Source organism: Schistosoma mansoni, chromosome 3 (genome assembly GCF_000237925.1).
Source record: "Schistosoma mansoni strain Puerto Rico chromosome 3, complete genome".
Classification (NCBI taxonomy): Eukaryota; Metazoa; Platyhelminthes; class Trematoda; order Strigeidida; family Schistosomatidae; genus Schistosoma; species Schistosoma mansoni.
Window position 1 is genome coordinate 14,401,977 of NC_031497.1, and position 72,089 is coordinate 14,474,065.

The 72,089-nt window shown below is 37.1% G+C and overlaps 3 protein-coding genes across 6 annotated transcripts in view, besides 1 other annotated feature; 2 read left to right on the forward strand and 1 right to left on the reverse strand.

The window, feature by feature from the left end:
- The window catches only part of Smp_007500.1 (trans-golgi protein gmx33-related), a 1,594-nt gene extending 243 nt beyond the window's left edge, over positions 1–1,351 (forward strand). The window contains exons 2-4 of the mRNA XM_018799341.1: positions 1–172; positions 208–451; positions 488–1,351. The exon at positions 1–172 is cut by the window's left edge and continues 53 nt beyond it. Of these exons, the coding sequence (XP_018651140.1) occupies positions 1–172; positions 208–451; positions 488–912 (841 nt within the window). The 3' untranslated portion in view covers positions 913–1,351. The remainder of the gene's footprint in view (positions 173–207; positions 452–487) is intronic.
- A 2,606-nt stretch (positions 1,352–3,957) lies between these two features.
- Positions 3,958–3,996: a sequence feature (Short protein (Smp_197550, CCD78530.1) was converted to a misc_feature.).
- Positions 3,997–26,620: 22,624 nt separating this feature from the next.
- Smp_168800.1 (family C12 unassigned peptidase (C12 family)) lies at positions 26,621–28,238 on the reverse strand (the record flags this gene model as incomplete). 3 transcript variants are annotated; one of them, XM_018799343.1, is made up of 6 exons in its annotated part: positions 26,621–26,716; positions 26,762–26,812; positions 26,849–26,928; positions 27,762–28,029; positions 28,073–28,084; positions 28,116–28,238. In XM_018799343.1, the coding sequence occupies 6 exons, from the start codon at positions 28,236–28,238 to the stop codon at positions 26,621–26,623; spliced, it is 630 nt and encodes a 209-aa protein (XP_018651143.1). The 3 variants fall into 3 exon arrangements, with proteins under 3 accessions (XP_018651143.1, XP_018651142.1, XP_018651141.1); XM_018799345.1 differs by having other exon boundaries at positions 28,073–28,155; XM_018799344.1 differs by lacking the exons at positions 28,073–28,084; positions 28,116–28,238 and having other exon boundaries at positions 26,762–26,809; positions 27,762–28,026.
- A 12,336-nt stretch (positions 28,239–40,574) lies between these two features.
- Smp_085790.1 (hypothetical protein) lies at positions 40,575–54,729 on the forward strand (the record flags this gene model as incomplete). Of its 2 annotated transcripts, XM_018799347.1 has the most annotated exons (5): positions 40,575–40,843; positions 46,577–46,864; positions 50,770–51,005; positions 52,232–52,320; positions 54,547–54,729. In XM_018799347.1, 3 exons carry the CDS (start codon positions 40,650–40,652, stop codon positions 50,978–50,980), a joined length of 693 nt encoding a protein of 230 aa, XP_018651144.1. The 2 variants fall into 2 exon arrangements, with proteins under 2 accessions (XP_018651144.1, XP_018651145.1); XM_018799346.1 differs by lacking the exons at positions 52,232–52,320; positions 54,547–54,729 and adding an exon at positions 48,133–48,216 and having other exon boundaries at positions 40,650–40,843; positions 50,770–50,980.
- Positions 54,730–72,089: the final 17,360 nt, after the last annotated feature.

Here is a 72,089-nt window from a genome sequence, read left to right on the forward strand (position 1 = left end):
GACCGAAACAGAAGAGGCGGTCATCCATCGGCGTAATGTTGTAAAGGAAAACAGTAACCTACCGGGAACTACAGATAATGTTGATGATGAACCAGAATCTGAAGCCGAATCCAAAGAAGTAAGACTAACGTTGATGGAAGAAATATTGCTGTTGGGACTAAAAGATCGAGAAGTTGGTCTGTTTTAGTAATTTATAAAACGCCACAGGGATACTTATCATTTTGGAATGATAGTGTATGTTGTGGACTCCGAGGATGCATACTTGTTGAACTTGGTCTCAGAAATCGAATTGGACTTGAGCCGAGTGGGATGCGTCGTAGGAACCTGTCTTCTAGGTGTATTGTTGTCAAAAAGAGCGTACCGACTGGTGACGCATTGTTAGATGAGGCTCTCAAACATATCAGAGATAACAAGCCTGAAAATACGAAGACGTGGATTGAATATCTCAGCGGTAGGTTTATATGTACATATCCACGAATGCTTTTAGGTGAAACATGGAACCCATTCAAATTACCATTACAGCTCCGCAATGTCAGGGAAAGGATAGCAAAAAATCTCGTAGAAAAACGCATATGCACAACAGAAAAACAGAACTTTATCCTTTTTGATATGATGACACACCCCTTAGTAGACCTTGGGAGTAAAAAACGCGTAATTAGCCGTATTCAGGATGTTGTTCTTAATAAATGGAGCACAGATGTTCAAAAAGTTGATAAGCGACTACTCTCTCTCGTGCTCTTGTCTCACTATTCTGATGTCCTAGAAAGTGCTTTACAACATCTTCCAGACAATGTTTATGATCTTGCCAGAAAGCGTATTGATGATGCTCTCCAAATGGACTTCTTTGCAGAGGCCAATAAAGAAGGTTCTTGTGAAATGTTGTGGGCAGTCATGGCTGCTCTTAATTCATAAAAACCAAATTACCAAATATCTTGGCTGTGATTATTTGTGTGAAGCTCCACCTCGCTATTTTCATGCAACCTTTAATTTACAATGACGTAGCTAACTTTTGTATTTTATACGAAACAGTTGAGTTAATATCGAATCAGATCTTTCCACAATGTTTATTCACACTGTGTGGTTTAATTTTCCATGGTTCACTTTGCAAACTTTTCTTTCACTGATTTGGTTCACCTTCCTAATTTAGGGAATTTGAAGACCTATTGATCTCTAATTTTTTTTAGTCTTAGTACATATTTATACACCGCTAAGACTAAAAATTCTGTAAAGATGCGTCACTTCCTACTTAACACCATCTCCATAAATATTTTAAGAAAACTCAAGGTGGTGTCCATTTATGTACATCTCTGCCGATCTATTCAATAAAAATTTAAAATGAAGTTTTCATAGTAATTTTATATTCGTTTTGATGTCAGGACTGTCCACTTAGGTGATGTGAATCTAGTGTTTTTGAAAGTAATTTAGCTGCGAAATCTGATTTTCAGCCGTATATTGTACAGGGTATGCAAGTAACATACAGACATGGCTCCAACTATATAAGTTTAATAAACCAACCAGCTCATTTACGAACGAGGATCTAACTATGATCAGTATCATAAACGTATTATTACTTATTTAAACACAAATATTGGTACATGGGCACACCTAATTCATATGCGCCACACAAAGCAGTCAGTGTGTGCAAGAGCTGAGATACTGCTTGGTTACCCAAACGAAAGTAGATGGTATTCTTAGGGAGCCACACCCCGAACCTTTGACCTAAAAGCATAATCCACAAGGCAGTGGAGCAACGTTGTGACATGCGGTCCTATGGTAGCCGATAATCAACAATGGGTTCATACTCCTTTTGTTCCTTCAGGATGCTGAAGTCCATGCACAACATTGGTTTGGAGTCAGGGTTTTCCAACTCCTCTAAGTGGACCCTTCGTGTCCACTAACCCCGGTTAAGCACCGGACATTCGCTTCTCGTCCTCTCAATTTCGTAAAAAACAGTAATGCCGCGAGAAGGCAGTGAGTAGGACTTCCCTGGTGGAGGCTGCATACGTGTGGCCATGTGAGAGCATTTGGAGAGGGAAAGCAAATTCTCTCTACTCTCGGCCGTACCAGGGCATTTGGGGGTCATGAACAATTGTTAGAGTTGTGATCACTTGCTTACAAGTTGTTTTTATTTTGTCTCATAATTGTAGGTAACATTAATGAACTTGACTATACTAATGAGGTTGACTAACATCATCTAGTTTGTGTATTCGGCTTATTAAAGTGTAATGTTATCACGAATGAGTGTGTGTTCGTTTCATAACTTTTTTAGACTATCAGGATGATTGTATTCGTGAACACTGCCTGGTTTCTATATTATTATTTTCACCTCACGTTAGAGATAGAAGTATACAAGAAATTGTGATATGATTCTGGGAAGCTAGCTTTTCTTGGTTTTAATCATTAACAGTCACTGAGTTTTTTAAACCTACAATCAGGTAAGATATCTGTTCTTTGTTTCAGGTAGGGGGAATTCTTGGTGAGTGATTTATGTATCAGGATTGAAGGGGATAACTTTAAAAAAAAACACCAGTGACAGTTTGAAAGTGGTGACAATAAGCTTACATAGTTTTTACCATTTGCTGTAGTCAGTTAGGGTACTACTTAAGTCCAGAATTCCAATTTCTGTGTTGCAGTTCCATAGCCATTCGAATAAATTAACCAGCTAGTAAACGGTTACTCATCTGGTCACACTATGACCGGTTGTGGGACACTTTTTAGAACCACGGTTGTTTTGAGAACCTGTTTTGTGATTATAAGGAAAGGACGTATGACGTGTACAGGTTTTTATTTACAAACTTCATAATCAACCCGGCTGTTGGCAATCTTTAAGATCAGCACTGTCATTAGGTTCTGAAAATTTGTGAATGAGATCGAGTGACTATCAGGCCTTTATAACATCCGATTACACGTCACTTAGTAGAGATTTGTCCACGACTTTATCCAGAGTGTTTGTTGTTGATGTCATTTAACAGTGGGAAAGTCGTAGAGTTAGTCGTTCATCCATAATCGTCTCCAAATATCCACAATGGTCTTCAGAATGGTTAACGGCTAAAAAATGGAAGTAGAATGACACCAGTTCAGTAGCTTGATTTTCCTTCTGATGTAGATCTCGTCAATATTACTAATTCAAGTAGTACAGCAAGTACTGGAAGTATATAGCACTTGGGGGACCTGCATTTGGAGTCTTCATTTGTAACCCAACTAATAATCAAATAATTTCCCTAACGAATCCCACTGGTAATATAAAAGAAACTAGTAATACCCTAACTATACATATTTCATATAAAACTCGTTGAACCAGAATTAAAACCTGTTTGAAAGGAATATCATTATGCACCCAGGGCCAATAGTAGGTCATTGAGTTGCTCGTCTGCGACTAACTTTGTTTCGTTAACATCTTAAACCGAAAGCTTTCGATAGTTTCTGTGTCGACCCACGCTAAATACTTCATGGGACTTATATATACTATTCAGGACGACTACTCATTTCAGACTGATAACAACACTGCTAGCAACTAAGGCGTTCAACTTCCTCCTAGTTGCCAACAGAGCAGTTGTTTACCAGTCATCTCTAGCAAACGTCTTGAAGAAACGGTAGGTTTCGACGCTAGTAGACTTAAGAAGAATTAGTCAGTCTTGGATTTATGTTTTTCACTTGAGGTGGAGATTTGGTATATATTACAATCTCACCTGGATAATAAGAAATAAAATAGACCTATACATTTTTACAGAGCACGATTTTAATAGTTTCGAGTTAACTGAGTTCAGAGCGTTCATTCCTGTACGCGACGAGGTTTTACACCAGATCCCAGTATTAATATGTCGGGTTTATTTGTCGTCTCATTGAGATCTTGTTTTCAAATGTAGATTGACTTTTCATAGATTCTTGTCTGTTGTACATTCTAGTATTATCCGAATTCTCAGATGGTGTCTCCGAACCTTAGTATACGGCTAGTCGTTATGCAGTACGTGGCTCATATTTCAAGTAATCGAACATCTGAATGAAGAATTCGAATTTACGTTTTTAGTATCAGGGTAACTTTGATGTTTGTTGATGTATCTCTCCATTCCATTTATGGAGAAAGCGTATATTATCTGCGTGATTTACTTATTGTTAAGTCAATAGGACAATTAATTGGTCTTCGAATGATCGATCAGATTCGAGGGGGCTCCATTTGTTTTACTTGGAATATTTTCACAATAGACTGAAGTACCGTACTTTCAACTAATAAATGGCTGGTTAACACGCCAATACCACCCAATTCGATTTGCACACCCAGTTAATATCAGCACCTCCCGTGCTGTGTGCTGCTCGAAGTCGGGTGTATAAACTTGTACTTGGTAAATGATAGGTAATGTAGTAATCCTAACTTTCGAATGCTTAGAAATGTTTTCACGACATTTTTATTATATGCGTATACAATCCATAGAACAGTTCTCATCGAGTGGTAAGGAAAGTACAATTCTCTCATCCTTTTTGGCATCTTTTCAACTAAAAAGTTCCTAGGGTCACCACTTAAAAGAAGTTAGACATCTGGCAGCTTTGGGTTACTTTATAAAATTAAAATATCCAATAAGTAGTTAAATTTCATATTATTTCTTAAAATATTAGATTTCCCTACTCGAACTGGGCGCGTAATCATATACAACCCAATCATCGCTATCTACAAATATCAAGTAAACTTTCTTTATAATAGACTATCATCGGATAATCAATATCTGGTTGGATACAAATAAATAGATTAGCATAAGCTCCTCACAACTCTATCAAGTTCAATTTGCCGAGAATTAGTTGAAAAATTTGGATTGAAGTGTAGTTTGGTCCATAAAACTATTTAGACAGCTGCAGCAGATTGATAAGGAAGTTTTTTGCACTTACATAAATACCTTTTTTGACTAAGATTAAGATAACTGCCATCAAGCCCTGAAAGATCTATGAACTCTGTAAAATAAGTATGCTGATTTAGGTTTTATTACTTTTCCCAACGGCATCTTGTTGACTTGTATGGACTATTTATTTCTAAGCTATGAATTGACAAAAAATATAGTGGTCATTTCTAACGTTAATCGAAGTCAAAGATCCACGCCGGATGAAAACTAGGATACTTAGATTTCATGGGTAGTCAGAAACGCGAGCCATTAGATTCGGGCTAAATGGTCTGGAGATTTTGTCTTTAGGACTAAATGTAGGGGTTTTTGGGTTAGATTTTGTTTGACGTTATATGACCAGTGCTAGGGTGTTTACAAACAAAGAAAAAAAGTTTCACATTATCCATTTGTGTTCAAATGTTCTTCAATGCATCACAAACTATTGTAAATTTAATAGTGAGCTATCATCTTTTGAAACATTTTACAGAGATAAATGAACTAAACCCATGGATCAATATGAATGGTCACATATTTATACGCATAAGTATAACGAGGGTAAATAGAACCTTACTAAAAAGTGTTGTGATATTTTGAGGTCAGTCACAAAATCAAAACAAGATACTCTAGTTAGCCAAAGAAATGATAATGGTAAATTATAAATATTAAATAAGTAATGATAAAACGAATTACAATATCCTTATAACAATATATTAAACATCCAAGTATTTATAATTAAGCGGTTAGATCCTGAGTACTTCGGTAATTAATGAAGATATATAATTATACCTTGGCTAACTTGAAATTAATTTTTGAACATCTGAGGTATAGCAGTAGTAAACAGTTACTGTACTGCTTACAACACTAATGAGATTCCCTAGCCACAAATCATTACTAAAGTGTTTGAATTTCATTACAAATCGGTGAATAATGATCAATACACCAATAAATTACTAACGTAGTTTGCAGCAAAACAGGACGCTGAATTTCGCATACTTCTGTTTGTTTTCATTATTATGTCAGTTTCTAGATTAGTTTTGATATTGCACAATCATCAAATGAATTGACTACTAGGCAGCAGTCTTCACTGCCCAGTTGGTTGATGTCACGTATTACTGTTAAACCACTAGGATTATCTTCTTGAGACAAAATATTAGATCTCACTAGATAATCGTTCATTTAACCTGTAATATTTTATGTTAAAATGACCAATCTTCTCTGTTTTAATTTATTCATAGAACATTGTGTTTCTAAAAATTGAATTTTTCCTCTCTTTACTTGTCATTCTTGTTATGTTATGCTTTCGTCTGATACTGATAGGCACACTTTTTATATTCTAGGACAACCTGCTACATGAGTGCAAAGATTAAGAACAACCATGAGTCTATATTGACAAAGCGAATCCACGTGCACTCGGTTGATTAGGTTACATATATGTATATATACATCTTTCAAGTGTTTGCATCAAACCTTAAATCCCAGAAATGACTTCGAGCCAGTATATGCATACCTTAACACCCTCACCATTTGATCTTTAATATGTGGCCATATGTACGTGATATGCTTGGGTTCGTCTAGCATATCACACCCCTCTCCTATAAAGAGATCCACCACTTTGTATTCAGCTGCTTGAGTTGAGATGACGTAACATTATTACTTCTTTCTAGTTTTGTGTGGAACTCCGCCTGTAGCTCTTCTAGAATGACTGCCGGTCCCAAAACCGGGTAAAGGAGGAGGGTTGAGTATGGGGTTAGCGACCCCATCCCGTAGGAAACTAACTCACCAAAAAACGCTATCCAGAAAAAAATAACTCAAGCCATTTAAACTCCGTCCCCGGAGTTGAAGGGAGGATTATGGCGCCTCATGATGAAAGCCGAGATTCTTTGGAAAGTCACGAGGCCAATGCACCTTCTAACAACCAGTGCAACACTTTTTATAGGTACATGGAATGTCCGGATAATGTGGGAGACCGGAAAGACCAGTCAAATAGCAATGGAAACGAGGAGACAAAAACTGTCAGTACTTGGAATCAGCGCAACCAATTGAACACAAGCTGGATAGCAAAGGCTAGATACGGGAGAGATGCTGCTGTACTCTGATCACGAAGAGGGAAATGCTCCACACACTCAGGGAGTTGCTATAATGCTGTTCAGAGAATCACTAGATGCACTCATAGGATGGGAATCTCATGGATCCAGAATCGTCAAAGCATCAAGACAAAGAAGGAGGGGATCACAATGAATGTTATGCACCCACAAATGATAGCAACGACGACGATAAAGATCAGTTTTATGAGAGGCTGCAATCAATGATAGCTAAGTGCTCAGTAAAGGACCTGACCATCATGATGGGAGATCTAAACACTGAAGTCGGACTGGAAAACACAAGATATGAAAATATAGTGGGACGACATAAACTGGGAGAGAGAAAACAAAATGGATAGAAATTTGCAAATCTATGTGCATTCAACAAATTGGTTATAGGCGACACAATATTTCCACACAAACGCATACACAAAGCTACATGGATCTCGCCGGACCACACCACAGAGAACCAGAACAATCATTTGTATCAACAAAAAATTCTGAAGGACAATGAAAGATGTGAGAACCAGGAGAGGAGCTGATATAGCTTCAGATCACCACTAGTCGGTTGTGGCCAAGATGAAACTGAAGCTAAAGAAACACTGCACAACTGGGGGAACATCATTACAAATGTTCAATACAGCCCTCTTTCGAGATACGAATAGACTCGACGAATTCAAGATAACTCTCAACGACAGGTTCCAAGCTTTACAGGATCTACTGCAAGAACAAGAAACTACGATGGAGGACAACTGGAAAAGGGTCAAACGCGTCAGGAGGTTCTGGGTCACAAGAAGCATCATCATAAGGAATGGATCTCTCTGGGAACTCTGGACAAGATTGAAGAAAGGAAGAACAAGAAGACAGCAATTAACAACAGTCGAACACGAACAGAGAAAGTCAAGGCGCAAGCGAAGTACGCAGAAGCAAACAAGCAAATGAAGAAGAGCATTAAAGCTGACAAGCAGAAATGCATGAGCGAACTAGCATCTGCGACAGAAAAAGCTTCAAAAGGAGGGAACATGAAACAACCATATGATACAACGAAGAAACTAGCAGGTAAATATAGTAAACTAGAGAGACAATTCAAGGACAAAGAAGGAAAGACAATCACGGAGATTGAAGAACAGAGGAAAACATGGGCAGAATACTTCGAGGAACTGCTGAATAGACCAGCTCCATTGATTCCACTGGATATCAAGGAAACACACACAGAACTTCCTGTGGATGTCACTCCACCAACGGTCGAAGAAATCAAGATGGCCATCAGACAAATCAAGAGCGGGAAAGCGTCAGGACCTGACAATATACCAGCTGAAGCACTGAGGTCAGACATTGAAGTAACTGCAAACGTGCTCTACCTTCTATTCGAGAAGATTCGGGAGGAAGAACAAGTGACATAGACAGACTGGAAAGGAGGATACCTCATTAAGATACCAAAGAAAAGAGATCTGAGCAAATGTGAGGATTACGGAGGCATCACACTTTTGTCAGTACCAGGAAAAGTTTTCAACAGGTTGCTGCTCAACTGCATGAAAGACACAGTAGGCGCTCAACTTCGAGATCAACAGGCTGGATTCCGTAAGGATTGGTCGTGCACAGACCAAATTGCGACGCTACAGGTCATCGTGGAACAATCCGTTAGGTGGAATTCGTCGCTATGCATCAACTTCCTTGACTATGAAAAGGCGTTTGACAGTGTGGACCGGAGAACATTACGGAAACTTCTTCGACACCATGGAGTTCTTGAGAAGATTGTCAACACTATCCGGAACTCATACGACGGACTACAGTTCAAAGTCGTGCGTGGAGGACAGCTGACAGATGCATTTCCAGTTAGGACCGGAGTCAGACAAAGCTGCTTACTCACCCTCCCTTCCCATCTGGTGGCCGACTGGACTACGAAGACCTCGACATCTGAGGTAAAGCACGGAATATAATCGATAGCTCAGAATCATTTAGAAGTTTTGAACTTCGCAAACCACCTGGCTCTTTTATCCCATACACACGAACAAATACAGATGAAGACAATTAGTGTAGCAGAAGCCTCAACATGCACAAAGGTAAAAGCAAGATGCGTAAATACAACATGGAGAACACCAACCCAATCACACTTGATGGAGAAACTCTGGAAGAGGTGGAAACATCCACGCACTTGGGAAGCATCATTGATGAACAAGTACGATATGATGCAGATGTGAAGGCGAGGATTGGCAAAGTAAGGACCACATTTCTACAGTTGAGGAACATATGGGACTCAAAACACCTGTCAACCAATATCAAAGTGAGAATCTTCAATACGAACGTCAAGACAGTCCTACTGTACGGAGCTGAAAATTAGAGAACTACTACGACCATCATCAAGAAGGTACAAGTATCTATAAACAATTGTCTACGTAAGATACTGAATATCCGTTGGCCGGATACCATGAGCAAAAACTTACTGTGGGAGAGGACAAAGCGGCTTCGAGCTGAAAAGGAAATTAGGAAAAGACGTTGGAAGTGGATAAGATATACATTACAGAAATCACCAAACTGCATCACGAAGCAAGCCTCAACTTGGAATCCGGAAGGGAAGCGGAAAAGAGGAAGGCCAAAGAACACATTACGCCGGCAACTGGAAACAGACATGAAAAAGATGAATGTTAACTGGGAAGGACTGCCCAGGCTAGGGTTGGATGGAGAATGCTGGTGTGTGGCCTATGCTCCTCCAGGATAGGTAACAGACGTAGGTAAGTTTTATGTGGCCTGTTTTCTTTTTGAGTTGCTTATCCTTCAAGATCCTTATTTGTTCACGTTATGCTGAAATATATTGTCATAGTATCTATACAGGATATCTGCAAGCCTTGTTACAAATCTTGTCTGTTGAATCAATATCTTATTTAACTCACTTGCCCGTTATATATCAGATAACTAGTGGGTCCACAATAGAAACTGAACCGGGAGCCATTATTAGGTAAAGTGATTTTAGGTTCAAGTTGCTTGACTTTGTCCTGTACATTTTACTTAAGAGCGTATGATATTACCTTACTGGTTAAGCTCGTGTAGATAAGGTGGTGTTAAAGCAGTCAATGAATTATTCAGAATCAGCTTATTTGAACATTTATGTAAAATTCTGGCATCGTTGTAAAAAGAAAATCATACAGTCTAATTTCGTCTGTTGATAACTGGTCGTTTAGGTTTTCGAGACGGTCAACATACCTTACATTTTATGCTTATAATTGGTTTGTATGGAGATGGAAGCATTTGTAACAAGGATAAACCAACTTCTCAACAAACATAATTTTCCTATGGTTAAAGCTCGCTCAAATGACGTTAATTCCACATGGGTGACAAAAATAAAATGACTAGATTTAAAAGATTGCTATACAACGATTTTTACTGGCCATACGTAAATAGGAATTTTCTCGATATGTAATATATGAAGCAGAACTAGGCAGATCACACTATGTGTCAAGGCTACATTGTACGCAAAAGAGAAATGTAATTGGGTTGTATGAGTTAACAATTGATTCGCCTGGCCAGGTTCGCCGTTTGCATGTTGTTAAGCTGATAATTTTAGCTGCAGCAGATAATGTAATCTTCACATTTCGCATGTGTATGAGTGGGCTGTTCTAGTTCCGGAAATGCATATGCTGGTTGAATTTAATGCCGAACCGTGATCACATATATACTGAAAGTGAAATAAATCGAACTCTGACTAGTTAGGGTCTACTGCACTGACTATGCTTACTTCCCCCTAATTATTATGCACACAAGCCTGAAATGAATTAACGAACTAACAAGTTTATACGGTCAATTCACAAATATAAGTTTGCTTATAATCAGAAAATAATTTTCCATTGACTGATTAATTACTTTTCCACATTCTGATAAACTTCACCATTTATATCCGGTAACGTTTTAAAACATTTTTTTAGTAATAAACTAGTCCTTATGTCATTTGATTTGCGAATATTTGAGAAAAGTCCTTGCTTATTTACCATTGAAAATCCAACATATCTGTACTAGGCTGAAAGTGAATATGATTACAGTGTTAAACAAAGCTCGAGCAGAATTCGTTTTTAGCGAATCTATTTTTTAATTGTATATAAGTCAAGAGACATTACTGTATATTTGTTGGGATATTGATATAAAATATATTTTAGCCAAAACGTGTCCGAAGTAATTTTAGGTAAATAGCTATGAGGAGTGGAGTGTATATTTAGAGCATATTATAATTATATAGTTATTACGGCAAACCGAGAGATTGTAAGCGTATTTAGCCCAAAGGCAACAAATGGAATGTATTGTAGATGACAGTCAGCAATTCCAAATAGAAAACTTTTCTATCATCATAAAATGGGCATACAGAATAGAAACACTGTTACTAATAATGCGTAAGCGCAAAATATGATAGAACTGGATATTAAATTAGCTATTTCTGTACACATAACCTTAGCCTGAATTTGTGAATAACTAAATCAATCTTAGGCAGCTTTGAGGATACATATATGAACAGACACAACCAGTTCTTAGCCAATTAGAAAACAGCTTCTGTGAATCGATATTTTATGAAAAAGAGAACGATAATCGTACTGTCTAAATGAATTTTATGTATTTATTGAATCCATGTAGTGTTTGTATGAACTAATGATTCCTTTGTAGTAGATGTTTGTATCATTTCGAATACTAAATACAATAGATTCGTTGTCACCTAGTTCTTCTTAGTCTAAATTGCGTTATTTCGGGGATTCCTAGCTTGTATAATAGTTCAAATACTTCTAATTATCACAATCCGTTAAGATCTTCCACAGGTTAATCTACCTGCAAACTATAAAAATACAGCGTCTGTGTGTATATAGTACAGTCGTTTTCTCCAATCCTTTGAATTACGTAACTAGATTTCTAAGAGTCTCCACACTGTTCTTTTTTAGGGTTAGAGTTTTCATCAAAAAACTACATCAGCTATAATGTAAAAATGCTTTTTAGCGGTATTAATGAGTAAATTTCGAGCAAAAGTCAAAGTGGCTCTATCTTAAATCTGATTATTTCGTTTAGAATGCTTGGTATCATTGCGTTAAGTTTCAAGATGAAGGATTAGAATCCACGGATATTGATCATTTGTCTGTCATATAAAATCAACATGAAGGGAATTGAACATTACCTTACGAAAAGTAAAGGTGATTTTTTTTATTTCAAACGCTCTGAGCACTATACACAAGTATTTTCATTTCTTATTTTACATAACTTTTGGATTTAGAGAACTTAAAAATCGTTTTCTTGATTCTTATTGGCTGGTCCTTATATTATGTTTTCATCAGAGAGCTTCTGTAAAGTTCTCTAGGAGTTTTCATCTGTATTTCGTTGATGATTGTTAAGAAACGGATGACTAGCTACTAAATGACTTATTGAGTATCGTTAAATACGGCCATTGCGTTTTCAAATGTTCATAAACATATAATATACAGGGGAAACCTTGAAATCCTGAATGTGGTAAGAATAAAGAATCCATGTATTAAATAATAATCAATATATATTGTCACTGTTTTTTCACAATCTAGAAGTCATTATACAGTACATCCTGGATAAATGTAGATCACATAAAATGTTACCTATTATCCACACAAACTACATATTGAATTCAGATCACGTATAATAATATTATTGATTATCCTAGACCTTAATGAACGAAACAAAGTAATTTATGTTCCAACGTAGTTTAATATGTAAGTTAATCATACTAATGTATGATGATTAACAGCTTGAGTGGACATAATGTGTTGAATTGATATACTCCAATTCCATACACGAATGATAAACAGGAAGGATCATTTCAAAAAATTGGCTGAGTGGCACCCTCATCGCTAGTGTGCATACTAGGAATTCAATTTAACTGTGCACAAGAATTCAATAACAGTTCTATCCATTAAGTGAGTAGTAGTGTTCTGCACCTTAGTTTTAAAAGCCTCCTGGAATTAGTAAGTCTACTGTTGTTGATTTGAAAGTGACAGCTTTCTCGATGTTTTTTCAAGCCCAGTAATTTAATGCTAACATTTATTTTTATAGAGATGAATTAAATAAACTTTTCCTACATATATTTAAAGACTATCAATATCTAACAACTAATTAAACTATTTTAGTGAAAGAAAATTTCTTTTCTTTGATATCTTCTACCGGATCTCTACACAGTTATAATACCTTAAATAAGCAAGTTTCCAGCATTTATATTGCTACATTTGGTCGTTAGCAGATTTGTGATAGACAATATTTAAGGGTTTTAGTTAAACAATACTATTTTATCCAAATATTTTATGATGTAAACAGTCCTTTTACACCGTAAATATGGCTACGATTATTTTTTGAAATTATTTTTGACTTTCGTGCTGGAATTTAGGGTGCTATGTGATTGTAAAGTATGTCAAGTTACTCAGTTTTAAAAACAGTCCTTTAGTCTATCTACTTTTTCTATCCTCCATTTTATTTGATGCTCCGTGGAATTTGTACTTGGGCTGAATCCAGCAATTGTTGGTTCCGAACACTAAAGAGTTTTTACTACATAAAAAAACATTTGGTTATTTATACTGTTTTGCCAAATCCGCTTCATCTACTCAAGTTTAAGCAGTCAGTTAGTATTATAACCCAGTACATAAATGTATGATATACGGTCTAGATACTTAAAGTTATAGTTGGTTAGTGAGTTTTAGTACCCTAAATCACGTTCATCATGTTTCAAAAATCAACTGAACGAATAAATAAAAACTAGGTGTGTTAGGTAATTGTTTGGAAATTATAGTGAAGATTTGTAGCTTATGTGGATGCTTTGGATTCAAATACATTCTCTAAGGTTGGCAATTAAATCACAAAGTTTTCATTTTCCTTCTGGTCAACATCATCAAAGCTTACTTCTACACGAAACAAGCACTGATGATGTTATTCAGAACAACGACAAAAGCCTCTAAATTAAACCACCTAGCTAAGGGACCATAAAATGACCAAAAACATTTGTTTTTTTTCTTGATTAGCGGTTTTTAGAAGCGTATTCATGTTATTCGAGAATTAATCACCATATAAAGCAAACAATTAGGTAACAATAACCAGACGAGTACTTCATTCCCTTCATTTTATCTCCAGTCATCTGTGATATAACAATTAAGTGAGTCGAATGAGATATTGATTAGTGCTATAACCTGTGATTGACATGCAAATACTGCACATAAACAATTTTGTAATGTATTTTCAAACAGCGATCTCGAAAAATCAGCAACCCAGTGAGGTATAAGACAATAAAAAACTAAGGAGAAACAGAATTGAACAAAGAAGAAAAAATTCAAATTGTAGGAATCGGAAATTCTGTGATCATGATAAAACAACGGATATTTTATACATTTAATGTTTTCAAGTTCAATATAAAGCATCATAGAGTTGACGATAGTCTACTGAGCATCAGAGATATGCTTCATGAAGAATATCACAATTTTTAATAGTAATTAGTAATACGTTTAAGAAGCCAAATTAGTAGCTAAGATTAATGTCTGACAAGAAACTTTTTCGATTTTGCTCTGTTACAAATAATTTAAAATCTGCTATAACAGTGAAGTCATTATATATATATATATATATATATATATATATATATATAGTTCAACCATATCTAGTGAAATGGGTTGGACAATGTCAGCGTTCTATTTTAGAGCAACTGAAGCAGTATATGTGAATCAGTGAATTCTGACTCAGTAATAGCCTAATGATACCCATCTGCATCACAAGGCAAACCCTCACATAGAATCCTGAAGGCCAAAGGAGAAGAGGAAGACCAAAGAACACATCACGCCGAGACATGGAGACAGACATAAGAAGAATGAACAAAAATCGGAAAGAACTAGAAAAGAAGGCCCAGGACAGAGTGAGTTGAAGAATGCTGGTCGGCGGCCTATGCTCTTTTGAGAATAACAGGCGTAAGTAAGTAAGTAGCCTATTGATATCATGTTAAACAAAAGTTCTGAAAGTCCTAAATTCAGTCGTTTGTGAATAAATCAACTATTCAAAATGATACCGAAAATAAGCTGTTCATTAGCTTGTTCTTCTTAACAAGTTGCAACTTTATAGAATTTATAAAAATACACTATTTTTTTTACATAGAATAACTGATTTGTAATTATTGAGTATTTAAAATGAGGAATTGTTTGTTAGAATTGAATTGATAAAATAAATAATTTCATGATAATCTAGTGTATACTTTAATATTTAAATTCATAATCAGCTGTTTTTTCCTGAATCAAATTTTCATTCCACATGACTTTGAATTAGTTGAACAAGTTACAGAAGTCTTTTTTTTCATTTATACTCATTTTTAGTTTTGATATATTAGAATATACTTTTATGATCTTAAAATAAAAGGTTGTTCATTATGTAAGATTACACAGAAACTGAATGTCCTTGTTTGGATTTGATTGAAACAGGGCTATTTAAAGAGATTACGAGACCACCTAAATTGGCGAGCAGAACGAAGACTCAGCGACACAATGACCGAATAAGCTAACTATTGCGATGCGTCTCAGCCCCGCTAACTAGAGAGAGAAGTCTAGGTTCAGAAGAGGGAAAATATATTCTATAAGCAGCCAGAGGCACGAATAATAATAACAAGAACAACTCACACACATATATACAGCATAGCAATGTCCTTGGGAAACGTCACAAAATAGCATATTAAAAGTGACAACGAACAAATGACATTTAAGGTCTTGCTGAATGGGAAATACAATATGGAGGCGAAAATGGGTGCTTTTGGTACAAAAACAAGAAATTCAAACTTTCAAAATAAAATTGCAAAAGTAAAACATTTACTAATTGAGTTCTGTAGACCTAGCACCCCTAACAAACAGATGTATCATTTCTGAATGTCATTACCATATAATTAATGGTAGTTTCGGTGTTGAATATAACTATAATTAAATATTGAATGGATAATGTATTGTCGTTTTTACATTTTTCAGACTAGTTAGTATTGAAGCTCGCACAAATGTGTCTCCATTCCAATTCTTACATTTAACTTCAGAACATATGGAGAAAGGTAATTAGTAAGAAGGAAAGCAATGAAATGGCAGTATCGGTGATACTGAAATACTAGGTGTAATGAATATAATTAGAAAAAAAATAAGTGAGATGCGTGGATTGAGAATATGTGACTAATCTATGTATCACATCAGTTTTCGAAACTAACTTAATTACAGGTCCTATTAAGGAAAGATAGATGGAAAAGAGAGAGAATTCTAACCAGAGAAGCGTTGTTTCAGTATGACAATAATAACTGAAAGATGTTTATGAGAATAACTAAAGTAATTAAACTCAAAATCTAGCCCGAGATCTCAACCAATTAGGTTTTGCAAAGTCGAAACATTGATCAACTGAATAAGAATTTTACGTATAGTTCATAAACCTGGTATTAATTCTAAATCACATGATATTTTTTGCTTGAACCTTAACTTATTTATAATAACGAGATTGGATACTCCTATTTCATAAAATTATAGAAAGAGGTATTCCTTCTAGACTTGTAGTTTGTTTCACAAATACTCAATGAGACATTACCTGAATAAAGTCATAGTTTTTATGACTTTATAAAAAATAGGACCGTATCCAATTCGTTATGATTTCATGTCCGGCTTTTTACTACGTGAATTATCCACCAATTGGAATAGTTTTCTAATCTCAATGCTGTGCCGCTCAATGACGTTCAACTGGTATGAGCAGTTTAGCGTCTTTATTGGTCCCTTTTCCGCCTGGCCCTTCCAATTGAGTCCAGAACACCAATTGCAGCTCCTGCTATGCGAATCATTTATTTCAAGCACACTCGGTTTATATACCAGACAGACATACCGCATCACCATAAAATAGAAAATAGTATTTGTACAAGATCAAGCCAAATGTGGCTATGAACGTGGAATACAATATTAAATAAACTGAATATAATTTAGGGACAGTAATTCGTATAATAATAATTTATAGGTCAAAATGAAACTTGTAATAACATGAATATAAATATACATAATCTACTCACTCAATGGTTAAACAATAAGAATATATATAGAATAATAGTCCATTAATAGGTCCCGGAAGTTATTGTACTTACTTCTTCACTAGGATATAACAATAATCTATTATAGAAAACACTTCAACATTCTAATTAAAGATTAATATTCACTTGGTTTGTTTGAATCTTCCAATTGATTTTTAGGACTGCAATTGATCAGTATCTTATTGCACACATGTGGTTATCAGGACTCAGTAGCTGAGTTGATAACACGATGACGTTTGAAGCGAAAGGTACTGGGTTCGAGTCCCAGAATGAACATCAACTCTGAGATGCAGGCATATCCCGCTGACGTTTCCCAAATAGGACGAAACGTGCGTCAAACTGGATTCCACTGCTAGCCACTATCCATCATTGCTTAGAAAGATTAATATTATTTAAAATGAAAAGTATCAAAATTAATTAATCCATAAAATGAAACAACGGTAAATTACATAGTTATATCATTATACACTTGCGTTTATATAAATATTTCTTTAGTATTCATTAATTGTTTACTCACCTATAATCACAGAATATCAAGTAGATTCTAATGGAATATCAATTTTTGAAATTGTTTGGACGATATCATTTTAACATTTCGAGAGAAATCATTTAAACAATCCTTATCGTCACAAACCTATTTATGGACCACAGAGAATCAAATATTACTACTTGTGTTAGAATACCACCCATTCTACTGAAATATGTAGATAATACATTTTTATTAATAAAAATAATCCTTAAGGACTGTTTTTAAGCTTATCAATAATTATAATTATAAATTCACACTACCAAAAAAAGAAAACTGAATTCACATTTCAAAACTGCTTACTTAAAAGAAATTTGAATGGAACACACAATATAGCCATTTATGGTGATAATAAACAACCAATTAAGAAATTCTTTCCAGAACTAAACTATATTTCGGTCTCAATTTATTCTATAGAGTAATTAAAATTGTAGCAGAACAAAATAAACAAAATCTATATAATAAGTGTATTGCAAATTCAAATGGTTTTCCAACGAATAATATTAAAACGATGTTTGAAAAAGAAACAGTCAGTTCCATGAAAGGAAAACCGGATGGAAACTCATGAATTGATACATTAATTCTATATTATCATTAAGATACAACAAATGAATTAAATCAAATCCTAAAAAGGTACAGAATTAAATCTTTCTACCCAACAACGAATAAATTCTGAACCTTATAGTATAGTGGGTTGTGGAGATTGTTGAAGTATTCTGGTTCGTGTAAAATACTTACTTACGCCGGTTACTCCCAATGGAGCATAGGCCGCTGACCAGCATTCTCCAGCCCACTCTGTTGTGTAAAATACGGGTGCTGATAATTATAATGCATGTCACATCCTTGTATCTTATCGTAAAATCTTGGCTTTTTTGAGAAACACTTAAGTTATAATGAAGGATCTCATAATGATCCTATAAAACTTAGAAAAAAATCAATATGCTAACACTAACTGAGCATATCATATTCAGTAAATATTATATCTAGATGGAAAATATCTGAACAAAATAAAATGCTTCATCTAAAAAGGAAGATGATCAGTTAACATATATCGCGTCATATTAAAACTTATTGCCATAAATAAAATGTGCTAAATATCCAAATTCGATCGGATAATCTATGTAAATAAACAATGTTTAAAATCATACCACTAATAAGATGACAGATCTAATCAACCAGTTAGAGTCTAGTCTGGCGTTTATACACACTAATACATATACACTCTAAGAACATCCAAAATAAATCACGTTTATCATTATACTTGAACGTGTTTGTATTCATTAGTTTATGCAATTTGTTTCTTTTTCTACTTAAATTTTTTGACTTTAGTTATTTTCTGGAAAAGTCATTTACACGAGGATACAATAAATTAAGGATTAATTTCCCTATTCATGACTAAGTAACTGGGATGCTCCTATCTTTTTTAAATAACTTAAATTATCATTCCCAAGACAGTTTGTGGCCTTCAATTAATCATTTCGTTTCGACAATTGAGGCTATGTATATGTTTTAAATGAACAAGGTTACGCCTTACCGGCTATTCTTGTTATTTGGGGATTGTTCCTCAATACTTGCAGGTGTTATTCGTTACGCAGTGACATCATCTGGAGTATAATTCAAAACCAGAGGAAAGAAGACGGCTGTTTCGTTTTTGTATGAGGCTTTTCAGGAATATGCACCCATGACACTTCAAAGGATATATATCAGGGAATTAACGTTTCATAGTAAACGCTTAACTATTTGGCCACTAACGTGGGATCCATTAGTGTACAATTTCATTTTCAATCATTTCGGGATATAATGCGACCTACAGAACCCAGTCAAACTGTTAGCTGATAACATTGGATAGGGATTATACAACATCAGAAACTGACTGTTACAAAATATGAACTACTGAATTTGGAATCGTTAGGTTTAACGCACCGTGATCTTTATATAAGTACATGTTACCCAAATGAAAAAATTTTACTTCACACTACTGCAGTAGTGTAGTGAACAAGAACACAAGAGGGGACAATCGAATTTATATGCATACAAAATTACAGAACATCTTAGTAAAATCTGAGAACCATAAAGTAAATACTTCATTTGCAAAGTGTCAAGCAATCGTCTCAGACTTCGTCGTTCTTTCGTTCCCACACCAATCATTCTTTGTCCTCGTTCTCTTTTCGTTGATCTGCTTAAACTTCTGTTGCCAGGTATTTCACGTTCGATGGATGATATATACTACTTATATTTATCGACATCGGTAGCACACACCACAGTAGGATTAACGAATTTTGTTATAACTGGACGGGTATTGGAGAAGTTGGAAATTTCAGGACTACTTTTCAAAATGTTATTTTGCATAGTTTTATTACGTAATTACCAAGTAACTGAACCACTGTTTCTATATTTTGCTAATTTTAATTTTCCGTTTGACACGCTAACTATTACTATACTTTCTTATTACTTCGAAATAATTTACAGTTTACTCGGTTTACAGCCGATTTCAGTATATTTGTGCATTAACTGTGCTTTTATATTTTATAATGTGATCTAGTTTGGTTTTTCGTATATATAAATTAATGAATGCCTGAGATAGCTGCTGGGCTGATTTATTGAAATATAGCACAGAAACCTGACTGAAGACTTTTTGTCAAACTCAAGGTTAGGGGTAGGAGGTAGACTAATAGATGTTCAGCTTACGTTAGCTCAAAGTAAATTTTGTTAGTCAGAGTGTATTATTTATTGATTAAGGCTAAATACGCTAGACCATAGGCAGAATATCAGATGAGGTATTTAAAAATTACAGTCGAAATTTTGATTTGCGAACCCAGCAATTGACGTCAATCAATCATTCAGAAATATATCATCCACATAACATGTCTATTCTCAAATGCTAATTGAGTTCTATCGATCATATTGTAATGTGTCCACTAGTCTAACTGACCATGCATCGCGGGCAAAATGTTGCGAGAGTGAATGATTGTAAATAGTTAGGAGGAAAAATTGGTGATGAGAGTTTGAATTCTATAGGGAACATTAATGCTCCTATGATTTATTAGCGAGAAATAAGTAATACAGAACCTTAATACGGGGTTTCATACCATCTACATTCAACCATCAAGTTATACTTGTTTTAAATATGAACTCGTAGACACTCTAATTTGTCAATAATACTTGTAGCGCTCAAATGGAATATTTGCTAATCTAAAAATATCATACCAAAGCAATAAAATTAAAATATTCTCTTTCAGCAACAATATTTTCCTTTATTGGTCAATAGTAATGAATACTTAAAAAGTAATGAATTTACTATGAAGCGCTTAAATTAAATAGGATCATTGTTAGTAGGAAAATACAATACTATAAAAATCAATGGTTGTTTGAAATATAAGAGATGTTAATGCATATAATAAGTCATTGCTACTACTACTAGGTGCAGTTATTGTTATGCTCTCTACCATAATTAACTTCTTAATTAGAATATTTCATATAGTTTATAGTATTCTTCTAATTGTATAAAACAAACGGAAAAATAGAATAAAGAATTGAACTATTACAATATTTATATAAGGTATCACGTGAATGTTTATTCAATACAAATTTGATTTGCAGACAAATACTTGTATAAGTAAAATTGGTTGGATTTAATAAACTATAAGGACAAGGAATATGAATAACTTTCTATCAGTAATAACCATTAGATTGGAATTTATTAAATGAGTAATTTCATGCATGTGAAGATTTCGTAGAATGTCATGCTCAATCCAATTCAACTATATATTGTTAAGGAGTCCTAAACAGCTAGAAAGCAGTTGTTCAATGATCCTTGGTATCTAGTGTTTCTCGAAATGATATCAGTTTGTGAAGAAAATTCCTTTCATAATTTATATATGTTAGAATATGTGTTTTACCTAGATTTCTATTCGTTAAGAAATCTATCACTTTTTAATGCTTAACATTATTGATGAGTCTCCTGTAGAAGACAGTTTGTGGTTTTGATTTATTGACTTCTAATATAAAATGTTTCGATTTATTTATTCATTCAAGAAACAAAAATTTTGTTATGCCAAAAAAGAATGCTGTTATGGTGGGCTGAGTATCGGTACAAGTGTAACTTTTTGAACTAGTTAACAGATTTGTATTATCGATATTTTTATTGTATGATTATTAGGCAAGTGCATAATTATACTTCTACATACTCTTTAGTGTACGCTTCCAGTGTACCCATAAACCATTACCGTATTTTTTTTACCATTCCTTAATTTTGATTAATTGACCAATCATAATTTATCTCCTACCACTTCGACTTTTGGCGTAGTTATGCCTATATTGCAATTTTCTACTCGTGCTGATATGTGATTAGGAAATTAATCCATATTACTGCATGAATTAGTCCACATAAGTTACGCTACTGAGTTCTATTATTCGGATGAAGACTGGGCTATAAGAAAAGCATACATTCATATCGGTGAGCCAATAAAGATCAGGATTACTTTGTAAGTGATCAAGGTTATTCACTGGTCAATGAAAGTAATTAGTCAATAGACGGACTAGCATCTGGGACTAGAAAAGAGTAAATTAGAATTTCGATTCTTGGAATTTTACTGAGCTAACGATTAAGGAAAGGCAGGCTAACATTGCATTCATAACAAATGCGTCACTCAAAATGGGGGCAACAAGTTGTGACGGTAGCAGTTTTAAATTGCAAATGTGGTTTTGGAAAGCCTACATCAATTTTTTTTCATTCGATAGCAAAACTTAATAACCAACCATTCGAACAGATTAAGGGCAATTAAACAAGACAGAATTTCAAATAGAGGCAAGCTGTTGAATGGGTTAAGGATTAAAATTGGTGTAAGAAAACGGAAATTAGACGAAGTAGTATGCCACAGTGATACAGAATAAACTTGTTTATAATAATGTAATTATAAACAATGTCTGCGTCAACAGCGAACGATCCATTTCCCTCCTTTATCATCGTTATTTTTGTTGTAATTGATAGACTCCGCCCAAACCAAATCAGGTGGTTCTCTCAGGATCACCCCAAGCATATGACCTCAAGATCGAATCAGTGGAATAAGATAGAAAAGCGTATTATTGTGAGCGTTTTTCTTCAGGTGTCAGAATATTTAAAGAAATATATATCTTCAAAATATTGGAGCTAAGTGAAACCTTACTGAGATCCTTAGTAAAATTACGGTCAATAAAGAAATAATGAGAAGTATATTATGAGACCCATGGATGATAAAGTTGTCGGGGCTTACAAGTGTTGACTATAATTATATTGTTGGGATGACCCTGGAATTTTCTCGCAAGCGACATGACAAGCCCATGAGTCATCAAGGAGCATTTCAACCAATCAGCGATTAATTAGTAGTTACTAAAATAACGAAAGTGGAAAAGTCACATGTGGAGATCCTGATTGGTTGATTAATACACTGCTACTATGTTTAGCAGTATTCTAGAACTTTCAGTAAAACTCAAGGACTCTTAAGTTACTATAAAATCCCTATATTTTCTGTACATAAATGAACCCTGTAGTAAAGTGCTTCCCACATAATTTGTGCCTTTTCTCTCGTCTTCAAGTCGCGGAGTAGTTCTAGCTTGGGGGTCACGGAACTAGCTTAGGGAAGCGAATATAGCGTTCAATAGGCGAGACGCAACATATATCTTATTTACAGTGCATTCTAAAAGTAAACTCGACAGAGATGCCTTTAGACGCTTGGAATCTCGCAGTTCTATTATTTTCAAATTGTAGAATTTTCTCACCAGTCATGAAAACTTTGATGTGAAAAATAAGAATCAATATAGCTTAATAAGAACAAAAAAGGCTCACACCTTAATCGAGAGAATTTTTATGAATGCACTATGAGTACCAATCACATTCTCTATAACATGTGTGACTGAGTTGTTTTTAGATATTCTGAACATTTATTCTACACTTCATATACGATCATTTGAGATGATTTACGAGAACTAAATTCATTAAGCAAATGCACAAACTACCACTTGACAGGCCGATTTACACCTAAAATAACGATAGTGTAGTTTATAATAGCCAGTAAATAAACATACTAAGCTATTTTATTATCTCTATTAACCTTCTCTTATATATACAAATATAACTAGAATGTGATTCAATACAGTACCAAGGTAACGTCTCAAGGAGCTCATATAAATCATGAGAAGTTATTCAACAAGGTTTTCTAAACCAATAAATATCCATAACAAACGATAGAAAAGTTGATCTTAGCAAGTTACTATTAATGTTTTAAAATAAATTTGTTAACGATATTTAGAGTTTCCTTGTTCATTTCACATGTGTGCTGCACATAAGGCCATAACTCTTACTAGGGATTTCATTTCAATCATCTGAAGCTATCCCACTGTATCGTATCCCAAATTGTCGGATGAAAAAAGTAAATAAAGTGAAAGTTGGAACTTGAAATTCTTAGGGAAAATTATGCTCCTGTATTCAATATTAACCCATTAAGTGAGAGGAAAAATGCCTGGTACTGACACAAATAGGACAAAAAACGGGCGCTTTACAAATTGACGGACACGTATCTTATCCCCATATATGGTTGTTTTCATTTTTATTATTTTTTTATACTGTCAGGCGATTTGTTAAATTTATGCCTAAGTTTACAACTAAAGGAATTTGCAAAATTTTACTATGATACTTCATTGTTTTTTGTCTCATTATTTCAACTACACAAAACATTTCATTAAACAATTGTATAAGAAACATAGACAATGTATGACCGATTTGTTTTTAATTATAGAAATCGTACAAAAACCAAATAGTAATGTAAATCAGAAAATGCAGTTAAGTGATGTGTTACAAATAGTTGAAACGGGGATATACAAATAGTGTAAAAAACACAAAAATTTATTATTATTATTATTATTATTATTATTATTATAGTCAGTTATTATCAGAGCATAACCCCATCAAACTGAATTCTACACTTCCAGGTAAACAAGTGATGAACTTTTTGACTACATTGCATGCATCTCTCAGAAAACCAGCTGATGTTATCGATCCATGGAGAATGGGTGCATTTTTTCGACCATCTAGAATGAAACATTAAAATAACCTTTCCACTTTAATTCAATTCTGACAAGAAACACAAGAGTATACCACTGGAATTTAAAAGTATGATAAATGATAAGCAGTTATACTAACCATATACAAAGGAATTCTTTGACGATTAAATTCGAACGTACGACAGCATTTTAATTGCCTTAAACTTCTATTTAATCATAATCACATAAATGAATGGACTTCATGAATGACTATTGCACAAAGGACAATATCTGCTTACGAATTTAATAGTCACTGGAGAAAGTATTTAGAAAAAATACTGATGAAAATTTGTTGAGACTGTTATTATAGACCTTAAGCATTCGATCAAAATCATCTGGGTTATGGAAGTAAAATAATTAGATCTGATCCTGACTGGCAAATCACACAGAAGTATTGCTTGTTTCACAAAATATGATTCAGTCATAAAAAGTAAGTTTGTTTAATGTGTAGTGAGCTTTATTCAGGCCCAGTTCTTTTCCACACTAGAAAACTTGATGACACGACAGCAGTATGGTCTGTCTCAAGCCGTGAGAATATATTTTTGAATTCCAATGACGTTACATAAAATCTGAAAACCGCTTTATGTGAAAATAAAATCTGTACACATGTAAGTGAAAATGTTTTTATTATCTATTGTACAATATATTAAACGTGATAATGAATTTTGAGTAAATGTGACAAAAGATGAGAATCATAACCAGATAATCGTTGACAGAAACTTTTAATCGATCCTGATTAATGTAACTTAATGTAAACATATTGAATAGATTTGTGATCTTAAACTACATTATTTTAATGGTAACTGTGATCGTAAAGAAAGTAACATCTTCAAAAACCAACAAACCAAAAACATGGTATCATAGTCTCATGTTACGGAAAAAAAATCAACTGAGTTAATACTTACAGAAAAACTAATAATTATTCAGTTAAAACTCATTATTCCTCATTTATACGGTCCAGCAGTCATGTAGATTTATTTGCTCGTTTGTGAGCTATGTTGCGTGAGGGCCAGTAATAGTACGCGGCTAGTCAAAACTAAAAGTTCGAACGTTTAACTCAATGACTGAAGATTCAATGCTTTATACAGCAAACGATTATTCCACACTAATTGTCATGATTCAAAATGAGTACTCAGAAGTGAACATTGAGTGCAGTCAGTAATCAAATCTTTGCTACTGTCATACCAACAACTAACTGGATGAGTCAATTTTTAGATTTTGATAAGTTTTCAGTAAAGCTGAAGGCTAACCCTTAGAGTACAATACTTATGATGGTCAGAAGTGATTTTAAATTTTGTAGAAACGAACAAGCTTCTTTGCTTCTAGGGAAGTTAAGGTGATAGTTATTTCAAAATAGTTAAATAGATTGATTTCTGTCAATACTTTGTTGTATGAGTAACTACGTTGATGCTAAATTTTAATGTTATTTTTATGAATTAGGGTTCTATAGTTTGATGAACGAATTTTGCATTGTCAGAATCAATAATTAAAATACTGATCGATCAATAACATTCAATGATTCGATGCGGCTGAATGATGGTTTCTCAAGAGACCGAATTACTGATGTAAACCCACGGATGATTGGAAATCATAAACAAGACAACTGTAAAAATGATAGATTTTTTATGTAACAAAGTGACTGGCTCATGTGAAAGATATAAACAAAAAATATAGTATGGTAAGTATTGTAGTCAATTGGAAGAAATCAGTTTGTAGGTCACTAACTTTCCAATCAATCGTGGCCTACCTGTTGAAACCAATTCGTGAGGATCGTATCAGTTATCATAAACAAACATATAAAGAATGAATGACTATTCAGAAAGCAATTCAGAAAATTCCTGTAAGCGACTTAATAAGAAAAACTACAAATTTCTGTAACCGTAGAACCATATTTGTTGTATAAGAACCCAAGATGTCACTCAGTAAAGTAAAAGGTGAGATAATATATAAACGTGTGGCTCAACGATTAAAAATCAAATATACACATCACTGACCCATAGTTTTAAATTTATTACGATAGGCATAACTTACCGAGTTCATATAGAGATCCGTAATGCTCAACAAAACATACAAAGTGCAAATTAGTTTTTGACTCAGCGTTTGGTGCCTAAATACAGATTGAAAAATATAAAACTCAAATAAATGAACAAACTTCTGTTTGACCTTCTAGTGCTGACTTTTCATGCAACGCGGAAATTTCCTTCTAGAATAGAAAATAAATCAGGATGAATCCAATTACTTTACTCTCCACGATAACTCCACGTTCAGCGGGTGTCTTATTTTCGAAATCCTCTAAAACGCTGCTCAAGAAAGAACCATCTGGAATAATACATTAGATAGCGTAGTTAAGATCTACTAAGATTGCTACGATTTATGAGAAATAAATAGCTTGTTATTAACCAACCAGCCAAAGCTTAATCCTAATTCCATTTCTTGATGGCATACAAAGAAAAGATGAAGTGAAAAACGCGATAAGTAAAACAACATCGAAAACTGGAACTCAGGATAAAATGTTTAAAAGTAGAAGGTACAAAATATGAGTTTTACAAAAAGGACAGAGAAACCTATTGTATGTCATTTTGTTATATAACATTCTCCAAATTTCCCGTGCCAAAAACAGTTAAGTATTTAGTACCATCATTTGAAAACCTAATGTGCAGACAATGTAGTGGATATTAAACAATCTTAATTAGAAGTTGTATCAGAATATAGAATTGGTGAGTGAGTGGTGCAATCTACATTTTGGCTATATGCGAATTCGAACATCTAACTTTTACTTGAATTGTGTGTTGATGTTGTTCAGAAGAGTGATGAAAGCTCCACGGCCATCTAGCTCAGAGAACAAAACTCCACCAAAATTTACTTAAGTATTTCACGGTGCTATGTATGTCTATTTTCAGAAATTAGTTCTGCCTACAGAGGTCTAGCATATTCATAGATGAGATTTCATTTTGAACTATAAGTTTGATTTTTTTTTTACTGCCATTAACACTACTATTACTTCAACTTCTTTGGTCTTCTTTCGTCATTCTGATACAAAGTTAGATAAACTAAACGAGTCTTAAGTCCTGTGTTGTTTATAACTGATTGACATCTCCAGAATGTATGATAAATCTCAAAATTTTCGAATGAAGAAAAAGGTCATGACTTACCTTTGATGCTTAGTTTTTGTTTATTATTTACTATAGCATGTAATAAAGCTATAGTTCCACAAGCATTACCAACCGTTTGTTTGATCAAAACAACTTTGGATGAGTTATCCTCGACACCCAATGAAGCATTTTCAATGGGAGTTTCAAGGGGATATAAAAATAATAGGCTTATCACGGGTTCTGGTACAAATGCAAGCATATCATCATCCAAACTAAAAATGTCTATAAATTTCCATGACTCTTCGACAACTCCAAGTTTATTCATATACTATAATGTTAGAAATTAATTGTATCTTTAAAGTAGTGTGTACTTCATTTAGCACCTAAACAATTATTAACTAATCGCAAAAATACCTGAGGATTAGCTTCTAAAGGGATCCACCTCATAATAATTGTTTCTTTAAAACTCTGAAATAAATAAAAGACAGCCATTTGAAGATACATTTTGAAGCTACAGCAAGTGACATCTACAAGCATACGTTATAATAATTTACAGGAACTTAACTGAGTCTACAACTCATTCCTCAGTTCACCAGTCAATGCATTTTACGGGCTGAAACGTAGTATCAGTCTAGTAGCTCTTAGACTGAATTCCAATATTATAATGCAACTCGAAAATCAAGCGCAGATCTGTGGTCTGCTTGAAAATTATGCGGTGGGTAATAGTTCTGTTTGGCTAGCCAGACTGAATAAAGCCAAGAGATAGTGTCACTTTTGTGATGAAGCTATTGCTTCATACATAGAGTCGAACCCTCGATAACAGACGACTTCTAGCATGTCTCAAATACTCATTTTATTCAGTACAGGAAAACAGATTAGGTACTAGTTAGGCATCGATAATACGTCAAAATATTAACCCTCTTCAACTGCACTCTATTGTCGGAATTTTAACCATGCACCAGATAGATTTACCATTGAAAGATGGACGGCAGGAGATATCATCCTCCTCAGTTCGACACTATAGGCGAGAAAGCATTTACTCCAACGTTTCTTTTGAATCGACTACCAACTTAAATCCTGACTAAACAGATGTAAAAGCCTTATAGTAGATAACTATAATGCACCCTCTATAAATTTGGGAAACCTAAAAGTAGGGTCATCAAAAACATAGTTTGATTGCAAATTGTTAAGAACAGAAATCACCATAGCTTTATTCTAACACATTAGAGATCCAACCATATATGACCTAAAAAACTCCTCGTTTGTCTTGGACTGTCTTCACATAAGGTGGTGACGCTAGTGAAATAATGTTACTTCCACCTACAAGAAGGAGTGATCATGCAGTCATCTTATTCAAGTTCACGGCTGCTACTATCTATCAAGCAGTTGGACAGGTGCGTCCTAACATATGAAAGGTAGATATGAAGGCGATTAACTCTCCAACCTCGGTCGGAAACTGGAAAATTGAATCCAACACATCAGTAAGAGATACATGGACTCATTTTCGGCAGTTATAAAATCAAGTTACTCAAACATTTATACCATGGATAGTCCCAAAGGAGAAAAATCACGGTCATCCCTGAATAAACCAGAGTATTCGAAGTTCACTAAGACAAAAGTATGTTGGGACATCGCCACTAACCTTGGTATAGAAAATACAAAAGAACGCTACAGGTCGGTCCGAATTAAATGTTTAAGCACAGTCCAGACAGCTCAGCGAAAATACGAAAAACAGTTGGCCCAATCTGTAATTAACTAGTCGAAGACTGTTTTTGTGCATAAATTGCAGAACAAGAACGCATCACTGGATTCGCAACTTAATTACGGGAGTGCATCATATATGACGAACAGAGACTAGGACAAAGCAGGGGCTACGGCGAACTATTTCAGGACAGTTTTCACTCAGAACCCTCTTCTAGACGAGGGACTAGACCTAAATGCAGAGTCACAAAATCGGCTGCTCATTGTGTACTTCAATCATGACGACGTGCCCCCGAATGCCCTGGTACGGCCGAGAGTGGGGAGAGTCCGCTCTCCCTCTCCAAATGCTCTCACATGGTCACGCTTACATAGCCTCTGACAGGGAAATCTTACTCATTGCCTTCTTGTGGCAGGGGTGTTGTTCACAAAATTGAGAGGACGGAAAGCGAATGTCCGGCGCTTTAACCGGGTTAGTGTACACGGCGATTCCACCCAAGGGGAGTTGGAAAACCCTGACTCCAAACCATTAGTTCCAGTCTCCTGGGGGAACAAATGGCGTATGAATCAATCGTTGGTCACCGGCTACCATGGGACTGCATCTCCTCACGATGCTCCACTGCCTTGTGGATCAGATCTTTAGGTCAAAAGCTCCGGGTGTGGTCCCCTAAGAGAACCACCTGCTTCAGTTTGGGCACCTCGGCAGTATCACAGCCCTCACACAAACTGAACGAGATTTGTGCGGCGCACACGTATCTGGTGCTCCTTTGTACCAGTAGTTGTGTTTAAATAAATAAATAAAACGACGTACTAAAGGCCCATGGCACTTAAAAATGGAAAAATCAACATGATCAGATGAAGTGTACCCTAAAATCTTGAGACAAATTGCAAAATACACTGCTGCCACATTGACTATGATTTTCAATATATCACTTAGCCAAAGTGAGTTATCTATGAACTAGGAATATGCAATTGTCACTCTGACTCATGAAACAGGATGGAGACAACTTCCATCATCTTTTTTTTCCTACCAGATCAAGACAACTCAGAGGACATAGACGGCGACTACAAAAGCCAGACTAGCGAAGTATCCGTGGCATACCGGTTCCGACACCAACAATCGATTCTCTGAACCCGTTACCTGAAAAAGCGGTGCCCACCACTTAGATTGACTCACTCAAGAGAAGACTAGACATTCACACAAGCTCACCAGAAAAGGTCTTACACAGGCCGTAAACCTGTCTTCAATAAACAAATCTGATTCTGACAAAGAAAGTGGAACATTCCTACCACGAAGAAGCCGTTACGCAAAACCAAAGTCAGGAAATTTGGCAACAATGTCAAAACAGACCTATTGTACGGAGCCAAAATTAGAGAGTGGCAAACATCGTCAAATAGTACAGCTTTCTACATAAGATACTCCAGTCTTCAGTAGTAAGGGTAGATCAATCGACCGGTGAGACTGTAATCCATGAACGAACCAATCACGTATAAAGTAACATCTCAGAGTTCGGCGCGAAATCACCTCACCCATCTGTCTAAATAGAGTTTTGACACTAAAGCTTATGTCAGTTCGTGATGACAACCCTAAATTTGATTTCTAACCTTGATCATCAACTGTAAATTATATTTCTAATTCCTCAAATAGGTTTGTAACCTTCATTCGGTCTTGGTTATTATGTGGACACTCAAGGTCAATCTGGCGTCACTCAAAGGTCGTCCATAAATTACAGAACCTTATTAGCTGAGGCAAGGCTACAGTTATCTATTAACTCGAGTAGAACTGAAAAAGAAAAGTAATCTGCAGAATCTTAAGCTCAGGACAGATTATTTGGATCAAAAATAGTACTTTGGTTGAGTAAGGAATTGGGACACGCAAAACCACGTTAGGACCAAACCTCCGGTTTGTCGAGCGCGCACGTGATACAATCCAGACCTTGAACTTCAGGTTGTTCCAGTGATTGTTACGAATGTTAATGAACCAGTAAACAAAAACACTGTCACTACTGCCACATTCTGAAATATCTTAAAAAGACCACTCACAAGATCCAAAACTTTCGCAACAAGAGGCAGCAAGATAACAATAGGCACTTCAGCGTGGTGTGGAGTTTCAGTTTTAGTTTGGAAAGGACAGGAGGCTTGATGGCCTGTGTTAGTCCTGGCAATGATGGTCTCTCAGCTGATCCAACTTTCTTTTGAGGGAGTCGACGGATGGAGCCTCAACCACGTGCTGAGGTAATGAATTCCACTAGTTGATTATTCGATGGGAAAGTCAGTAGTCAGCTGACAAGTAATTCGTTCGGGGCTTGTGAACTTTTTTGGAGTGTCCTCATAGATTTTCTGTTTTGGAAGACAAGAAAAATGAGGGCATATCAGGTGCGAATTTGTCATTAAGCAATTTGAAAACTGTAATCAAGTCGCCTCTGATTCTTCTTTATGACAGCGGGAATAGGTTTAGCTTGGTCAGTCTAGTACCATACGGGAGCTTCGCTATTCCGGGAATCAGCCTAGTTGCTGTTCTCTGAACCCTTTCCAAGAGTTCACTGTCTTTTTTTAGGCAGGGGCTAGCTGCTTGTATGCAGTACTCAAGTTTAGGGCGTACGAACACTTCTGAGAATCGTTAAAAATTACGTCTACAACGTACGTAAATCCTCTCCTAAGTAGAAAATTAGCTGAGAGTCTTAGCACCGTGTGATCAAACGTCATTCGCCTTCTGTTAAAGAATGGCTTCCGAGGAAGCCTTGTGCTGATATCACTGAAGTGCATTTCTGGTAAGTTTGGCAATAGTGCGTTCCATAACATCTATAACAAATTTAACCGGCCTCATTATGAGTATGGGAAGGAAACGTCCTCCCGCCACACCAAAAAGATAAGAATAAACTGAGATGTATTGAACGTCGAGTCTCGAAATCGGTCCGAGGATTCAAATTTGAACCCTATGAGGATTATTTTAAAGCAATGTAGCCTTACTTGTCCGATAAAAGACGTCCTATAAGTTACCTTTAAATGACTAATAGCATTCTGAACACTCCGAGGCACCCTCCCAAACACTTAATTGACCTCAGTCTCCATACAGTCTTAGAGGTAACACCCGGAATTTAGAAACAGCGCAGCAAGACTGACTGTGTTCACACATTTTACTTTTCCTGAGTAGTCAGATTCGGTAACTTGCTGCTGCTTGAGATAGTCCAGGCGACTTGACACATTCTAGAGAACTTAGAATAGTGTTTTTTCTGTAACGTATAAGCATTGCTCTTTTCTTTGTTAAATATACCTAGGTATACACCCGGAGGTATTGATGATACACTGCTACCATATACAAAAGCCCGTCAAGCGGAGGAATCTGTCCTGTTTACATATATTTGCTACATTTGATTCTTTACCATTCCTCCTTGATCTTAATGGTTAATAACACTAGGCGAAGGTATTTATCTTATTAATACAGCGACATACTAGCACCACTGATCCCTACTAAAACTGGACCGACTTCTGAACTTCGCTGTCGATATGTGTAACTCTTCATACCTTGATTTCATGTTGGGGAGGTGATTTAGATGTCTTCGGAACCCCCAGACAGACTTTTTACACAGAATGAAAATGATTAAAATTCCCTAATGAATTCTAATCCTTCATGCCATGACCTATAACACCTTCTTAATAGCACCATCCATTTTTTAAAATCTCCAGATTGATCTTAGCAATGAGATCTTAGCTGGTGGCCTTAAAAACAATATACAACAACACCTTAATCTTCTATCATAGTCTAATCATATGCATATACTAAATGACTCAGTCATGCGAAAGCGAAATCTACTAAAATTCTACAGTTATTAAAAATGAGTTCTTTACTTTAAACGACACTGGCTACTGTTTTCTGGGAGCTAAATGCTCAGGTAACACACATGTCTGGGACTATAACGACTGTCTTGCTGAGTTGATAGTTCAGGCCGAGTAGTCGTCCTCCTTACCCTATCTTCGAGTGACCTCTCTGGTTTAATACAAAGGTCACTTTTTATACAAATTGTAACCAATAGTTTGAAGTGGGATTCCTTTCTATTTTGGACTTACTTTATCACAGCTACTCGGCGCTGGATCAGGATTATAAGGTAATATATCGCAGACAATGAATAATTTTATACCACACACAATGGATGAATAATTCCTCATTATGTTGCGAGAAAATATGCTGATTTCACCTATTTTGTATACTGGACTAATTTTTGTGATCGTAGAATTTCGACATCATGCCATGTCACCTTTTAAGTCTCCAATTGAGCACTTAGCTAAACTAGCCTCCTACTATGATAATTTATTTGCCAGGAACGACTTTCAAGTGTCCTTGATCGTCAATTACAATTAAGTGCTCACCTCTTCACTTATGGTCAGAAATAAGGAAAGAGGTTCATTTGCAGTGCGATCGAGCTCCAAACACACGGTCCTCAAAGCTAAAAACGAGATAACTGGGAAAATAGATGTTCAACATTTAACGCGGAGAGAAGGGCAACATTGGGGAAAACGGGATGAAATAATTGGGTGGCATGGCTCAGCCTTGCAGGCGTGATCATTCTTGTGTAACTTGTTTCTTCTATTCATATTAGATATATTGTCCTATCTCCAGCCTAAATGTGTTCTACATTACGTATTGGAAATTACTAGAATGCTGTGAGCTAGTGTAGATAATGATGTGACTTCCACGTAAGGTCTTATAGATTAGACAATCACATCATGAAAAATCTACAATTTCAGGTTAGGTCTATTATTATAGCAATATTAATGAGGAACTAGATCATAATTCTACATTGGTAAGCCCGACTAAAGAAACGCAACCAATTATTAATCCTTATTTTCACCTTACCTTTCTTCATCGACTTTTACTTATGGTAACCCATTATTCCATTAGTCCTCTGAATAATCCTCACATGTATTATCGTATTGTAATGTTGAGCAGTACTCATAACTTACCAGCTCAGTAGATACTAATAACAGGTCATTTACATAAATTATTAGCTATGATGGTTATTTGGTAGGCTTTAATAACATTAACATGCTTCAGCCAAGTGAACTTGTTAAAACATTAAGATCTTGCAAATGTGGCCTTTAAATGACGTACTTAGACATTGGCTAGCAACGTGAGCAAGGACTGAATAGTTGTCTGGATCTAATTCTTTATATTGTTTCTTCACTTAACGTCTCACTGTTTTAAACTATGGACTATCCTGTAATATTTTTTCTTCCGACCACTGCCTGCCTATTTCCAATTTTCCAGTTCCATTACCAAAGGACAAAGGCAATATTTCGAAAGCATAAGGTGACTTTTAGCTACAAATTTTTTGCAATCATATGATCATTTTAGATAGTTCATAAAACGACAACCACATAACTATCTGGACTCATTCATGTGTTCTGACCCGAGTGAGGGACCAAAAGATAAACAGCAGCAAATATATTCCAACATATATTTCGGGATCTTTTTTTAATAGTTAAAAAAGTGAACATTTTTGCCTATCTGGATACAGTTCTCATGGTCCTTTGAGATCAGATAGTAAGTTATTGTTGAAACAACAGCCATCACGTAGTAGGAAATAATGAAAGTTGAACACATAGCTCTTGAAATAAAAATTAGCGTCTTATCACGATGAGAACTTGAAAATCTTTGGCTCAGTTTACCTATCATAATTCTATCATCACCAACGGCAACAAAACCGTAGACTGTGTTAATAAAAATCCTTAGCAAGAAAATTATTATCGTGACTTGCGAATACTCAAAATGTGGCTGACATCGCGCTGCAAATCAGGTGGTTGTCAGGAGAATGTATATTTGTTGTGAGAAATTACCAAGTATTTACACAACGTATGTTCATGACGTTCAATCGTCCATTTTCGCCATCTAAATTGTCTCCTCATCTGGTCTTCGATTGTTCCGCAACGTCATTTCTTCGACGTACTGAGACTCTTCGTTCTGTCCGATACCTTTTAATACTGACAATACGTTCTGCTACACACTAATTACAAACAATTTCGGAGTTTTTTTCCTCTGAGCTGGATGGTTTGATCGTGGGGTTTCCATCGTTATTTTGAACATCATCAGCACTAACTTCAGAGAGAAGTAAAGTGTTTCTGATATGCCTTTTGTGTATCGTAGGGTGATCTGTTCGTTTTTTTCTGCACTTGACTTTGTTTCTGATGATGGGTGAGGCTGGTACTTTTGATAGAGTTGATTTGGTATCCGTTTCTTTGAAAGATGGTCTTCAAGTATTTTCCTTTATTTTTCTCGTGCCGCAATTGTGTTGCAATGTGTCTTTCCCCTCTTGAAAAAAGTTCATACACAGTTGATTTTGTGAGCTTTTATGTTGTTGCTACTATAATTGAGAATTCGATCCCTGCGGGTCAGCCTCCGATATACTTGAGACTCCAGTTATCCAGTGTCAGTTTTGGTAAATAATACATCCAAGAATGATAGTTTGTCTTTTGACTCTTGTTCTGTTGTGGATTTGAAGTCATAGTTGTTGATCAACTTGTAAGCGTTCTCCAGCCCGTCGTTTTTGACTATGACGAACTTGTCATCCACATAACGGACACAAATTTATAGCTTGACCACTGGTAAGATCGACGCTTCTAGTCTCTGCATCACTGCTTCCGCGATAAGTCCTGATATTAGTGGTTCCATCGGTGTCCCTTTCGTTTGTTCGTAGATTTTGTTGTTGAATGGAAAATATGTTGTTAAGCATATATCGACGAGTTCTAGTAAACTTTAACTTCGAAACTTTGTGAACTTCGCAAGATTGGTGTCGCTGGTGTGAAGCAGAGATACAGTTTATTTTGCTAAGTTTAGTTCAATTGAGGTGAATGAGGCTTTTACATCAAAGGATATCATTAGCTCGTCGTTGTTGATTTGAATGTCCTTAGTCTGATCGAGGAATTTGTTTGGAAGATTTGATGGAGTGGTTGGATGAATCCACTTAATGTTTCAATATTCGTGAAATTTCTCATGACAAATTGTATATTTGGGTTCCGGAGAGCATTACGATCGGACGTAGTGTGATGTTCGGTTTGTGTATTTTCGGCCTACCGTAGAATCTAAGGAACATTGGTCCATAGGATTTTATTCCCTTTCGATCTTGCTTTGTTCTTTCTCCTGCTTCGGAGAGCCTGTTTAAAGTCTTTGAGATTCGGTTGTTTAACCTTTTGGCTGGATTTGTATCCATCGGTTTGTATATGTTTTTATCCTTAAGTAATTTTTTGACCTTCTTTATGTATCTGTTTTTGTTCATAATCATTGTGGGTGTTCATTCTTTGTTCTCTGTGTCGTTTGCATAATACCTCGATGGCTGTTGTTAAGAATTCTAAATGTTCTGGCGTTAGTATCCCTTGTAGCATCTTCTCTTAGTCTTCTATGACGCGTTGGTATTTGTGGATCCTGTAATGTGCATCAGTTATTATTAGGTATAACACCACAAACAATATTGTAAGTCGCATCCAATACACTGCCATCAGTAAACAAACTTGATTAATAAGCAGGATAAATCCAAAATCCCTAGTGATGCAATCTTTACAATTACATTTGTTCTTGCTCTTGTGTTTTCTGGTCACTAAGTTACCCTAGTGATATTAGAATATAGCTGTAAATAATTCCCCAAAATCAATAGCTCATTAAGTGTTCGACATTGGATGCTGACCACGTTGTTTAAGTGGACTTGTTTAGCTGAAGGCTTTCGGTCATGCATCCGTACCAGATCACGTGGCAACACGGCGTGGGACACAGCTCCTACGTTACAATAGCCAGTTAAGAACGAAGTCTCTCGATATATTGGTAACGAATGAAATACATCTTTCCTGTCTCTCCTCGTCTGACTTCTGGTTTCTATTCGACTGGGAACGATCGATTGTAGAAGATACTACTGGTTGCTAGTTGTAAAACTAGAATATCCGTTGTATCCTCAGTGGTGAGCCCGACGTGATCTGGTACACCAAGCCAATATACTGTGAGTCTGTTCTATTTTGGAATATTATTATTCATTGTTATTCTATATTTGAATTTTATATATTGTGATATACTGTTTTATCGCGAATTTTTTTCCCGGATATATTTTAATTAAACATTTTTCGTTCTCTATATTACTATGACGGAACACTCACCTAAGGTTCTTAAGTTTAAGTCTATACCCCCTATTTAAGAAACGCGGCTCAAACTACGTCTTCCGAGGTCTCAACTTCGTACATGCGTATGTTGATGACTGTCTAGTAGCAAGTCCGGACAGAGAATCACATCTCAAGCATCTGGACATTGTTTTCGATCGACTCCAAAGGCATGGCATTACTGTAAAAATTCAGAAATGCCAAATCGGAACCAACTCCTTAGACTTCTTAGGACACACTATTGATGCACAAGGCATCCGACACCTTAGAAGCAAAGTGACGGCCATTCTGGATTACCCAGAACCGACTACGATCAAGCAGTTGCGAACTTTTAACGGACTTGTAAGTTTCTACAGACGGTTCATACCCAAATGCGCATCCCGTATGAAACCGTTAACCAACCAGCTTCGTGGAAATGCAAAATCAATTAGTTTAGACGACACAGCCCGTAAATCATTCTCCACAGTTAAGGAACACATCGCTAAGGCAACCCTGCTTGCTCATCAGGACACTCAAGCGCCCATTAGTATCGCCGTAGACGCATCCGACTCAGCAATCGGAGGAGTCTTACAACAATGGGTTAACAACTCATGGCAACCTTTAGGATTGTTCTCGAGACGGTGTGACACATCTACAGGTAGGGATCGTCCAATAGTACCAAAACATTATCGACGCAACGTCTTCAATACGTTGCACAATCTTTCTCACCCAGGTGCTCGTGCAACAGTCAAACTTATAGCCGAACGCTTTTGCTGGTCTGACATGAATAAAGACGTGAGGGAGTGGGCACGCTCCTGTGTAAGCTGCCAGAAATCTAAGGTCATAGGATACAACAAATGTCCCTTGGGCTCTTTCAAAACCCCTGACTCTCGTTTCGACTACGTCCATCTAGATTTGGTAGGACCCTTATCCGACTCAAACGGATACTCTTATCTCTTGACATGCGTAGACCGCTTTACACGATGGCCAGAAGCAGTACCGATTAAGGACATTACTGTTGAAACAGTGGCTTGCGCCTTCGTCGAACGATGGGTAGCAAATTTCGGCTGCCCTTCCACAATCACTACAGACCGCGGACGCCAGTTCGAATCTGGACTTTTCCGTTGTCTGGCCTCACTATTAGGAATCACGCGCTTCCGAACGACCGCCTATCACCCACAAGCAAACGGGTTGGTAGAACGTTTTCATCGACAACTAAAAGCTTCATTATCAGCTTCAAACGTTTCACAGTGGACAGACGCTCTTCCACTCGTCTTGCTAGGTATCCGCAATGCAGTGAAAGCTGACATTGGATACACGGCATCTCAACTCGTTTACGGAACGACACTCCGACTCCCAGGAGAATTCGTGGATCCTTCAGCTTCTTCATTGAACATGGATCTAAACTCTTACACGAGTAGGCTTACAAACGCTATGCGTTCAGTTCAACCTGCTCACACTCGACCTCAGTCAACTGATGTTTTCGTTCAACCTGACTTACGACATAGTACACACGTCTTCGTTCGTCGAGATTCACATCGACGACCTCTCGAATCAGCATACGAAGGACCTTTCAAAGTTCTTCAACGCGAACCCAAGTACTATGTAGTCGATAAGAACGGCACGAACGATAGCATCAGTATCGATCGCTTAAAAGCAGCGTACTTAGAAGGAAACCCTAGCTACGTCGAATTTCCTTCGATACAATCGTACGACACGGCTCCTACACTCGTAGTACCCTACACGACAACCGACACACAACTTGATACTTCGTCAACGTCGATAGATAAACCTAAAACAACGCGTTCTGGAAGACGAATAAGATTTCCAGAACATCTTAACGAATATTGCACGTAGGACATAAGCTTTATCTTGAATTACCATTTCATAGTTTACTATAAAAAAATTTTTTTAATATGCTCATTTTTTATTTATATAAAAAAAACAAAACATTTTAATTTTTTTGAGCGTATTTATATTTTTTTATATATAAAAAAACCAAGAAAAAAACCATTTTTTTCCGATAGCTTTCACGCTGTTTGTAAGTGTATTAGTTTATTCATTTTTTTTCCCGCTCATCTTGTGTCCTTACGCAAGTACGAGTGTATTTTCGACATGCACTCACACGTTTTATTTTTCCTCTTTTCCAGGACGGCTGGAAAAGAACGACGAAGTCTCCCAAGGAACCGAAATTTTCATTGTACTTTATTTCTTTATTGCTATGTTGTACATTTTGGTCCCTTAGCTCAAGGAAAGACGACCAGACACTGCTAAACGAAGCAAGCTATCAGAAGAGTGTTTACCATCGACAAACTCGTTGGGTTTAAACTTCTGGCTGGTCACGTCTTAGGGGCATCACTACCTCACTAGGGGGGGAGTGATCTGTAGCTGTAAATAATTCCCCAAAATCAATAGCTCATTAAGTGTTCGACATTGGATGCTGACCACGTTGTTTAAGTGGACTTGTTTAGCTGAAGGCTTTCGGTCATGCATCCGTACCAGATCACGTGGCAACACGGCGTGGGACACAGCTCCTACGTTACAATAGCCAGTTAAGAACGAAGTCTCTCGATATATTGGTAACGAATGAAATACATCTTTCCTGTCTCTCCTCGTCTGACTTCTGGTTTCTATTCGACTGGGAACGATCGATTGTAGAAGATACTACTGGTTGCTAGTTGTAAAACTAGAATATCCGTGGTATCCTCAAGAACTATGTTTATATCCTATCAACCGCAAACAAGCGACCCCGTTTCTCTTGACGACAAATATTTGGCACAGAATATGACCAAGCTTCTAAATACAACAACATATATGCAAAATTAAAACATTCTTACAAGTTATTATGAAATAAGCAATGACAGGAAGTTCAGTAAACTGTACCGGGAGGAGGTTAAACAATCAAATCTATGCACACGTAATATCCACGTTTAGGTGGAGCACTTGATGAATAGAAACATCAATCTGATAACAAAGTTATCAGCTACTGAAGCTCTTACCAAACCGTCTACATGAGTAAGTTAAATTTCACATTGTTTTATAACAGATCGTCACAAGAACATTGGACACGTTACATATTGGAATTCATACGTTACTTGTGTTACCCTTGGGATTATTCGTGACAGCTGATTGCTCATGGTTGAAGACAACCAGGGTTTCGGTGGTTCTGTTGGACGACAGTACTTTGGTGATAGCGTCGTTGACAGTTCATTCTATTCTGACAACATTAAGACAAATGTTTTCAACTTCATGGGAGAACTTAAGCCGAACATCCATGGTATTAGTAATCCCGTCAAGCCGCCTCACACATCGGAAAAAAGGAGACGAATGTAAGTCATAAATACCCCTTGCATGGTGTTAATGCAATGTACATTCGCTTCCCCGAAACTTTAGTCTATTGAAGTTAACTTCGACTCCCTGATCTTGAAGATATTTTACTGGAATGCAACGAAACCCCTAAGATTGCCCCTGATCCTCTGTTTTTCCCACAATCCTCCAAGACGTTTCTGGTCTTTTGTGGTTTTCCTCTATATTCCCCCATAGTTTCTCCAACTCTGGAAAACGGTATACACTGAATTTGGCGAAATAACCGGCATTCTGATTGCTATGGGGTTTTGCCCCCGAATTTCTTTAAACTGGTGAAAACCATGAATTTTCATATGCTTTTGGGGACAACTCTGATATTTCCCCAAAACCTGTAAATTGGGAATAATTGAAGTCCTCCAATTTACACACCAAACATTAGTTTGATGCGATTATCAGTTTAATATATAGTTTATAGCTAATGACCTGAGTGAATAAGCAAATCTCCAACATCAATTTTGTGTGACTCGTAAGTCAATATTCAGTAATAAGGATAGTAGGTTGGTGAACCTGTTAATCCTTGAAGATTTTATTCCAGTTAATGTCCAGTTTATCCTTGAAAATGTTCACTGATAAGGCTCATACCACTTGTTCGGGTAAGGCGTTCCAATCATTGACTACTCGATGGTAAAGACGGAACTCCGCTCTTGTCTTATTAGGTCGCAGTTTTCGGACCTTCTTGCTATGAACTCGAAGATTATTATATCTGTAGAGAGCAAAAAGATAATACATACATATGCCCGACCGTTGCTGCTACCTTGACGTGGTGGTTGGGCTTGCCTATCGTGATGAAGCAATCGAGCTATGCTGGCTGGAACAATGGTTCCTCGAGGTCCTACCATGCCAGACAGGTCGGTTGAAGAGCGGTAAGACTAAAAGCAGCAATCCTAAGGTCCGAAGGCGAAGTCGTACTGCCGACTGTACAGAGGTGTGACAGCAGTAAGGTGTTTCCTTCAGACAACCAGCATGACAGCGATGCTGCCTTCCCACAAGGAGGGGTGGGGTTAGAAAAGGTCGACCCTAAAAATGCACACCTCGCCTTATCCCACGAATATCCGTCTCCGGCGGTAAGGTCCTTTGAAGAACGGAGCTAACACGTCAAAAATCCCCCACAAAAAGGTCGTGTGTGACCGACCTCAAGCAGTTGTCGTTTGGGCACTGCAGTCACGCTCTCAGGTCATTAAGACCACTTCTAACCCAATTTCCTTTTCAGGTACCTCTAGAAGAACCCTTCCACGGTGTGGGCAACCGGGAAGTGATAACTGCCCTCATACCCGTAACTGCACACGAGACCAAGTTGGTCACTTTCAAATCCCTCCTACACCTCTTAATAACTCTCTTATCTCCACGAATAACCCTTCCCACGTCCTTTTATCACCTCGCACCGCTAGGGCAAACGATTCAAGTACACGGAACGTTATTTCTGGTCTCCTGAAACCACGCTCTAAACTACATATAGGAACTTTTAATGTCCGAACATTGTGCCAAATAGGACAACAGGCTTCCTTAGCTAGGACTTTAGAATCTTACACCATCGATGTGTGCTGCGTCTCCGAAACGCGCATACAAGATCCGAGTAGTGTCATTCATTTGACCTCAGCTAATCAAAATAAAGAACTATCTCGATACACGCTTCGTGTATCTGGAAGCCCTGATGCTGCTTCCCGTGGCCTCGCTGGAGTAGGTATAGCATTAAGTCCCAGGGCAGAACTCGCTCTTTTAGACTGGATCCCAGTAGACAGTCGTCTATGCGCTGTCCGACTAAACGGAACAGTAAGGACTCGGAAAGATAGGGAAACTCGTCGTTGCCTCTTCGTGGTCTCTCCGTACTCTCCCACTGACTGCAGCTCAGACGATATAAAAGATGAGTTTTACAGGAAACTTTCTGACCTTCTCCGAAAAGCTAGGCGTTCTGATGTAGTAATAGTGGCTGGTGACTTTAATGCTTAAGTAGGTAAACTAAGTGAAAGGGAAAGACACCTGGGTGGATCTTATGGTGTCGTGGCTAAAAGAACAGATAATGGCGACCGTCTGTTGCAGCTGTGCTCAGATAACCGCCTATTTCTTGCAAATACTAACTTTAAGCATAAGGAAAAACATCTTTTGACATGGCGACCCCCGAATTCGTCCCAACGTTGGACCCAATTAGATCACACCGCTATCAGCCACCGATGGAGGGGTTCGATAGAAGACTGTCGATCATTCTGGGGCACATGTTTAGACTCAGATCATGCTCTAGTGCGAGCACGTATCTATCTGCGTCTTACTGGACGTAGGAAAGACATTGCAGGGAAGCCTCTAAGGGTTCTACTTAATGATAAGCAAGCTAAGAATATATTTCAGGAACAACTGGAAAAACAGTTAGACAGACATGTAAGTTGTGCCCACCCCGAGGCAGCGTGGAATGACATCCGAAAAGCTGTGGGAACAGCAGTGATATCCGCTAGTAAGGTAAGCCATAAGGTCAGGGAGAAACAATGGATCTCAACAGCATTTACCGCACTGATAGATGCTCGAAAACTCATCCCACCTGGCTCTGAACATAACGAAGAGCGGAGTCAACTTAAGCGCAGGCTTATAAGAAGCCTACGTAATGATCGTGAACAGTGGTGGGTAGCGAAAGCAAGAGAGATGGAAAAGGCAGCGGCAATAGGTAACAGTAGGCAGCTATTCAGACTCGTTAAAGAAACCGGTATTAGGAACCCGAATATCAGTGAAACCATCTCAGATAAAGATGGGCATATAATTCATTCTCAATCCAGGAGGTTGGATCGATGGGCAGAACACTTTAGGGATCAGTTCAACTGGCCTTCAGCCACACTTCAATTACCCACGATCCCCAGTCGTCCTGAATGGCAAATTGATGTAAGTCCTCCAACCCTCTGTGAGGTTGAAAAAGCTATAGGAAATCTGAAGCGAGGGAGAGCAGCAGGCCCTGACAGGTTGACCCCTGAGATTTTTAAGGATGGTGGTCCAGTACTAGCAGTGAGATTGACTGAGGTCTTAGGTAGAATCTGGGAACTGGACGTAATTCCATCTGACTGGTCCCAATCACTGATTGTGCCAGTTTATAAGAAAGGACAAAAGTCCTCTTGTGACAATCACAGAGGGATCAGTTTGACTAATATAGTGTCTAAAATATTAGCTTCAATAATACTAGGTCGCCTAACCAAAGCTCGTGAAGAGCAGACTAGAGAAAACCAAGCTGGTTTTCGACCTGGACGTGGTTGCATAGACCAGATATTCACCCTACGTCAGGTCCTAGAACATAGACACAAATTCAGACGTCCCACAATAGTAGTATTTCTTGACCTTAAGGCGGCATTTGACTCTGTTGATCGTGAGGTTCTATGGCAATGTTTGTCACTGAAAGGAGTACCAAAGAAGTACATTAACCTCATAAAGGCTCTCTACTCGAGCACAACTGGTCGAGTTAGAGCCTATGGCGAACTGTCATCAGAACTGATTACCACAAGTGGCGTTCGTCAGGGCTGTCCACTCTCCCCATTCTTGTTTAACTTTGTCATTGACTTACTTTTAGAGATAGTACTTTCATCAGCTAAACCTCCAGGAGTTGAACTTTTACCAGGAGACTCACTTGTCGACTTAGAATACGCCGACGACATAGTTTTACTCGGTGAAGACGCTGACAACATGCAGAGTCTTCTGAGCACTATAAGCAACAATGCAGGCATGTTCGGAATGCGATTCTCTCCCTCGAAGTGCAAAATGTTACTTCAGGATTGGGTTGCATCGACACCTGAACTAATGATAGGGAGTGAAGTAGTTGAGCGTGTAGACCACTTCACTTATCTTGGAAGTCTCATCAGCCCTTGTGGTCTGGTATGTGACGAAATCTCAGCACGGATACAGAAGGCTCGTCTAGCTTTCGCCAACTTGCGTCATTTATGGCGTAGGCGAGATATCCGTCTAGCAACCAAAGGACGGGTTTACTGTGCAGCAGTTCGCTCCGTCCTACTCTATGGCAGTGAAACATGGCCAATAAGAGTAGAGGATATTCGTAGGCTACTAGTGTTCGATCATAGGTGTCTTCGAAGCATTGCTCGTATATCCTGGGACCACCGGGTAAGTAATGCAGTTGTTAGGAAACGAGTACTAGGTAGGGATGGCAAATCGATTGATGAAGTAGTGAAACTTCATCAGTTGAGATGGCTGGGACATGTGTTACGTATGCCCGACCACCGACTGCCCCGACGTGCAATGTTTCATGGTGTAGGAGTAGGTTGGAAGAAAGCTAGGGGTGGCCAGACCAAAACGTAGCACAAATCAATGAAGTCACTGACAAGTGGACTGGGCCATGTTGGTAGGTGTAGACTACCTGGTTGGGATTCGCGAGATGACAGCAACCGATGGTTAGAGACCTTGAATGACATGGCTCAAAATCGTTTGCAATGGCGAAGATGCATCCACTCTTTGTGTTCTACCAAATTCTAATCTTCTGAATTCCTCATGTCTTTATCTTTTTCTCTTTCCAAATTTATTTCACTGTACTATACTCCTTCAATAATTTCTTGAAACCCCTAATCTTTTGGATTTCTGATTATACTCCTACTACTTCTACCACTATGGGATTTGAATCGACAACTGCATCTCTGTGCTAATGTGGTATGGCAACTCGAACTGATGTACGTACGTACGAAGTTCTACGTTGTGACTGACTGACTGACTGACTTACGACACTGACACATTCTTCGCTGTCAGTATTCATGTTACCAGTCCATCCCTCATCAACCTTTTTGATGGCCAACGCCAGAAGGCTAATTGTCTCTTGGTTGAGTAATGTGTTGCTCGAACAACAAAAAATACGAAACTAATAGACGTAAGGCTTTGAGCACCTTTTGTATTCGGTGGGATTTATACGGGTGCACATCTTATCGAACCACTTATTGTACTCATCACATTGCAGTCCTTCCACATTGAATAAGCTATTTGGCTGTCCACATTTGTGATTAAAGTCAACTGTCTTGAAAATCAACTGAAAAGGATAACATTAAAGTGGGTTTTAGGGAAAATTCCAAGCCCTAACTAAAATAAATCAAGTCAAAGCCAACCAAGTATGCTTCGATGCAATAAATACACAAAAGCAGTCAATTCATAACAAGTACGAAATCACTGTCCTTTTGTAAAAGCACGTCAGAAATCCGTAAATTATAATCTCACCGATAATATATTCACATTTATTGAACGGCTGCAAAGTGCAGATATTCACTAGACGTGATATATATTCAAAGGAATCTTCCTTGAAACATCTCCAGTGAGATTCTTATAAGTGACTTGAAGTGCTAAATGAAAATATATATCTTTTCATAACACTCCGTAAATATTTGTTTCAGTTGTGCTATTAGGAACAATGTAAAGAATATTAAAGAAATATATCATGACTAACTGGCTTTTATCTTGGGTTATGATATTACCAGGGGACTAAAATACCAAGGCAGAACAGTCAAATGGTAACTATTGATTGAGATTGATCACCGACAACACTTATGCGAATAACTAAGTATTTAAGCTTTACAGAAGTCTTTCCTGATCTCCTATCTGTGCAATTATTGTCACTTATATTAGAACTTAAAAAATAAATACATTTCTAGGCAATTAATTTATGTTTCGATTCGAAAAAGAATGATAAACAAAAATTGCAAAGTTCATTTCCTACTGCTATTTTTAAATTTTTCTAGGAGTCCTGTTCTGGATAATGTTATACCCCACAAATATTACCTCTGTGAAACGGCTATGGCGAATCATTTTGCTCAAATGAATCTAACCTTACCGGTCGACGCATCCAAAATTCAAAGTGATTGCAACTCACCTCCGTTTAGTGATTCGTCCTGCTTTCCACTCAACTCAAGTCAGATCGCTTCCGCCCATCACTTGTATCAAAACTTGTCATTGTACACCAACAAAGAAGCGGGTGTTATTACTATTAATGACGATGAGGATATTGATGAAGACGAGCAAACCGAAAGGTCTCTAATATATATATATATTCTTTTTCCTGAACGCATAACCTCAGCTTAGAATGTTAATAAGTTTTATGAAGTTCAAGATACTATGAATTCTTATGTATGCGTAGATATTGCTCATAACATAAATGAGAATAGTGAACTTTGAGGATGTTACATATTAACTCGGCTATTCGATTCGAAAATAAGTTACAGTAACACCGAGAAGTCACAAAAGTAGAGTTGATTATTCCTTAAAAGGTTAGCATCTAAAATTTAAGAAAATAAAATTTTAGAAAGGTCATTGCAGCTCTACTGACGACGATATAGCGTAATTTGCATAAGAAACGGAAACTTTAAGTTGTCTTCGGGAATAAAACACCAATTATATTGTAATGTTTTAAAACAGGACTGATTTATCAAGGATGTGACTTCAGAAAAATACTGATCTTTGCTACTTGTACAGTCGTTCACTGTGACTGCGAGGTACTTCTACCTGCTACGTATATAACAGTACGAGACTGTCTTGTAGATGTGTGAAAGAAAACTAGATTGTAGAAACAGAACGATCTATTCATCAATCACTTATTAGACGACATCCAGGACAGTAATAAATTACATATCTCAAATTTTTGGTCATTCAATAAGTTCAAATAAATTGAGCTAGTGTATAATTAATAATCTGATGTGTAAACAACAGGAACAAGGTTTTAATAGTTAAATAAATTCATTTTACTCCACGGTTTCTCATCAGCTACATAGAACCTAAAAGTACACTTATTAATACAATCATTTACAAATTTTCAGCATACTTTAGTTTATAAGGTTTAGGTAAATGTTCAAAAGATAATCAAAATCATAATAGTAAGAACAATAGGGATATAAAGTGTATGGATAAACATAGTTAAGGTTGAAATGTATTCAAAGCCGTCGAAAAACCGCAAAATAGAATAAATTCATTTTATTCTGCAAACCTTGTTGTTCTTGCCCTGGTTACATTTGTCAAGGAATTTGGTTTTATGAAATCTGATATGTATACAATTCGCCGACTCAATAATTTAACTGACAACTGAGAAATGTCGTTCATTGCTGAATTATACATTTGTTTTATTCTTAACATACATGATTTCTTAATTAGCCGAACCCAACTCATGGCAATGATGATATTCAAATTTTTTGAATAAAGGAGTAACTTGAACTACATACCTGTTAATAATTGTACGAAAATTAGATTGATAACATTTTCTCATCTCTTATCGGTATCAACTAATTTACTTTAAATTTCATCACAGATCACCCTTACGATTTTCAAATGATTTGAAGGATCACTTAAGATTAAAACGAATGAATCCAACAGATACGTTTCTAAGAGGACTGTAAGTTTCTTCATTTAGTATTACAATCAACTTTTGGTTTAGACATTTTAGTACTCCTTTGTTCACCATGACTTAACATTTTTCGGATAAAAAAGATGCTTACGTCTACAATCGTTTTTCTTGTGGTAATAATATAAATTAAACAAAGAAGCGGAAATAGTGTGAAACATGATACAATTTTACCACACTTCAGATTAACACTGAAAAATTTCATTGAAAATACTGATCTTAACATTTCAGTTTGAGATTGGTTGGATTATCCCGTGGTTGTTGTTTCGGCATATGTGCACATTGTGCGGATCTCTCCAATATAGCCATTATGACCCAAGTTAGTGTAGAATATATAAAATGGGGCTAGTGGTGTAATCCAGTACGCGCGTTTAGCCTTCTTGCGACTTGCCAGCTGGATACACATGCATCCCGGAGTTGATGCTCACTCCGGGACTTGAGCCCAGAACCGTTGGCGAGACTATAATTTATGGATAACCTTCGAACGAATTTCAAGTGACCTTGGGCGATATTAGCCAGTCAGTATGAAGTAAAAATATATTATACAAAACCAAAGAATTAAGGTGGATACACTTCTTTTACATGGTCCAAAAACTTGTCAAGGTTAGAAAGAGGTTCAAAGGTTCTAAATTCGTAATGCATAAGTTAGAGGAACTCATCTATATGCCTCCGTAATAGTCAGTCCCTGGAGCCATGATATGGTCGCAAAAACTCGCAGCCTTGACCTCATAGCTTCAATATTGTTTGTGTGTGCTCCAGTTGTATAAGCTTTTCATTTTCATTACGCATATATCCCTACAATACTCATCACTGAACAGCCGAAGCTTTAGTAACATCTGCGAATATTGCAGCCAATGTTACTAGTGCTTTTATTATACAGTTTGCAGCAATTATTATAATTTGCCTTAGTCTCAATCTAGATCGAGCGAAAAAGGTTTCTGTTCTAGCAGACATCTTCCTCCAACATATATTAAATCGAAGGACAACATCACGGTAGTCTGTACAAGGTCTACAAGTCATTCGATTACCGCAGTTACAAATAAAGGAACTTCTCAGTAGTCCCATTTATTGTAGCCGCTTAATTGTCATGTCTCCTCTAAAATCCCCTGTGAATCGATCGTACATGAGCATCAGGTACTAATATTGGCGCTGTGACCCTGAAATCCCCCAAACGCTTGTGATTGGCTAGCCCATAAATTATAGTTTCGCCGAACTATTTGCTTCAAACTCCATCACGTTATCCACTTAGCCTCCGGATTCAGATATTCCAGACTCATCAAATGTGAGTCAAAACTTCAAAAACGAGATAGCCTAAACCGTTCCAAATTGAATCAAAAGTCATGCCTGTTGCACAAGTAAGTGGCTATCTGAACTCAGTAACTAAGTGAATAACCATGGAGTTTAAAGTGAACGGTACGGAGTTCGTGTCTCGACACGAACATCAACTCTGAGACGCATGCACATCCAGCTGGCAAGTCCCAAGTAGGACAAAACGCACGTCCTGGATTCCACTGCTAGCCACATTCCATCTACTCGATATTAATGATCCTAACAGTTGTCAAGAAATGGGAGACTGACTAAATAAGTTAAGATAACGAGTAAAGATGTGAAGTATCAAATATTCTAATTTGGAATGATGACAAATGGTATGTGCTTCTTCATGATGAAAACTATTTTCGAGTCATTTTAGCTTAAATAATCGATTGTTTCTTTCACTGTCGATCATAAGTTATTAATCTTATTTATTTATTTATTTGAACACATAAACAAGTACAATTGGGCATCAAATAGATAACAATGAAGTTAGTAGCGGTTATCGTTGATTTGTGTGTGGGCTGTGATACTGCCCGAGTGCCCAAACTGAAGCAGGTGGTTTTCTTAGGGAGCCACACCCCTAACCTTTGACCTAAAAGCCTAATCCACAAAGCAGTGAAACAACGTAAGGAGATACAGTCCCATGGTAGCCGGTGGTCAACAATAGGTTTATATGCTTTTTGTTCCCTAAGGATCCTGGAGCCCATGTGCACCATTGGTTCGGAATCAGAGTTTCTCAACCACCCTAGGTGAATTCCCCATATCCACCAACCCTGTTAAGGAGCCGGACATCCGCTTTTCGTCCTCTCAATTTCGTAAACAACAGTAATGCCGCGAGAAGGCGGTGAGTACCTGCATACCTCACTCATTGATATGTATAACTACGGGAAACAGTTATATTTATTGATATTCACTTGGAGAAATACTGTATATTTCACTTTATTCTGACTTTATTCTCACTAGTCATAAGGAAAGCTATAAATAGTGCGATTTTAAAGTTCGTTGTCGCACAAATCCGGCTACCGACGCGATCCATGATGTAATCGTAAAACAACGTCAAAAAGACTCGTCTTTGTTGTTCGATGGATATTCCATTTTTTGTTGAACTCTGTTGTAAAGTATGTAACCTTATGTGAAAATAGATCATATTTCATTACTTGTTTGCAAGGGAACATTTCGTTTTTCACCATGCAACTCTTTTTCTTTACTAAAATAATGCAATTTTATTAGGCTTTCATCCGAACCGTCACTCGCGATAGTGCCGTTTAATCCTGATCCCCTTAAAGGTTTAATTCCGCCTAATTTCTCAGATCAAGAGACAAGTAAAGAAAACTCGGACTCTAATGTGTCAGCAGAGAGTCAAGTTCTCGACTCATCTACTGTCCTCCCTACATTTGATAACGTTTTGTGTATGGATATCGATTCAGATTTCACAGGATAGCAAAAACAGTCTGGTTTCTATTTGAGTAAGCTAAACCTTTTCGCATTTTCCTAGTTTATATTAGTGTTTCACATGCACTTGAAATTGTTTTTGACGCCATGGTTTAAGGTGAAAGATATGTAAAGTTTCAGAATCCTAACAACTTATTGGCTAGTTTCATTTAATACTCCACTTCTTACTTCTCTAGTATTTCTCATTTAATCGCTCCATCATACACAAGTGTCATAGACAAATACTTTTGATATACGCATAATTTCTGCTGGAGTTGTGTCTCATATTCGTAAACGAATACTCAGTATACTGTCCCTGTGATAGGTAGACGGTCATCTTACCCGCTCCACGATTGGGATAAATTATATGAAATCAAATGAAATTCTCATATTCATGCTGAGATTTCATCAGTCACTAAACCAATTTGTTTAGTAAGACTGTTGAGATTGGTGGGTTGAATGAAGCTACACAGTCCTGAAACAATATTCTCCAATTATAGAAATTGAAGTTTATTCTAAGTATTTTTCACTTTCTTACAAGGTGCTTGATAAATTACATTTCGTGAGAGTTTTCACCAACCAGAAACATGTGGTCAGCATGCTTCCAGTAAAAACAGTGAAATTACGCCGGAGTAAGGCTGTGATAGAAATCAAGTAAATGCCTTTCATATGAGTATTAGGACTTTCAACTTTATAGAAGTTACTTAATGACAAATTAAGTATTACATCAGTTATGCACAAACTATTCGTCTTGCTTTAAAGATTCATCACTCATTAGCACAAAACACTAAGAATTAAGCTAAAGGGTATAATTGTAAGCTTTTGATTCCTGAACGTATATCCCATCTCATTTCAAAAGACATTAAGCTCAGCTGATTATTAATGGTTATTGATGCAAAACCTGTATTTGGTGAGTAAATCACATGTTAGCCCATTAATGAATTTAGAAACTCGAGGATGGGCATTTTAACATAGGCACAATGATTATCAGACTGTATAACTTTATTTACTTTTACCCCACTTTTCACACTTGGTATTTCCTTATTGTAACCATTGCCGTTCCTTTTTGTCACCAGAACTTCACCAGTTCCTAACAAAAAATATCCCCGCTAAATTTGACCATTGAGTCAAAATTATAGCGACCTTATAATCATATAAGAAATAATCTCTTTTGTGATTTTTTTTTCATTAAAATAATTGATATATTTTTACTCACATGTGAAATGTATTTCACTTAGTTGTTATCTCCGTTTCTTGATAGATTATAAAAAACTGTTCAAATTGTACATTATTATCATTTCCTAACGAAGTCTACCCCCTGCATATTCCGCTCCATCATCCCGCATTTGCGTAAGTAATAGTTATTTCCCTTTAAAATCTTTAATTATTATCTGTATAATGGTTTCTTTAAGTCATTTTTATCAGTCTACATTCTGGCAATCCAAGTGTTTCAACTTAATGATGGAAAAATCAAGAATATATTTCAGGAACAACTAGAGGAACAGTTGGTCAACCATGATTGTGATATCCACCTTAAAGTAGCCTGCCATGATATCCAGAATTCTTTGGAAACAGCAGTGACATATGCCAGTAACTTAAACCAAAAGGTTAAGAAAAATTAGTGGATTTTAGCGGCGTCTACCGAACTGATAGACATTCGGGAATTCAACCAGTCAGCTCCGAGTACTATGAGGCGCGAAAACAGCTCAAATGTGAGCTGGTTATGAGCAGTAGTGGGTAGCGAAAGCTAAAGAGATGGTAAAGGAAACGGTTATAGGTAACAATATACTACTATTCAGACCTATAAAGTAAGGCAAAAATCCAAGCATGTTGCGATTCTCTCCATCTAAGTGCGAAATTTCGCTTCAAGATTGGCTTGAGTCAGCGCTTGAAATAATAATAGGAAATGACGTAGCTGAGCGCATCGACTGCTTCATTTATCCTGAGATCCTCATCATTTCTGACGTCTGTTGTCTGACGACATCTCGGTACGGATCCCAAAAACTCGATTGACCTTTAGCAACTTGTGGCGTAGACGAGATATCTATCTTTTAACTAAATAATGAATTTATTGTGAGACAGTCCGCTTCGTTCTACCTTATGGATATGAAACATGGCCGTTAAGAATAGACAATATTCCCAGGTCAGCGGTATTCAATCATAGATGCCTTCTAGGTATCGCTTGTGTATTTTGGGACCATCGGGTGAGCAATAACGTATTTAAGTATGGGGTACCAGATAAATGGGGCGAATCAACTGATAAAGTCGTTAGTGGATCTCTATCATCTGAGGTGGTTAGGACATGTGTTACGTATGCCCAACCATCACCTATTTCAACTTGTGATGTTGTCTGGTGCAGGAGTAGGTTGTAAGAAAGATAGGGGCAACCAAATCAAGATGTGGCACTAGTCCATAGAGTTACTGACAATCGAACTGTGATATGTTAGGTGTAGAGTACCTCGTTGGGTCCCTCGTGGTTGTTGTAACCAGTGTTTAGAGACTTTGAAGGAAATGGCTCAAAACAGTTTGCAGTAGTTTGGGTGCATCCATTTTTCGTCTTTCCCCAGATTCTAAGCTTCTGAATTCTATATATTTTTATTTCACCAATTTACATTTTGAATCGTATCTTCGATACTTAATTTTTTCTATTGCCACTAATATTATTACTACCTCTACTATTTTGGGATTTCCCCTAACATTCTCATCACGCTGTGCTAAAGGGCTGTGGCAACCTGGACCAACGTACATATGTGCCAGGTTCTACGTCTCGATTGACTAAATAACTTTTACCATATAAATGTCTAAACATTTGGTAGAAAGGTAGCATCTAGTGTTCATTATTCTTATATACGATTTGAATATTTGTTGTGGTTTAAAGTATTTCTGGTGGAATATAAATGTTATTAGTCCGTAAGGTAATGTTTTTTTATTTTGTATATTAGTACAGCGTTTATAAATTTATAGAAAAATAAATTGGTTATCCAGAAGTTTATTAATAACCAATTATTGGAACTTGTCCTTTATGTTCACGAAATAACACAAAGATTTGATGAATTGGCTATTTATTTCCTTTTTTAAAAAATGAAATCTAAGGATACAACAAGGAAATAAATGTTTTATTCTTTCACGAATGTAATGTATAACATTTTTCGTTAGTTATTTGTCATATTGTATGATAATGGTTTGATTGAATATTCGGTTCTTGAACTCCAACCACCATATAGTACATGTAAATCTACTTCACTTAAGTTATTTGTTCACTGTAAAATATGATTAACTCTTATATAAAATAATTTAGACCAAAAATTTGATAGAAGTTACTTTAAACTATTCCTTCTTCTGTAGTTTCGTATTGTTCATTTTTGTATTCATCATATTGACTTTTATTCCAGTCATTTTATTCGTTTGATACCTTGTTGATGGTTGGACTGGTAAAAAGACACTAATCACATCATGATTTTATGTAGTAGCTCCTGAGTTCAAGTCTGGCAACAATGATTAATCATATTTAAATAATAGAGTTTATTAATCTGATTTATCTCAAATTGTCTTACGTGTTTCCTGTTTATATTTCAGGCACACATATCGAGTGAATTATTAAAGTGGATAGTCCATGCATCTTCTGATGTTATTATATTAATGAACAAGACCTTTAAAGACTACAACACATCTTGCCTTTGATTGTTATCTTTGTCATTTGTTGGATATATACCTGTTAATATCTTTTACAATGTCTAAGATATGCTGTACTGCTTTTTTATTGTAGTGCACGTATATATTGTTGGTTCTTTCAATATTTATTGGTGTACTCATTGTATATGAACACTATATTTTTCAGATTTCTTTCTGTTTAGATGCAAATATATCAAATTTTTGCAGCGTAACAAGTTTTTTGTTATTTTGACTATCACAAACTGCCATTTCTTGGACACATAAATTACACTTTCTAAATTGCAGTTTTAAGATAATGTTAAGGTTAGTAATTCCGACCCAAACCATCATAATTGTTATGACTGGTGGTCAACTGTTATGACTGCTTCATCAATTGTTATATCTGGTCGTCGCTGATTGTTATGTCGGAATCACTTATTACTTATATTTGTAAAAACGGAGATACGCTGCGATTCCCACGACGTGAAAGTAAGAACACTAAGACTGATATAAGAGATTTATTAACCCTAAAACAAGATGACGGTGACTCTACACAAAAATACACTCATTAATATATTTAATTGTACGTCCATTTTGATAATTAATCAGGATGAAATCACATATATGAAAAATAAATCAGATGCTGCATGTCATAGTGAGTATAGATCATGTTCACTTAATACAAGAATGTCATATGTTATGCAGAATAAAATATCTCATACTGGGAAACAGAAACAAACATCACACAGAGTAATCATCACATTGAATTAAAATGGAAAGAATGTTGAACAAGGGTCACAATGAGTAAAAGAATATGATACTGACTATTTATCCCATCATATCCATAATACTTTGAATTTTGTCGAAAATGTTTTTTTTTTCTTCAGACAAACATTTAAATAGTAGTAATGTGATGTTTAAATAAATCAATGACTTCTTCGTATTGATGACTGTTGTAATTTTGAATCCCAAATACAATATATTCGTTCGGGCACATCTAATACTTCTTGATTACATTGCGTTATTCCTGGGATTACTAGTTTATACTACAATTCAAATACTTCTGATTATCATATTGGCGTCGCGATGGAGCCTGCGATACAACAGTTGGACATTCATTCAACTTCTGAAGCTTTTGAGGATTACCTTGAAAGGTTTGAGATATGGAGCATGACCAAGAAAGATATGAAGGGTGACAAAATTGTGGCACATTTTCTTACATTCATCGGTCAAGAAGCCTACAGTTTACTAAAAACCTTGGCATATCCAGATAATTATCAGAAGGGGTTTTGTGGAGATTTTAGTAATTTATAGAGTTGAGATCATGAGTCAATTGAAGATAGACCACCATCCAGATAAGCCGATTTCACTCCCATATACAACTCTCAAGGAATTACTATTAAATCATGTGAAGTGCACCAGTTTTGAATGTCGTGAGAGAGCAAAATTTCATAAGATGATTCGTCAGGATTACCAGAAGGTTAAAGACTTCATCCTTGAATTGCGAAGACAATCTGCCAAATGCAATTTTGGTGATCAACTTCATGTACAGCTGAGAGATCGGTTAATTGCTGGAATTAACATACCAGGTCTGGAAAAGGAGCTGTTAAGAATGCCGAACTGTTCTTTTCAAGATGCTAGAACTGCATGTATTAACTACGAAGCAGTGAATGAACTTGATATTCAATCGATGAAAATTTCTAATACTTTGCTTAGTCGTCATGATGAATTACAATCTCAGGGTCGATCAAATTTGCGTTCGTTTAATCGTGATTTCTATTCTCGTGGAAATATGAAAGGTGGTTTAACAAGGGACTGCAAAGCAAACAACAAAGGTGAGAATAAGTTTGGTAAATGCTTATCTTGTGGCAAATTTCATTCTCGTAATTCATGTGCATTTCTTAATGCTAAATGTTTTAAATGTGGCAAGATAGGACACATTCAGTCAGTGTGCAAAACTACTGTTCACTTTGCTTCAAGTATTACTAAGTCTAGTAACTTAGATCCCGATAATTCTGCTGTTTCTAATGATCATTTATCTTTATCCACCACTTTAAAAGGGAATGTTCATATTCAAAAGCGATTATATACATTCCTTGGTTCATTTCATGACTTTATTGTGGACACAGGTAGTATAGAGTCCATTATTTCATTCAAGAACTTGAAATCTTTAGATCCTAATGTTGTGGTAAAACCCACTGAGGTCTCAATACTGGGGATTACTGGACACAGACTGCCTATACGAGGATGTTGTAAATTGCTAATAAGAAATGATAATTCTTCATACGTACCTTGTGAATTTTTAGTTAGTGAAACAGGACTGTCCATACTGAGTTTAAAAAATCTGAAAAGGCTTAAAGTGGAATTGTCTCTACTAGTTTCTACAGAGAATTCTGATGCTGCATTCAAGGATTTGATAGCTGTGTGTGCTAAGTGTAGTGGAGGTATGAAAATTCAGCCCATAAAACTTCAAGTACAGGGTGATCCAGTCTTTCTTAAAAGACGAATAATTCCTTATGGTCTTCGAGAAGCAGTACATAAGTCACTGAACGATTTGTGTGCGAAAGGTATAATTGAACCAGTTCAGTCCTCAGCATGGGGTACTCCTATTGTTACGCCATTGAAGTCGGGTGGCAAGACCCCTAGAATATGCGGTGATTACAGATTAACACTGAACTCCCGTTTGTTGAAGCAAACATGCACGACGATGGAGGCTGAAGATATTCTAAATCGACTTCATGGTTCTAAAGTGTTCTCGAAAGTTGACTTGAAAGATGCTTATCTTCAAATCCCTTTAGATCAATCTTCATCTATCTTGACAACAATTAACACTCCTTTTGGTCTGTTCAAATACAACTTCCTTCCATTTGGTCTTAGTCGTTCTCCAGCCATATTTCAAGAGGTCATGAATAAGATAGTCAGCGATATTGAAGGTGTTGAAGTTTATCAAGATGATCTCATTGTTCATGGTGCTGATAAAGTAGTTCATGACCAGAGACTTATTGCTTTATTGCGTCGTTTAATTGAGAAGAATATTACAGTGAATCCGAATAAATGTTCATTTAGTGTATCTAGTTTTGAATGCCTTGGATACCTAGTTGATGGTAATGGTTTTAGACCAGATATGAAACGACTAGCCCCACTGACAAATGCACCGTCTCCAAAAAATATCACGGGATTACGTTCACTAGTGGGTGCTCTTCAGTACTATTCTCGTTTTATTCCTAATTTTTCTTGTCGTGCCAACTGTTTATTTAATATTTTGACATCCAATTCATTCAAATGGGGTGAAGAACAAGAGTCATGCCTACGAAGTCTGCTAAAGTTTCTTCAAAGTGATGCTGTTCTTCGAACTTACTCACCCAGTGTACATTCTGTTCTTATTACTGATGCATCACCTGTGGGTATTGGTGCAGCTTTGGAACAGGAAGGTAGGCCAGTTATATGTGTTTCACGCAAACTTTCTGTTTCTGAACAAGGTTATTCACAAACGCAGCGAGAAGCGTTAGCTGTGTTTTGGGCTGTTAAAAGACTTCATAAATATTTATTTGGAAAGAAGTTTACCATTGTTACTGATCATGAAGCTTTAAAGTTCATTTATCATCCTGACAAATCCTTAGCACGTTCCTCAGCTGCTATGATGGAGTATTGCTTTGAGTGCTTATGACTATACGATTCAGCACAGGAGTGCAAAACAAATTCAACACGTTGACTACATTTCTCGACAACCATTACAAGATAGACCTGTTAATACTTCAGACTGCTTGTTAGTGCAACCTTTACCGGTGAGACGTCCAGATCTCATTAGAGAAACTCGTAGATACTTTGGATGTATACTCAGTGCTATACGGAAGGGTTGGAATGCTAATCTGAAACGTAGATTTCCTGTCTATTATTCAAAGCGGGACGAGTTATCTACTACTCCTGACGGTATTTTGTGTTTAAATGATCGTGTTGTTATTCCTCCTTCATTACGCAAACCTGTCCTTGATGATCTTCATAGTGGAAATCTAGGTGTTGAGAAAATGAAGTCCTTAGCAAGACTCACATGTTGGTGGCCAGAGATAAATGCAGATATATGTCGTACAGCAAACAATTGTGAGAAATGTCATGAGCTAAAAAGTCTGCCTTCGAAGTGGACTGCATGGCCAGTATCGTCTGAGGCGTGGCAGAGAATTCATGCAGACTACTGTGGTCCATTTCTTGGCAAGTACTATGCACTTGTAGTTATTGATTCTTTTTCTAAGTGGCCTGAAGTTTTTTTTACAACTTCACCAAATTCTGACTTCACAATCCAAGCATTAAGGAAGGTGTTTAGTCGAGAAGGAGTTCCCATGGTGTTAGTCACTGATAATGGCTCTCATTTTGCTGCGGATACAGTCACTAATTGGTTGAATGGTATAGGGTGCAGACATCTGTTTACGGCTCCCAGGCACCCTTGTTCTAATGGTCAGGCAGAAAATTTCGTAAGAACATTGAAAATTGCTATTGATTCTATTGCTGCTTCGACATTCAATGAACTGGAGAGGGGAGTAGATACATTTCTACTTCAATATAGAAATGCTAAGCATTCTGTGACGAAAGAGACTCCATCAAAGCTATTAAAAGGAAGAATTCTCCGTTCGAATATGAGGTGTTTGGAGTCTGCAGAAGTTACATATTATCGTGGGAATGATCTTCGACCAGCCACAGGGATCGTGGTGAAGAATGTTGGAAAATCTATGGTGCGAATTCTGGATATCAATGACTTGACTATACATAACAGACATGTTGATCAAATACAATACCAGAATCCAGATAATACAGAGTCTACATCCAATACACCGTCGGACAGATGTAAGATGAACTTAAGAAGAAGACGAACAATTGATTACAGACACTTACACTCCAATTCGAGCTGTGGCGGATGTGATGTTTAAATAAATCAATGACTTCTTCGTATTGATGACTGTTGTAATTTTGAATTCCAAATACAATACATTCGTTCGGGCACATCTAATACTTCTTGATTACATTGCGTTATTCCTGGGATTACTAGTTTATACTACAATTCAAATACTTCTGATTATCATAAGTAACTCACTCTTTGTAGAACTGTTAACTACTTAATATCTGTGTATAGTTTAGAAATAGCAAATAATTTTTAAAACTAGATAGTGTTAAACCCTATGTTATTGTAAAGTGTAATAACTTGAATTAGTATATTTTTGCAATATGTTCTTTATTCAGCAGGAAGTAACATAAATCTTTCTTAAAACCATTGAGTAAAACTGAAAAAAAAATCAGAGTTACCTGTAATTTTAGTTTTATTCGGTTATTTCCTTTATTGAAGCGACTTATTTACTTCTATCGTCTGCGTTTCTCATTCACTAAAAAGGCCAATCAAAGTTACAGATAAATACATCATCTCTAAATGACATTGTCAAGGTTCTTTTTCACGTTTAATAATCCATTGACTCGCTATTTTGAATTAAACGCTAATAGCTTATCTATTACCAGCCTTCAAAAGCAAATCAAGGTTTCAGTTTTATTTTTCAATTAACCATTGACACTCATATTCCTTGAGTTTCTAGATTTATATCGTCTTTTTGTTGAAATCGGTGCTCCTGTTTATCTCTTATTTATTTCGGATACATAAATATAATAGCCATCAACCATGGCGGAAAATACTATGAGTCTATGATTGAATTTCTTGATGTTCCGTACAAGTGACAATGTTAGTTCTTAGAAATCATTTATTTACAATAAATTAAAGTGGATGGTTATTTGAATGGTTGATTTCTGTAAGTTATAACTCGTATTTCTGAACAACGCGTTTGTTGTTCTGAGATCATCTACTTTATAAATCAGTATTACTCAAAAAAGTGTTTACTGTCTTGTATTCGCCAGATTATTGAGTGCTAAACTGATAATACTCTTCACACAAATGATTAGACGCCGGAGAGTTATTATTATGTGGTCTCATCTTCCAAAAAATTTACACGAAATACAGATACATCTGTATACTGTTTAATAAATGAGTATACCAAGATTATGAATCCACTTCATATGAACCTATTTTAGTTTGATTCGAACTTGAAGATATTCAAACTGTGGTTGGATGTTTACGATACTTATCTCAGCATAAATGTTACATAATTGTATAAAATCTTCATTTTCCTAAACAGTTGCTGATATAAGCCTAATTATTGAACTGTATTTTCCAGTTCTCCTACAATGTTCTGTTCAGGTGAATTCTCAGTCAAATAAACAGAAAATCCTAAATGTCAAACTTTCAGTCTACCTGTTCTTCATAACCCTAAACGATAGTATAGTAAGTGAATTTACTCTTTAGCACTTTGTAAGGTTATCTGTGACTCTGACGACTAAATTGATCACGATGTAAGAAGGTGCGTCTACTTCGCTACAGATCTGTTTAGATGTGATTATCAGTTGAGTGTGACGAGGATGGATCAGTATTGACTGAAAATGGTATAGTAGCTGTAAATAATTCCCCAAAATCAATAGCTCATTAAGTGTTCGACATTGAATGCTGACCACGTTGTTTTAGTGGACTTGTTTAGCTGAAGGCTTTCGGTCATGCATCCGTACCAGATCACGTTTCAACTCGGCGTGGGACACTGCTCCTACGTTTCCATAGCCAGCTCATAGTAAAGGTTCCTCGATATATTGGTGACGTATCAAATATATCTTTCCTACCTCTTCTCGTCTGACTTCTGATTTCCTCTGGCCGGGAACGAACGATTATAGAAGATACTACTGGTTGCTAGTTGTAAAACTAGAATATCCGTTGATCCTCATTATGTTTGTCAGATGGCTCATGTAAGAAGTCAATATGTATTATGTGAAGCGGATTGGGGTTCCACGAACTTCCCTACAAGTTTAAGGGTAGAAAAAATTAGTTTTTTAGAGGTAAGGCCAGCATTTATTGAACAACGAACTTCGAGTTAGATGATTGTGCTTGCCTATTGTGATGTGTTCGCTAACGAAAAAGAGGTTTACATGTCAGAAAAGAGTTTAGAGCTAGTCTCCTAAGGAGTGAATCTACACAATCGGATTGTGCCATATTAATCGGTTTAGAGTACCTGGTTGGAGTCTTCATGGTTGTCGTAATCAGTGGTTAGAGACTGAATGAAATGGCTTAAAACAGTTTCCAGTAGTTCAGGTACGTTCACTCCTTGTCCTTCCTTATAATATGTGTCCTGAAATCCCCTCGGATTGTTTTTCTCTATACCTAATCTGTTATATTTTACTAATACTACTGTTTGTGCTGTTATTACTTTTACCGCTCTTAAATTTGTCTTGATGACTATTTCGCTTTGCTAGTGTGATATGTTAACTTGAACTGATTTAGATTGGTTAGGCTTTACGTTTATTTATTTATTTAAAAACATATAAATATTTGTACAAAGGGGCACCAGATACATATACGCCACACAAATCTCATTTGATTTGTGTGAGGGCTGTGATACTGCCCATGTGCCCAGACCGAAGCAGGTGATTTCCTTACGGGGCCACACCCTGAGCCTTTGACCTAAAGTCTAATCCGCAAGGTAGTGGAGCAACGTAAGAAGATACAGTCCCATGGTAGCCGGTGACCAACAATAGGTTTATATGCTCTTTGTTCCTTCAGGATACTGGAGCCCATGTGCACCATTGGTTTGGAATCAGGGTTTCCCAACTCCCCTAGGTGGACTTTTCTTGTCCACCAACCTGGTTAAAGCGCCAGACATTCGCTTTTCGTCCTCTCAACTTTGTAAACAACAGTAATGCCATGAGAAGTCAGTGATTACGACTTCCTTGACAGGGGCTATATACGCGTGGCCATGTGAGAGCATTTGGAGAGGGAGAGAAGACTCTCCTCACTCTTGGCCGTACCAGGGCATTAGGGGGCTTTACGTTACTTATGACAGACTGAGCAAATTTTTCGGCTAAGCAATCAGTGAAGAAATGACATCATCCCTGATTATGAGAAAATAAGAGGACATATCGGATAGTAAAGTTCAACTGCGAAGATGGAACTTCACATTTTGAAACGAAAATAACTAATTTAACTATGCCTAAAAATCTGGGTACATTTGAAATGAATGAATGCAAAATTTCAATGTGGTCAGAATGGGACTGAGTAATTAAGAATAACATAGAGAGGGAGATAATTCTGAAAACTACTCAAAGAAAGAAGCGTTTTGTTTGTTTGAAATCAAATTTTTGGGTCATATCGTTTTAATCTGTAAGGGAACTTTGTTTTGTGACCAATACTCCATTGACTGCTGCCATATTTCGTTCTTCTGAACAGTACTACTGATTAATCAGTAAGTATGGTGGATCGAATTCGAAATATTTATTTAAGCCGGGTATATTCTGGATTAGAGGTAATGTATATCTGTAGAAAAGTAAACTGCCTTTCACTGGACCTATTTTTTCCAGTGTTTATATTGGGCATTGAACATGAATGTTTATTTCAGTCCACAATAGTATTGTTTTTATGCTACTTAACCTCTTTCACTGAATATTGAATCGGAAAAATTCACTTCCATTACTTTTATTGTCGACATTCTTAATAGCGGAATGATTTAAATCCTCAAACTATGATGTGTACAGCCTATAATCTATCAGGTGATAATGTTAAACTGTATAGCTAAAGTTATATAGTAATCACCGGGTAAATGAATAAAACGTTACGTTGTGATCGATATTGTCTAATTCAGAAACACTACATTGGAAATGATGTTTTAGTTCCTGTTAAGGTATTAGATTGACAATAGTCAGACAATGCGCTGCAAATCTGAAAAAGAGATTCAATGTACAGTGTTAACTCCGTAGATATATCAGTAAACATATTTTCGTCAATTTACAATCCGCTGGTTTGCATATTTCAGTTTCTGTGGATTCGCATTGTTTCCATATATCATTATCTCTGGGTAACTGATTCGCTTTCTACCTGTCTGAATTTACGGATCATTAAATAACACAAAAATGCTGCGAGTAAACTTAATTCATCAAATATCTTTCGGTTCCGTCAAAATAATCAGTTATCACTGTTGGCGACAGTTTGTTATAGCTTTTAATCTAAATTTCCGATATGGCATAAAAAAACTTGAAAAAAAGGTAAAGTGTTGATTCAGGAGATCGTCATTTGTTTATAACACGAGTGTTGATAAAATAAAATGAACTAATAACTGTGTATTTAATATTTAGAAATATTCAAAAGTCACATGAACTCCGCCTGTAAATCTTCTAGAGTTACTGCCAGTCCCAAGCCCTAGTAGAGAATGTGGGTTGGGAATCGGGTCAGCAACCCTATCCCGTAAAAGACAACCTCGTTAAAAAGCACCAACCAGGATGGACACTTAAAACCATTTCAACTCTGTCCTCCCATTTGAGGGAAGAATAATGACGCCTCATGATGATAGCCGAGATTCTTCGGAAGTCACCATTCCGATATACCTTCTAACAACCAGAGTAACAATTAATATAGATACATTGAATGACCGGACAATGTGGGAGACCGGGAGAACCAATTGAATAGTTACGGAAATGAGGAGATACAACTTGACGGTGCTCGAAATCAGTGAAACCCATTGAATCCAAGCTGGACAGAAAAGAATAGATTCAAGAGAGATGCAGCTGTACTCTGTCCACGAAGAATAAAATGCTCCGCATACTCAGGGAGTTTTATATAATTAAGATCATGAGTCGCCCCCAAATGCCCTGGTACGGCCGAGAGTGGGGAGAGTCCGCTCTCCCTCTCCAAATGCTCTCACATGGCCACGCGAATATATAGCCTCTGCCAAAGAAGTCCTACTCACTGCCTTCTCGTGGCGGGGGTGTTGTTTACGAAAGTGAGAGGACGAAAAGCGAATGTCTGGCGCTCTAACCGGGTTGGTGGATATGAAGCATCCACCTAGGAGAGTTGGGAAACCCTGATTCCAAACCAATGGTGCACATGGGCTCCAGTATCCTGAAGGAACAAAGAGCATATAAACCTATTGTTGGTCACCGGCTACCATGGGACTGCATCTCCTCATGATGCTCCACTGCCTTGTGGATCAGACCTTTAGGTCAAAGGCTCAGGGTGTGGCCCCCTAAGAAAACCACCTGCTTCTGTTTGGGCACCCGGGCAGTATCACAGCCCTCTCGCAAATAAATGAAATGGAACATTCAGCTGACAATTATATTCTCGTTCATACTAGAAACAATTCAATTTGCATCATTACTATTATTATTATTATTATTATTATTTGCCATATCGCTAATTCACCCCCTTTTATCCCCAATTTGTGTAACCTTACTTTTCAACTTATGCAGCAGCTCGCTCTTGGTGGAAAATCTGTCCTATCTAAACGATCTCCAGTCACTGTCTGGTTGAAAGTGAACGCTTCCACCGATTATGAATACTGAAGCAGTCTTTCTGAAACCACGTACGCCGTTCAAGCTGGCTTCCTTCAACGTTCGCACACTAATGCAGATCAGACAACAGATAGGGCTGGCTATGTCTTTGGAAGGTCTTAATGTTGACGTTTGTTGTCTATCCGAGACTCGTATTCAAGACTCTAGTGAAGTACTACAAATTCGTTCTCCGTCTGTCGCTTCGAAAAGCTTGTTTCACGTGCGCTTATCCGGGGACTCTGTGGCATCTTCGTCCGGTCTTGCAGGCATTGGTGTTGCACTAAGCGCCAGGGCTGAGGCAGCACTAATCGATCCCCGTTAACAGTCGGTTATGTGCTGTTAGATTAGAAAGTTCCATCAAAGTGAGAAGAAACCGGCGTGAGAAACGGTGTCTTTTCGTCATCTCCGCCTATGCCCCGACAGATTGCAGCCCGGATGCAATCAAGGATGAGTTTTACCATCAGTTAACAGTTCTTCTCCAGAAAGCGCGTTCGACAGATATTGTAGTACTAGCCGGAGACTTGAATGCACAGGTCGGGCGTCTAGGCACAGAAGAGAGTCGTTTAGGTGGCCGATGGGGACTTGTTGGTCGCAGGACAGATAACGGGGACCGTTTGCTGCAACTGTGCACAGACCACAACCTGTTTCTGGCTAGCACTAACTTCCGGCACAGTCATCGCCGGTGTGCTACCTGGCGTCCTCCTTTTGCATCCCAAGCCTGGACTCAGATTGATCACATCGCGATCAGCTACTGCTGGCGTGGTTGTGTACAAGACTGCCGCTCCTTTTGGAGTACCTATCTGGAGTCTGATCATGCCCTGGTCTGCGCCAATCTCACCTTACTTTTCAGTGGCCGAAGGATTGACCACCACCAACGGATTGATATTAGTAAACTGGCTGCAACTTCTGTTGCAAGTAAGTATCGAGCGGAGCTACCTTCCAGGCTAGCTACCATGGCTGCAACTGCATAACGCCACGAAAATGGCGAGTAAAGTCGCTTGCAGCTTCGCAAAACGTCCCGCTTATAAACACTGGGTTTCTTCTGGCTCCTTACAACTGATGGAAGCCTGTCGGTCTACTCCGGGTGACCGTGAGTTTGACCACAAACGAAGACTGATACGCAACGAAATTGGGCAAAGCTTGCGTAAGGACCGAGAAGCCTGGTGGTCGGAGCGTGCTAATGAGATGGAAGCAGCAGATGCATCTGGTAACTGCCGGAAGCTCTTCCAACTCATCCGAGCCACTGGCAGCAAGAAGTCTGGTGTGAGTGAAACAATCTACGAGGATGACGGGATGCCAATCACTAACATCTCTCGATGTTTTGGACGATGGGCGGAATTCGTCGAAGGGCAGTACAACTGGCCTGCTGCTCCAGCAACATCGAACAGATTGTCCTGCCCTCCATGGCCGGTGAAGACTGATCCACCAAATGAGACGAAACTCCGCAAGGAACTCCAACTCTTGAAGCGCTACAAATCACCGGGCCCAGATGACTTACCTCCTGTTCTTTAAAGATGGTGGTGACTTTCTGATTAAGGAATTGACTGTGTTGTTTGCAAAGGTTTGGGAGCAAGAAAGTGTTCCAACATCATGGAATGAGTCGATAGTTGTCTCTATCTTTAAAAAGGGTTCACGTTGTTCCTGCAATAACTATCGGGTGATAAGTCTACTTCCGATTGCGTCCAAACTATTGGCTTCTATCATTCTTCATAGGTTGTTTAAAACCCGAGAACGATTGACTCGCGAGGAGCAGGCTGGTTTTCATTCTGGTCGAGGATGCATTGATCACATCTTCACCCTCCGCCAAATGTTAGAACACCGTCATACTTATCACGGGCCAACAATCGTAGTGTTTCTTGATATCAGGGCCGCCTTCGATTCGTTGGACAGGACTGTTCTCTGGGACTGTCTATTGAAGTAGGGTGTGCCTGAGAAGTTCATTAACATCTTAAATGCCCTGTATACGAACACCTCAGGCACAGTGAGGGCATACAACCACCTTTCTCCCTTGTTCCATTCGAGCAGTGGGGTTAGACTGGGTTGCACAATCTTACCATTCCTCTTCAACTTTGCCATCGACGACATCCTGGAAACAGCTCTGATGGATGTAAGCAATGGCGGTGTGGATCTGCTGCCTGGAGAACGACTGCTCGACCTTGAGTATGCGGATGATATTGTCTTACTGTGCGATAAAGCACAAGGCATGCAATCCGCACTTAATAAGTTGGCAATCAGTGTCCACAGGTACGGTATGTGCTTCGCACCTTCGAAGTGCAAAGTGCTCCTACAAGACTGGCAGGATTCTAATCCTGTACTCACCCTAGATGGTGAACAGATTGAAGTAGTTGAGAAGTTCGTGTATCTAGGTAGCTACATAAGTGCTGGTGGTGGCGTGAGTGATGAGATCGATGCACGTATAAGGAAAGCCAGAGCGGCTTATGCCAATCTGGGCCATCTTTGGCGCCTTCGTGATGTTAGTCTGGCTGTAAAAGGTCGGATCTACAACGCGTCGGTGAGAGCAGTTTTGCTCTATGCTTGTGAAACCTGGCCTCTCCGAGTTGAGGATGTTAGACGCCTCTCTGTGTTCGATCATCGTTGTCTCCGAAGGATTGCTGACATCCAGTGGCAACACCATGTTAGTAATACAGAGGTTCGGTATCGTATGTTCGGGCGCAGAGACGACAGTCCAATTGGTGTCACCATCTTGAAGCACCGACTTCGGTGGCTTGGACATGTCTTACGAATGTCGTCCCAGAGACTTCCACGTCGTGCATTATTTGCCGACTCTGGGACTGGTTGGAAAAGAGGAGAGGAGGTCAGTGTATGACATGGTGTCGTGGCATGAAAGAGAGCTGCAAAGGGCTAGCTTCTGTTAGTCCTTCACGACTCCCTGGCTGGGGTCCGAGAGATGGTGCAACACAGTGGCTAGAGACGTTATCAGATATGGCTCAGAATAGAAGCCAGTGGCGGTCCTGCTGTAACCTTCTTCTACTTTCTTCATAAAGAGTGGCTATAACTTTCCTAACTGAGAGAGCTCTTCTGGTTGTACATTCAGTTCCCCCCATCATTACTCTTCTCCTTTTCTTTTTTTCCTTCTTTTATATATATGCATCTTCTTCCTTTTCCCATTCTCATTATTTTGTGTGGCGCATATATATCCGGTGCCCTTTGTACCAATATATATGTGATTAAATAAAATAAAATAAAAAATAAAAAGGATAATGAGTCAATTGAAGCTAGACCACGGTAGAAAACCTGGAAGCACTGGATGGCCGTTTCGTCCTATTTAAGGACTCCTCAGCAGTGCGCATCCACGATCCCGCCTTGCGGGATCACCGGACATGAAGATATAATGGGACGACATGGATTGTCTGGGAAAAGGGAACGAGAATGGTAACAGATTTGCAAATTTGTGTGTGTTCAGCAAAATGATTATAGGTGGCACAATATTCGCGCACAACTGCATTTCACTAGATCACACTACAAAGAATCAGACTGATCGTATCTGCATCATTAAAAAATTCAGAAGGCCAATGGAAGGCATGAGAACCAGGAGAAGAGTTGACATGGCTTCAGATCACCACCAGCTGGTGGTTGCCAAGATGAAGCTGAAGCTATAGAAACACTGGAAAACTGGAGAAACAGCATTACGAAGGTCCAATACAACCTTCCTTCGAGATGCTGATAAACTCAGGGAATTCAATATAGCTCTCAACAACAGCTTCGACGCCCCACAAGATCTACTCAGAGAAGAAGAAGCTACTATGTGCACAAGCTGGATACACTGAAGCAAACAAGTGAATGAAGGGGAGTAATAGAGCTGACAAGCAGAAGTACGTGGAGGAGTTGCAGCGACAGCAGACACTGCTGCAAGAGAAGGAAATATGAAACAACTATAGGACAGAACGCCAAACTGCATCATGCATCACGAGGCAAGCCATAACTTAGAATCCTGAGGGGAAGCGGAAAAGAGGAAGGCCAAAGAACACAATGTGTTGGAAATCGGAAGCAGACATAAAAAGGATGAAGAGCAACTGTAAAAGATTACTCAGGATAGAGTTGAATGGAGAATGCTGTTCGGTGGCCTTTGCTCCACGAATCTTTACGAATATCAATGAATATAATGTTTATGTACATAAATGTTTAATTATAAGCATGATGATTGTTTATAATGAATCCAAATAGTGTAAAGCAATAAAAACTAGACATCATTCATTCACAACCATAGAATCATGTTTAACTCCTGACATTATATTATTTTTAAAACTAAACCTTAAAGCAAAGTGATGAAAAAATTATCAGGATAAAAACCTATATTCCATCATGGAGATGACTTTTAACCAAAAGACAGTTACCTAAAGAATTTTGGAAATGAAAATGATTTAACAATAAAAGAATGATCACACCCAATACGAAGTTATTCTAATAAATGATCTTATTTCCATCTCTTAAGTATCTCATTGAATTATTACATATCAAAAGAGTAAACATGATCATAAGACAAAGAAATTTCATTTAGGAGCGTAACTAAGGTCTAGTCATATGGTTATACTGGAGTCCCAGAGTTTATATTCATACTGACGTTTTAGTCTAGTATCTATCGTTTCCAATGCTGCTATGTTATTCACTACGGTTATGAGTTTAGATAGTCACTAAATTGTTTTTCAGGTATGAATATATTCACAAATATTTGTGTATATAATTGTGGTGTGCCACCGATGTTGACAGGTATAAGTAGTGTGTATCACCAATCGAAAGTCAAATGCTTGGTGACAGAAGGTTGAGAAAATCTAAGAGAAGGGAATGATTGGTATGAAAACGAAGGAATAATCAAGTCTGAGACAATTGATTGACATTTTGCAAATGGAGTGTTTACCGTATGGTTCTCAGATTTGACTATTTCATTCTGTAATTTTGTACTAAAATATGATCGGTTGTTCCCACCTGTGTTCTCGTTCGCCAACGTACGTCAACAACTTTTTGTATAAGGAGTAATATTTCATTCGATGTTGAAGAATATTTAACAAAAACTAAGCAAATCCGATTATGAATATCAATAATATCATAAGACAAGCCGCTAAAACCTAAAAACCGATAAGAGTCAAATGCTCATGTTTAGGGTGGACCTGAAGTTTTTTAAAAAACAACATCCTCATTTATCTGCTGATCACTAATAAATTTAAAATTATTTTCATGCTAGACTGTTGAGACTTTAGCTAGAAACATGATCGACGGACAAATTAATAAGTCATTGTAATGCATTATATTTTGTATTACGTAATTTATAATTATCGGTAGATAACTCTCTACTTCAGGTTTTACGTTTTACTATCAATAGCCAGTAACTTGAAAAAATATTTTATTACTATGAACTGATGACAAGTGAATAACCACTGAAAATAAGGGGGCAGAGAACAGTTGATTCATCTCAGTTATAGACTTGTAGCAGTCGATTAATACCGACCTATACATGAGCAGATACAGGAACCTCAGGTCTAGTTCTACTCACATAAGTATAGATTGTCATGGAAGTCTGTTTCACTAATCCATAAATTTATTGATTCTCAGTTTGATATTTCCAAGAAACTGGTGAAACATACAACTCGAGAAATATGATGACATTACTGGAAATATGTTTTAAATCTTTAAGCTATATTCACTCATGAAAGTCTTTGGAGTACTGAACAGTTCTCTTCCTATTTATCTTCCATTTTTACTACAGATAAAATTAAAGACAAATAAATAAGAATTTATTGTGTTAAAAAACGAAAGTTAATCTAAAACTTATTTAGAGACCAGTAACAATCTTGTATCTGATATGCAATGATATAACTAAATGTTACTTGAATTAAATCTCGGAAGAAATTGACTAAAAAATATGTTTTATCTTAAATAAGCCGGCAGACTCATATACAACGACAGAAGTAACTGATCAGTCTATTATCATCTAGTTTAATAAACACAGAATACTTCCTTGTTAATCTGTCCACTCCCTTTTTTCCTAAACAAAAAATTCGTCAAGTAATCCTTTAATGAAAATACACTAAGATACAACACGCATTTACTAAATGAACGAAAAACGTTCTCATAATTGTTGGTACGGTGTACTTAGTGAACACTGAATATTTCTGTTAGACTCAGTACACTAATCATATCAATTCATGATACTGATCAAACAACCTTCCTCCGTCATAGCAAACAAACACGACAACAGAATAACAAAGAAACAAGTAAGGTTCTATTATATGGATGTCATATAAATATTATCCACCCTATGAGATAAACTTGGACCATTATGAAGTACTTTTATTTAAGAACTATTCATTGTAGGATTTCACATGATTTTACTTACCTAGAAGAAATATCAGATGCTTGGTCATGTCATAAACTCTCTTGGTTAGGGTTATTCAGGATACCACTATTATATTTACATGTTGTGTAATTGCTATTGATGTAAAACCTGTAGGATTCTCTAATCACCATAAAACATTTAAATACATAGAAAATTACATGCACATTAAATTCTACTTTATTTGGCTGAAGATTTATCAAATAATTTATATAAATATAATACAGACAATGACCAGTTGCAGTCCAAACACATCGATGGGAAGATTCAAACAAACAATACTAAATGAATTTAAACTTCACCCCATTGCACAAGCAAGTGGCTATCAGGACTCAGTGGCCGAGTGGATAACGCGATGGCGTTTGAAGCGAGGGTACTGTGTTCGAGTCCCAGAGTGAACATCAACTCTGAGATGCAGGTACATCCAGCTGACGAGTCCCAAATAGGACGAAACGCGCGTCCTTGATTCCACTGCTAGCCACTATCCATTTTTGCTTACCATGCTTGTGAATTTAGGCTGTATCGAGGCAATACGCACAGTATGCACATATGCCAATTAGAGACTGACCAGTTGCAGTCCTAAACATCGGTGGGAAGATTCAAACAAACAATACTAAATGAATTTATAGACACTGACTGTCTGCCTTTTACTTCTCAACTGACAATATTTGTAGCTTATGTGAGTCTATTTCTAGTATAAGTAGTATGACTGGTCATATAAACTTGCTCA